This window comes from Lactuca sativa, chromosome 7 (genome assembly GCF_002870075.4).
Source record: "Lactuca sativa cultivar Salinas chromosome 7, Lsat_Salinas_v11, whole genome shotgun sequence".
Lineage (NCBI taxonomy): Eukaryota > Viridiplantae > Streptophyta > Magnoliopsida > Asterales > Asteraceae > Lactuca > Lactuca sativa.
The window spans coordinates 14,598,861-14,670,949 of NC_056629.2; the positions used below are offsets into that span (position 1 = coordinate 14,598,861).

General features: G+C 38.2%; 3 protein-coding genes and 1 long non-coding RNA gene across 6 annotated transcripts; 2 read left to right on the forward strand and 2 right to left on the reverse strand.

The window, feature by feature from the left end:
• The first annotated feature begins 19,848 nt into the window (after positions 1 to 19,848).
• On the forward strand, positions 19,849 to 32,393 carry LOC111905990 (very-long-chain aldehyde decarbonylase CER1). 2 transcript variants are annotated; one of them, XM_023901728.2, is made up of 10 exons: positions 19,849 to 19,922; positions 20,518 to 20,735; positions 20,917 to 21,149; positions 25,800 to 26,019; positions 26,115 to 26,496; positions 26,580 to 26,687; positions 30,598 to 30,798; positions 31,181 to 31,282; positions 31,471 to 31,644; positions 32,029 to 32,393. In XM_023901728.2, exons 1-10 carry the CDS (start codon positions 19,863 to 19,865, stop codon positions 32,194 to 32,196), a joined length of 1,866 nt encoding a protein of 621 aa, XP_023757496.1. In that variant the 5' UTR covers positions 19,849 to 19,862; the 3' UTR covers positions 32,197 to 32,393. The 2 variants fall into 2 exon arrangements, with proteins under 2 accessions (XP_023757496.1, XP_052621430.1); XM_052765470.1 differs by lacking the exon at positions 32,029 to 32,393 and having other exon boundaries at positions 30,598 to 30,823; positions 31,471 to 31,507.
• On the reverse strand, positions 28,243 to 32,091 carry LOC111905993 (uncharacterized). 2 transcript variants are annotated; one of them, XM_042896503.2, is made up of 3 exons: positions 31,154 to 31,292; positions 30,918 to 30,965; positions 28,243 to 29,271 (listed from the first exon to the last, which is right to left on the reverse strand). In XM_042896503.2, the coding sequence occupies exons 2-3, from the start codon at positions 30,960 to 30,962 to the stop codon at positions 28,525 to 28,527; spliced, it is 792 nt and encodes a 263-aa protein (XP_042752437.1). In that variant the 5' UTR covers positions 30,963 to 30,965; positions 31,154 to 31,292; the 3' UTR covers positions 28,243 to 28,524. The 2 variants fall into 2 exon arrangements, 1 of the variants encoding a protein (XP_042752437.1); XR_002855082.3 differs by lacking the exon at positions 28,243 to 29,271 and adding exons at positions 29,278 to 29,535; positions 31,954 to 32,091 and having other exon boundaries at positions 30,918 to 31,322.
• A 1,691-nt stretch (positions 32,394 to 34,084) lies between the features above and the next one.
• On the forward strand, positions 34,085 to 35,668 carry LOC128127109 (uncharacterized). The gene is made up of 3 exons (XR_008225159.1): positions 34,085 to 34,484; positions 35,127 to 35,177; positions 35,536 to 35,668. It is a non-coding gene; the product is annotated as an uncharacterized LOC128127109 (long non-coding RNA).
• An 18,016-nt stretch (positions 35,669 to 53,684) lies between these two features.
• On the reverse strand, positions 53,685 to 54,839 carry LOC111906029 (uncharacterized). Its single transcript, XM_023901770.1, has 2 exons — positions 54,545 to 54,839; positions 53,685 to 54,421 (listed from the first exon to the last, which is right to left on the reverse strand). The coding sequence occupies exons 1-2, from the start codon at positions 54,837 to 54,839 to the stop codon at positions 53,685 to 53,687; spliced, it is 1,032 nt and encodes a 343-aa protein (XP_023757538.1).
• Positions 54,840 to 72,089: the final 17,250 nt, after the last annotated feature.

Below are 72,089 nucleotides of genomic sequence, written 5' to 3' on the forward strand. Positions count from 1 at the left end.
GAATAGCAGAGAATTAACAGTGGTGAAAGGGACTTGGTGGAGTCAAGGCAGACCTTGAGAAAGGTACAGATAGATGTGGAAGGTAGTATGGGCCCGTACTACTGAAAGCAGATGTTAGGCGTGTCAGACCCAACAAATAATAGGGGTACAATAGACTCTAAATACACTGCTTTAATGCACTAAAAAGTAGTACAAGGCAAGCAGGGTCGAACCACAGAGACACAGAATAAAAGTCTATACCTTTTTGCACAAGGTACTTTGGTCACAAAGGGGGGTTTGTTTGCAAAAGTAAATAACTAAATAACAATCTACTTTAAAAGCATGCACGAAATGAAATAGATTTGTAAGCAAATTGATTGAATGGTTCTAGTTCTAGTTCTCAATGTTGTTGTTCAACTTGATTATGACTTGATGTAATTCAAGATTGCTACTCTATGTTGGTACTGAAAGATATTAACACGCTCTAATAACTCTCGCTTGCCAAATTATCTAACCAAAACACGCTCTTTGATTAGACCTAGCTTTACTAATTCAACCTAAACACGCTCTTAGATTGTATTGGAAAACCGCATTAAGTTTTGTACAAGCTTCCCAACAATGTTCATTTCTTCTCATACGCTCGGAAGTGTGAAAACATGTGATATATGTTTTACAATAAGAAAACTTATTGCTTGTTACCAATTATTAACTCAATAGAACGATTAGGTGCCCTAAAAGTTAATTAACTGCACAAAAATTCAATTCATGAAAGTGGCCAATCAAACACAAATCAAATTCAAGGATTCTAATTAAACAAAAACATAATCACTAGAATAGAATCACAAATCAAACATCAAATCATATGCTTCAAGTCAAGCAATTAACATGTTTTGAACAAGAACTAGAAACTAGGGTTTCTTAGCCACACATGGCTAAGAACAAATCAAACAAGAATAATGATGGAATTGGAATGTTTAATCCTTACAAAAATGAAATCCAAATGTTTGCAATGATTAAGTCTTCTCAAAAGCTCCAAGAATTCTCCCAAAATTTTCCCTAGAATGCCAGAAACTACTCCAAAAACCGTCCCTCCTTCAAAATGACGTCTCCTGCTCTTTTATTAATGTTCACGTGACATGCCATGAGGCCATGCGTTTTTAGCATGGCCATGCCTTTTGCCCATGTGTTTTTCTTTGGCATGGCCATTTGTCTTGACCATGTGTTTTTGGCATGGCCCATGCTTTTTGCTAAAATTCCAAAACGTCTTCACTGTTAGCTCCATCTTCATGTTTTCTGCCATGGAATGACTGGTTCATCTTCTCTTCATGTTCAAAAGCTCTACACTCCAAGCATCCAAGCATCCATGCATCCAAGCTCCACGCTCCATGCTCCATAATGCCTGCAAAATAAATCAAAAATAGTGAAGTACCAGACATTCTTAATGAAATATGTAATTGCCCTAATAATCAACTAAATGCAAGAATTATGAAGTAGAATGCTATAAAAAGACGGAAATAAACATGCAAAATAGGTGCATAAAATGCACCTATCAAACCTCCCCAAGCTTAGACCTTTCTTGTCCTCAAGAAAGAACAAAATTGAGAATTGACCTAGAGAAGACGATAGGCGACTAAAAAGAAACTAAGATGAAAAGAATGGAAGGAACGAAAAGGACTAAATGGAATTAAGAATGTGTGCATGCAATAAAAGTAGAACTAAAGAAAATAACATATGTACAAAAAGATTTTTTTTTTCAAACATTAATGCAATGAACAAAACAAACAAACATATTCAATCCAATTAACCTCATTATGTCATACAGTCGAAGGTGTACCTGTCGGGCCTTGAGATAACTTGACATTAACCCCACAAAGATATATAACATGTAAAACAAGGTTTTTAGCCATTCCCTAACGCAACTCAACAAAATCAAAGATTACAACACTTGTTCACTTTTACAGGTATTGGGTTAGCACATGGAACAAATTATGGTCTTACTCTCGTGAAAACATGTGATGCAAAATATGCTCATTTTCATTTTTCAAATCATGACAATGACCGACTCTAGCTATTTATTGACTGACAACAATCTTTTTCTAAAAAATATTTTCTAAAAATTCCCTAATATTTACCCAGATTGGTTACATGTTTCAAACCACTTACACCAGTCAAAGTAGTTTATAGTCAGTCCCAATGTTTACAACCAAACATTTTTCAAACACATTATTCAATTAAACTATAAGCATAAATATATACAAACTATCTAATTATATTTTTCTGCAAATAAAGCTCATGGCTTCCTTTGAAATCCGTGTAACGGGCTTCCAACCAACACATCCAAATCAGATGACCTTAGTGTGCTAGATTTAAAGAGACCCCTCGGGTTTACTTGCCCGAACCTCAAAGGCCACAGATTAGCTTTATTTGTTATTATTAAGTTCATGACTTTCTATGGAACCCTTGTAGCGAACTTTCAACCCAATCAGTCCCAAACAATTTTGCTTTAGGCAATTAGGTGTAAAACACCCCTCGGAGTTTACTTGTTCGAATCCCAAAGGTCACAGATTAACTTAATAATATTTTTATTTATTTATTTATTTAAATTTTTTTTTATTATTATTTTTTTAAGGACTGATGTAAACGCGCAAAGACCCGTAAGTATAGTCAGAAACAATGTCCCCAAGCAGGGTATTTAGAAGGGAATAGATAGAAAAGACTTTTTAGAGCGCTGGAGAATTCGAGTCACTGGAATTTTATATTCATTTTATGACTCTTTGAAATTGGAGTTTGGATATGAATGAGCAATAACTCATAAGACCGGTCGTGTGTTCCAAGGGCTAAACTATATCTGTCTTCATGATTCGGTGTTGATAACCTTATCATTTTTTGTTTTGCACGAGTAGCTTTGGGAGACGTGTTCGTGTGAAATTAGGTTGCTTCAAGATTTTTAATAAAAACGAACAAGTTCTAATCTCAAGCCACGACTAATCTACCACTTCAACTTATTCAAGAGGATTAGGTTTCTTTAGATTGGTTTTTTTTAATGCTTTTAATTGAATGCATGAAAAGAAAATAAAAATAAGAAAACAGAAAATTAAAAATAAAAATTTTAATGCATGTTGAAACTAAAACCTAATGTACAAAGACCCCTCCCCAAGCTTAAGATTTATCATCGTCCTCGATGCTCGGAGAGGGTAGGGCAATCTACTAGCCGCGAGGGGCCCAACGCTGCATGAACTGCATGGCTTGTTGTACCGTTTGTGTCAATTGTTGAACGTCAGCGCGAATGTCAGCAACAGCTTGATCAAGGTGATCAAAACGCCTCATGTATATGTCGTGGTATTGAGTCGCCCGCCTGGTGTAGAAATGACGTGCAGTCGCTACTGGGGAAATAGAAGTGGACCCCCTCGCAGTGGGAGCAATAGGGATGTCGTCTTCATGGTCGAGGACTGGCCGCTCAGGAGCTCTCGGGATGGACGCGGGGGCACGTGGGGTGGAATTTGCAGAAATGTTCTTTGGTAGACACCACTGAGTCTGAGTGATGTCCTGCTGGAGTTGGAGAGAGCTGAAATCCCCAGCAGGAACTCGAAAGTGTGGCTCACCTTGCACCAACCATGTGATACTACCATCACCTTCTTGACGGAAGAAAGATGAGGCTACAAGGACATTTGAGGTGATGGTATTAGTGACTTGTGTGATTTTCTCGAGGCCTGGGCGCTTGCTCTCAAAAAGCTCGGCACAAGTAAGGCGGGTGGCAAGATAGGAGATAATCCCGCCACAATGAATAGGGTCCGAATCGCTAGTGGAGACCTTAAGGAGTTTGGAAGCAAGGAAGGCGCCAAAATGAGGTCTCTTCAAGCCGGTGACCATGCACCAAAGAATTTCTAACTCCATTTTACCGGCTCTGCTAACGTCTTCTTGGGGGAAGACAAGGTTAGCAATAATTCAGAGAGCCACCCTTAAGACTGGATGGATGATATGAGATGCTTTGGCGGATCGAGCCTCATACACATCAAGTCCTGTGATTTCCTTCCAAAAGGCTTTGGCTTGGGCTTTAAAAAGATTATTCTTCTCTCGCATGTAGCCTAATTTAGGACCATATGTATTGAATTTAGAAATCCCAACAAACCCACTAAGATCGTCTAGACTCAGTTTAAATTGCAAACGCATGAGACGAAAAGAGAGACATTTGGCATTGTCATTGAATTCCAAAGATTGTAAGAATTCAATGGTTGTGTTTTTATATGATTCCATTGGTGCCAAAGTGAGAAGTCTCTCCCAACCGATGTTGCTAAACAATCTATGGACGCGATCATAAACTCCTAGTTCTTGGAGAGTGGGAATATCTACAAACCGTTGTTGAGAATATTCGCGGTCCTTGAGGTGAAGGAATCGCTCACGTTGCTCAAGAGAGTTGTGAATGAGGGTGGTGACACCATATTTGGATTCCCATTGTTCTTTTGGTTGTGGGTTTTTTCGTTTTGGCATGATGACAAACCGGATTTATGACAACGAGTGGTGCCCAAAAATGATAACACAACTAGACAAGCACAAATGAACAATTATATGAAGCACAAGAACGGATTCACAATTATTCCAACCAAACAATTTTAAATTCAAAGCGTAAAACTTGAGATATGGAAGGAATTTACCGTTTAAACGCTTGGATTTGAGGTGTTGGCTTGTATTATTCACTTCATCTTCAACCTCAAGAATGCTTGAACTCTTCAATGGTGGAATGTCTAATTGGAGATGAAAGCTTCTAATCTTCCTTTCAAAAGCACCTCCCCAAGCTTGGTCTTGAACCCTATACAAGAATTTTTGAAACCCAATACAAGAATTAATTCAAATTATACAAATCAAAAACTAGGGTTTATAGGGTTTATGAAGGAAAATTCGATCTTTTACCCTCTAATTGAAGAAATCGATCTAGAGAATGAAGATCATGAAGTTAGGAATTGATAGTAACATACCTTGGTGGCTTAATCTTGGATTGATTGAAGAAGAAAATCGAAAAATTGATTACGATTTGGATGGTTCTTGGTTAACGAGTAAGGTGGGGGAGGAAGAACAACGCACGATCATGAGAAGAAAGGAAGAAGGAGAAACGGACGCGAGGTGGAATCGATTAGCCCTATGTTCACCGAGTCGCAGGCCAAATCTTGTCCATCGAGGCTGTGATATGCGTCCGTGAGTTTTGAGCCGTGCCCTTTTTCAACGAAGGCTGTGCGTTTTTTTTAAAAGGACTTGATCAATTCGCATGGGCCATGTGTTTAGGCCGTGCGTTTTTGGGAGCCCTGTGCGTTTTTTTTTCTGTTTGCTACAATCTTCGATGACACGCATGGTCTAGGACCTAGGCCGTGCGTTTTGGCCCTTACCCATGCGATTTGGAGCCAGCCCGTGCCAAAATCTTTTTTTTTCTTAAAAACCTCAAAGTGGAAGCATGGGCAAAATTATGACCATGCGTTTTTGGCTTACCCCGTGCGTTTTCTTTCTGTTAACATGAAATTCACGATTTTTTTTTTTTTTTTTTTTTTTTTTTTTTTTTTGTAAACAAAAATATATTTTCTTTGAGCATTAAATAGAAAAGTTATTTGCGTGGAACCCTCGAAAAGACGTAAAAACATTGCAACACAGATGAAGTAAATCAAAAAATAAAGAAAATAGAAAGAAATACTCCCGAGTTGCCTCTCGGTTAGCCGCCCTTGTTTCAAGTCTTTGGCTCGACTTTGCCCTTTAGATTCACTCAATGTAGTCCGGGCGTTCCAAGCTATCAACCTCCATATCTTTCTCTTGGAAACCTTCATAGAAAACCTTTAACCTGTGGCCATTAACTTTGAACACTTTTCCAGTTTTGTTACTCTTAATCTCAACTGCACCATGATCAAATACATTAGTAACAATGAACGGTCCTACCCACCGGGACCGTAGCTTACCAGAAAACCATTTAAGTCGAGAGTCATAGAGTAATACCTTTTGACCAATCTCAAAGGTCTTACGGGAGAGGTACTTATCATGGAATGCTTTGGTCTTGTCTTTGTAGATGCGTGAACTCTCGAATGCTTCATTTCTTATCTCCTCCAGCTCTTGGATCTCTAACTTTCGTTGAACGCCCGCTTCATCCATCTTCATGTTTAGCTTTTTGACAGCCCAGAAAGCTTTGTGTTCCAGTTCAACAGGGAGGTGGCAAGCTTTGCCAAACACAAGTCTATAAGGTGACATCCCAATTGGAGTTTTATATGCAGTTCGGTATGCCCAAAGTGCATCTTCTAATCTCAAACTCCAATCTTTGCGGTTTGTGTTCACTGTTTTCTCAAGTATGGACTTGATTTCTCGGTTTGACACTTCAGCTTGTCCACTTGTTTGCGGGTGATAAGCTGTGGACACCCGGTGTTGGACTCCATACTTCTTGAGAACTGATCCAAGAATTTTGTTGCAAAAGTGTGTGCCCCTGTCACTGATCAAGGCTTTTGGAGTTCCAAACCTACATAAAATGTTAGCCTTGACAAAATCTACAACAACTTTTGCATCATCAGTTCTTGTTGCCTTTGCTTCTACCCATTTGGAAACATAGTCAACAGCCAAAAGGATGTATAAATTCCCAAAGGATGAAGGAAAAGGACCCATAAAGTCAATACCCCATATATCAAATATTTCACAAACCAAGATGGGGGTCAAGGGCATTTGGTTTCGGGAACTCAAAGAACCGGTCATTTGACATCTCTCACAACTTTTACAAAAAGTGTAAGAGTCATGAAAAAGTCGGGGCCAATAAAATCCACAGTCTAAAATTTTCCTGGCAGTTCTTTGAGGACCAAAATGCCCTCCACAAGCATAACTATGACAAAAGTTGAGAATAGATTGTACCTCATGTTCTTCAACACATCTTCTTATTACCTGATCTGCACAATGTTTCCAAAGGTACGGTTCATCCCAAATGTACCTTCTCGCCTCTTTTTTGATCTTATCTCTCTGTGACCTCGTGAGCTCGGGTGGAAACTTTCCCGTCACCATGAAGTTGCATATATCCGCATACCAAGGTGGTGTTTGGATAGCAAACAAATGCTCGTCCGGGAATGTGTCATGGATGGGGATCGCATCTTCGGGTTGAACTATTCGGCTCAAATGGTCGGCGACTAGGTTCTCTTTCCCGCTCTTATCTTTGATCTCAATATCGAACTCTTGCAAAAGCAGCATCCACCGTATTAACCTCGGCTTCGAATCTTTCTTGGTAAGTAAGTGCTTTATGGCTGCATGGTCCGAGTATATGATCACTTTAGTTCCAAGGAGGTATTACCGAAACTTCTCCAGTGCAAAAACAATAGCGAGCAACTCTTTTTCTGTTGTGGTGTAGTTGCATTGTGCACTGTCAAGGGTCTTTGATGCATAGTAGATGACATGGTGTGCTCGACCCACCTTTTGACCCAATACTGCCCCTACAGCCGTGTTGCTCGCGTCACACATGATCTCAAACGGGAGATCCCAATTAGGTGGTTGGATGATTGGAGCAGAGGTGAGTAAATCCTTCAAACGATCGAAGGCATCCTTGCATGGCTGAGTGAACTCAAATTCAACATCTTTTTGGAGTAGTTGACACATCGGCACTGTAATCTTTGAAAAATCTTTAATGAACCGCCGATAGAAACCTGCATGGCCAAGAAACGAACGAACTTCCCGAACATTTGTCGGGTAAGGAAGACTTTTGATAACATCTATCTTGGCTTTGTCAACTTCCAAGCCTTTTCGGGACACAATATGACCTAGAATCAATCCTTTGTCCACCATGAAATGGCATTTTTCATAGTTAAGCACAAGATCTGTGTCAATGCACCTTTGCAAAATTTTTGTTAGATTGCTCAAACATTCATCAAAGGAGTTTCCATAGACTGTGAAGTCATCCATGAAAACTTCAATGATGTTTTCAACATATTCAGAAAAAATGCTCATCATGCATCTCTGAAATGTTGCGGGTGCATTGCATAGGCCAAAAGGCATACGCCTATAAGAAAATGTGCCAAAGGGACAAGTGAAGGTGGTTTTCTCCTGGTCTTCCGGGGCTACCGGAATTTGATGAAAACCCGAGAAACCATCCAAGCAACAGTAATGAGATTTACCCGCCAATCTCTCTAGCATTTGGTCAATAAATGGCAAAGGAAAATGGTCTTTTCTCGTTGAGGCATTCAACTTTCTATAGTCAATAAAAACCCTCCACCCGTCTTGCACACGGGTTGGCATCAAATCTCCCTCAGAATTCTTGACAACTGTGACCCCTGCTTTTTTCGGGACTACCTGAACGGGGCTCACCCATTTACTATCTGAGATAGGGTAAATCATACCTGCATCCAAAAGCTTCATGATTTCTTTCTTTACCACCTCCATCATGGGTGGATTCAGTCTTCTCTGTGCCTCTCGAGTTGGTTTGAAGTCCTCCTCCATGAGGATCTTATGCATGCACAAGGAAGGGCTCAACCCTTTTATGTCAGCAATTGTCCACCCAATAGCTTTCTTATACTTTTTCAGCAAAGTCACCAACTCATCTTCTTCTACCATGGACAGTTTGTTGGAGATAATGACAGACAAAGTCTTCTCTTCCCCAAGGTACGCATACTTCAAATGATCTGGAAGAGTCTTCAATTCTAGCTTAGGTGCCTGTACAACGGAAGGAAGAAGTTTTGTTTCAGAAATGGGCAATTTCACATTGCTATTATCATACCTTATTTTCTTCTTTTCTTCCATGCTCTCCACAATTTCCAGCAACTCTTCATCTAACTTTGGTGGTTCTTCTATCACTAACTCCTCTTCTTCTTCTTCGGGCATCTTCGGGCCGTCATATTTCTTTCCACTCCTCAAGCTAATTGCACAAGCATTGTGCTTTGGGTTCTTTTCAGTTTGAGGAGGTAGCTTTCCTTGATTCTCCATTTTGCTCACTGATTGAGCAAGTTGTGCCATTTGTTGCTCAAGATTCTTGATGCTTGCCTTGGTCTCTTGCTGAAAACTTCGGGTGCTGGTGGCAAGGCTTTTGATTATGTCTTCTAAGGACATATTTGAGGATCCAGCTTGTTGAGGGGGTTGTAGTTGCCTCGGTTGGTAATTTTGTTGTGGGAATGGAGGCCTTACTTGGTAATGGGGTGGGGGTCTTTGTTGATAACCCATGTTTTGGTTGTTGTTCCACCCTTGATTGCCTCGGGGCTGATCATAAGTTCTTTGATTATGCCCGGAATAGCCTCCTATAACATTTGCTTCTTCATATTCTTCTTCTTGCAATTGAGGACACATATCAGTCGGGTGTCCCACTTGAGTGCAAATGCCACAGGGACGGGGTGTGGATTGCACACCTTTGTCCTTAGCAAGCATCATTACCACCTTAGTCAATTCGGATAGTTGAGCTTCAATTTGAGGAGTGTGCACCTCTTTTACACCTCGAGGTGCATCTGTGTACCAATCTTCATCTTGACTAGTATGCTTTGAATCCTCCGCCATGTTTTTTATGAGATCCCGAATCTCCGTTGGGGTCTTGTCAGTCAAAGATCCTCCACTTGAAGCATTAAGAAGTCTTCTTTCCCAAGGAGTCATGCCTTCAATGAAGTATTGAAGGATTTGATACTCACTAATACCATGCTTTGGGCAACGGGCACAAAGCTTTTTGAACCTCTCCCAATATGTATGAAAGGCTTCTCTTTTGTGTTGTTTGATCCCAATTATCTCTCTTCTTAGGGCTGGGGCTTTCATTTCTGGGAAATATTTGTCTAAGAAGAGGCGTGCAAGATCTACCCATGTGTTGACCGTCCCCGATGGAAGGTCATAAAGCCAATCTTTTGCTGAGTCTTGCACTGCAAAGGGGAATGCCCTAAGCTTGATTTGGTCTTCAGTGACATTGTGCGGTTTCATGCCAACACACACAACATGGAACTCCGTGAGGAACTTGTGGGGATCTTCATTTTCTAAGCCTCTAAAGGTTGGGAGTAAGTGAATGAGACCGGATTTTAATTCAAGGTTTGTGGCTGCCGGATAGGTGATGCAAAGAGGTTGTTGAGTAACCTCTTGCCTCGCCCATTGGCGAAGGGTTTGTTCGGGTGGTGGATTTGGAGGCGGATTCCCTCCATGGTTGTCTCCCATGGTATGAGTAGTGGTTGAAGTTTCTATGGGTGTAGTGTTTGGGTTGTGATGAGTAGGTGAAGAGGGTGGGGTGGTATTTCTGGATGAGGATGGTTGAGGTGAAGGTAATGGACTTTCTGTTTCGGATGCGGACACACTTGAGAGGGTAATATCCTCCGAAATGTTAATGACCGGGGGATTGGATGATGAAGAAGTACTGGAAACCGGTTGCCTCTTACAAAGCTTGGCTTGCTTCCTTAACTTCTTTGCAGTCTTCTCTATCTCCGAGTCAATTGGCAGTGGTATACTTGTACGAAAAGATCTAGGCATAAACAATTAGTAACACCGTGTCCCCAGCAACGGCGCCAATTTGTTAGGCGTGTCAGACCCAACAAATAATAGGGGTACAATAGACTCCAAATACACTGCTTTAATGCACTAAAAAGTAGTACAAGGCAAGCAGGGTCGAACCACAGAGACACGGAATAAAAGTCTATACCTTTTTGCACAAGGTACTTTGGTCACAAAGGGGGGTTTGTTTGCAAAAGTAAATAACTAAATAACAATCTACTTTAAAAGCATGCACGAAATGAAATAGATTTGTAAACAAATTGATTGAATGGTTCTAGTTCTAGTTCTCAATGTTGTTGTTCAACTTGATTATGACTTGATGTAATTCAAGATTGCTACTCTATGTTGGTACTGAAAGATATTAACACGCTCTAATAACTCTCGCTTGCCAAATTATCTAACCAAAACACGCTCTTTGATTAGACCTAGCTTTACTAATTCAACCTAAACACGCTCTTAGATTGTATTGAAAAACCGCATTAAGTTTTGTACAAGCTTCCCAACAATGTTCATTTCTTCTCATACGCTCGGAAGTGTGAAAACATGTGATATATGTTTTACAATAAGAAAACTTATTGCTTGTTACCAATTATTAACTCAATAGAACGATTAGGTGCCCTAAAAGTTAATTAACTGCACACAAATTCAATTCATGAAAGTGGCCAATCAAACACAAATCAAATTCAAGGATTCTAATTAAACAAAAACATAATCACTAGAATAGAATCACAAATCAAACATCAAATCATATGCTTCAAGTCAAGCAATTAACATGTTTTGAACAAGAACTAGAAACTAGGGTTTCTTAGCCACACATGGCTAAGAACAAATCAAACAAGAATAATGATGGAATTGGAATGTTTAATCCTTACAAAAATGAAATCCAAATGTTTGCAATGATTAAGTCTTCTCAAAAGCTCCAAGAATTCTCCCAAAATTTTCCCTAGAATGCCAGAAACTACTCCAAAAACCGTCCCTCCTTCAAAATGACGTCTCCTGCTCTTTTATTAATGTTCACGTGACATGCCATGAGGCCATGCGTTTTTAGCATGGCCATGCCTTTTGCCCATGTGTTTTTCTTTGGCATGGCCATTTGTCTTGACCATGTGTTTTTGGCATGGCCCATGCTTTTTGCTAAAATTCCAAAACGTCTTCACTGTTGGCTCCATCTTCATGTTTTCTGCCATGGAATGACCGGTTCATCTTCTCTTCATGTTCCAAAGCTCTACGCTCCAAGCATCCAAGCAACCATGCATCCAAGCTCCCGCTCCATGCTCCATAATGCCTGCAAAATAAATCAAAAATAGTGAAGTACCAGGCATTCTTAATGAAATATGTAATTGCCCTAATAATCAACTAAATGCAAGAATTATGAAGTAGAATGCTATAAAAAGACGGAAATAAACATGCAAAATAGGTGCATAAAATGCACCTATCAGCAGAGGATCCGTACCCGAATTAAGGAAGGCTGAGGCAAGACCATGGAACTTGTAGTGGATGTGATCCCTCTAGAGGTATCGGTATCACTAACGGTTGGTATTATGTCTTGCAGAATGGTGGTACTACGACAGAGGCTAGTAGTTGGCAGTTCAGGAGAGGGATCGGGTTCGAGAACAGGTTCCGAGCCAGTAGATGAGAGGGTACACGAGTTCATCGCATCAGAGATCACCAGAGGTATCCTTGAGTCGACCCCCATCATCTTCGGGTTGATCAAGGAAGGGATAGTTGAGCTAATGGAGGACCGCCTCAGGGCATTTAGGAGTGACCTGACATCTGGCCAGTCAGGATCTCGCACATTGTCCTTTAAGGACTTCAGGGGCATTGGTGCACCAGATTTCCATGGGGCGAAATACCCCATTGCTGCCAGAAGATGGATCGCAGACATTGAGTCTGCGCAGTTGACTAGCTTCTGCCCCGAGGGGTCGAAGATGAGGTTTGCAGCATGGTGTTTTAGAGACAGAGCTAGAGACCGGTGGGAGTCTGTTGGTGACTCATTGGGAGCCTCGGCTGTTGAGGCTATGACATGGTCGGACTTTGTGACCCGGTTCAGAGCGGAGTTCGCACCTGCGGTGGAGCCCCAACAGTTAGCTAAAGAGTTCTTGGACATGAGACAGACGGCAGAGACTGTGGCAGAGATTACTGCCAAGTTCCGAGAGAGGGCGCTACTGGTGCCCCAGTATGCGGGAGATGAGGATATGAAGAGGACCCGCTATCAGGACATGCTGCAAGCCGACATTCGGGAGCATGTCAGTTTTTCAGCTTGCCCTACCCTGGACTCTATGATTGCCATGGAAAGGGAGAGGGAGATAGATCTGGAGCACATCCGGAAGAGGAAGTCAGAGGAGGGACAGACGTGAGGGGATTCGGGGAAGAAGCCCAAGGGATCATATGGTAGGCCGAAAGGCCAGTCAGGACCGGGCCGCTGCAGGAAATGCGGCAAGCCACATGAGGGAGCATGTAGAGTGGGATCGCCGGGCTGCTATAAGTGCAGCAAGATGGGGTACTTCAGCAGGGATTGTACCACCCCTGCACCTGTGATACAGACGTTAGAGTTGCTGTGTTTCCACTGCAACCAGAGGGGCCACAAGAAGGCCAATTGCCCCCAGTTGACAGCAGCATCAACGCTAATGAAGGCGCCAACTCCAGCGACCCTGCAGGTTACCAACGGCCGGTAGGGCAAGGCAGAGGCTCCAGTGGTGAGGAGCCGATCATTTCAGCTGACTACCGAGGAGGCACGCGCCGCACCCGATGTGGTGACGGGATCGTTCCATGTGAACGGTATCCCAGTACAGGTGTTGTTTGACTCGGGTGCCACCCGATCGTTCGTCTCTCTTGCGCTTATCAAGAAGTTCACTGAGTCTTTGGGCATGTTGGATTGCCCTTTAGAGGTAGAGATTGCCGATGATCGATCGGTGCGAGCATCAGCAGTGTTCAAAGATTGCGTTCTGAGGCTATTTGAGGAGCGCTACTTGGTAGACTTGGTTCCCATTCCGTTGCGTGGGAACAAGGTGATTATAGGCATGGATTGGATCAGCCCCAATGGGGCGGTGATAGATTGCGCTCAACAACTGGTGCGGATCAGGACCCCAAGTGGGGGAGAGTTGATAGTTCAGGGCGAGAGGCCACAGCGAGGGCCAGCGGTATGTTCAGTAGCGAGAGCTAGGTGCTACCTTCAGTAGGGTTGCGCAGGATATGTCGCGTATGTTGTGGACACCCATGAGGCGGGTAAGGCGACGATAAGCGAGGTTCCGGTGGTGTGAGAATACGCAGATGTGTTCCCAGAGGAGCTGCAGGGGATACCTTCGGAGCGACAGGTGGAGTTCAGGATCGACCTAGTCCCTGACGCGACTCCGATAGCCAAGGCACCGTATCGGTTGGCTCCTCCTAAGATGCAGGAGTTGTATAGACAGCTGCAGGAGTTGATAGACAAGGGATTCATTAGACCAAGTAGTTCTCCCTGGGGAGCCCCGATTCTGTTTGTGAGGAAGAAGGACGAGTCGCCCCGATTCTGTTTCCGAGGATTGATGACCTCTTTGATCAGCTGCAGGGAGCATCTTGGTTCTCCAAGATTGATTTACGTTCAGGATATCATTAGATGAGGGTCAGAGAGGAGGATGTAGAGAAGACTACGTTTCAGACGCGCTATGGCCACTATGAGTTTGTGGTGATGCCCTTCGGGCTCACCAATGCTCCTGCCGCGTTCATGGACCTCATGAACCGTGTGTGTAGACCGATGTTAGACCGGCCTGTAATAATGTTTATTGATGACATTTTGGTTTACTCCAAGATGCAGGAGGAGCACGAGGAGCATCTGCGAGAAGTTCTGGAGACTTTGAGGAGGGATAACCTGTATGCTAAGTTCTCCAAGTGTGAGTTCTGGTTGCGCGAGCTGCAGTTTCTCAGACACCTCATCAACCAGAATGGGATCTCAGTGGACCCGGCTAAGGTAGAGGCCGTGATGAGATGGGAAGTTCCGAAGTCTCCATATGAGATTCGGAGTTTCCTGGGATTAGCGGGCTAATATCGGAGATTCATTCAGGATTTCTCCAAGATAGTCGTACCCTTGACACGACTGACAAAGAAAGTCGTGGTCTTTCGATGGGGGCCTGAGCAGCAGGTAGCGATTGAGACTTTGAGATAGAGATTGTGCGAAGCACATTTCTTATCCCTTCTAAAGGGCGTAGAGGATCTTGTTGTATACTGTGACGCGTCCATTTCAGGGTTGGGCGCGGTGGTGATGTAGAGAGGGCATGTCATTGCCTACACTTCGAGGCAGCTGAAGCCTCACGATGCGAACTACCGACACACGATTTAGAGTTGGGGGCGGTTGTCTTCGCCCTCAAGATTTGGTGTCATTACCTTTATGGAGTCCTGTGTACCATTTACACGGACCATAAGAGTTTGAGGTACCTCATGGACCAGCTGAATCTGAATATGAGGCAGCGTCGGTGGTTGGACGTGGTAAAGGATTATGACTGCGAGATCCTTTATCACCCAGGGAAGGCCAATGTGGTGGCCGATGCGCTTAGCCGCAAGGCAGCACCGATCAGAGACGTGTGTATGAGGATGACGGTGGTGACTCCACTGTTAGAACAGATTCAGGAGGCTCAGCAGGAGGCTATGAAGGAGGAACATCGGAAGAGCGAGCGTATAGTGGGTCAGGTTTCCTCCTTCAATTATGATAGCCGAGGATTATTGACACTACACCGTAGGGTGTGGGTACCGTACCACGGGGGTGTGCGCCAGGTTCTGCTGAAGGAGGCGCACAAATCCTGATTCTCCATTCATCTCGGGGCGACGAAGATGTATAGGGATCTTCGTCTGGATTATTGGTGGCCCTGCATGAAACGTGATGTAGCATGGTACGTAGAGCGATGCTTGACCTGCAGGAAGGTCAAGGCCGAGCATCAGAGACCACATGGCAAGATGCAGCCGTTGGATATCCCGCTATGGAAATGGGAAGATATCACGATGGATTTTATCACCAAACTTCCCAGGACCACACGGGGAGTGGATTCTATATGGGTCATCGTGGATCGGTTGACCAAGAGCGCCCATTTCATACCGATCCAGGAGAGTATCTCGGCAGAGAAGTTGGTCGATATCTACATCCGAGAGGTGGTGGCGCGGCACAGAGTGCCAGTCTCCATGATTTCAGATAGAGACGTGCGGTTTACTTCCAGGTTTTGGAAGAAATTCCATGACGAGCTGGGTACTCGTTTGCATTTTAGCACCGCTTTTCACCCGCAGACAGATGGTCAGAGCGAGCGGACCATCCAGACACTGGAAGATATGTTGCGGGTGTGTGTGTGTTAGACTTTGGTGGTAGCTGGGATACCTATCTTCCTTTGGCTGAGTTCTCATACAACAATAGCTACCACGCGAGTATTGACCGTCCTCCTTTCGAGATGTTGTATGGGAGAAGGTGCAGGACCCTGATATGTTGGGGGGAAGTTAGTCATAGGCTCATGGGAGCACCAAAGTGGTGCTCAAGACGACCGAGAGGATTCAACAGGTTCGGAGTAGGCTTATGACTGCATAGAATCGGCAGAAAAGCTATGCCGACAAGCACCGATCAGACCTGGAGTTCCAGGTTGGAGATATGGTTCTTTTGAAGGTGTCGCCATGGAAGGGCGTCATCCGATTCAGGAAGCGGGGCAAGTTGGGCCCCAGGTACATTGGACCCTTCAGGGTTCTGGCCCGGGTGGGCAAGGTGGCGTACCGGTTGGATCTGCCAGCCGAACTCAGTCAGATCTACAACACCTTCCACGTCTCGCAGCTGCGGAAATGCCTAGTGGACGACTCAGCGGTGGTGCCTTTAGAGGATATTCAGGTTGATGACAGCCTGAATTACATTGAGCGGCCAGTAGCAATCCTCGACCGGAAGTCAAAGGATCCGAGGAACAAGAGGGTGGAGCTAGTAAAGGTGCAATGGCAGCACCGGAAGGGTTCAGAGTGGACTTGGGAGCTAGTAGAAGAGATGAGAGAGCATTATCCAGAGCTTTTCCAGGAGTAAGCGGCAGACTTCAAGGACAAAGTCTAAAATAAGTGGGGGAGATTTGTAGCACCTGGTTCCGAGTATGTATGATTTATCTAAGTATTTTGCATTCGTAGCCTTGGACTCGGCGAGTGGTAGGTCCGACTCGCCGAGTAGAGGCGGATTATCGAACACATTTAAGTTGGCGACTCGACGAGTCCATATTCTGGACTCGGCGAGTCCTCCAGTCTTGGTGAAACCCTAATTTCAAAGGTTTGAACCCTATTTAAACATCGTTTTGTGCCTCATAACGGCCCCCATTGCGTCCAGAACACCCCTCACGCAACCCTAACCCTTCTTTTTAGTAATTTGAGTGCTTTTGGTGCAATTCCTTGAAGTTTTGGAGAAAAGAAGAAGGTAGATCAAGAGGAGAGGAAGAAGATTTAGAATCTTTGTGCCATTTCAGAGCTTCTAGAGGTATTAGAATCGAAACCCTCTCTGTTCCTTCATTTTTATCTCATTAAGAGCTTAAGATAGTCATTTTAAGGCCTCTTTTAGTCTTGGTCTTTGAGTAATGAGCTTATAGTGTTAAGGGACTTCAGATCTAGGCATGATTGAGCTCTAGGACCTCAGATCTATTGCCTTTATGAGCCTAACTTGTGTATAACTCCTAGATCTACTCTTCTAGTCCTTGTTAAGCCTCTTATTTCCCTTTTGATGCATGAATACACATAAAGTTGGAAACTTTACGTGTAAAACCTACCCTAAGAACCCAGATCTATGAATGGAATGCATTGGATTCAAGCAGAATCGAGTATATAGTAATTGCATGCATGCCACTCGGCGAGTCGTTCTTCGGACTCGGCGAGTCGAGTCGCGAGTTCCCGATTTTCCCCTTTTGAGTTATGCTGAGTGGACTCAGTGAGTCGGAAGCCATACTCTGTAATGGAGGGACTCGGCGAGTTAATGCCTTGACTCGGCAAGACCAAGGCAATCTTCTTGCCTCAAGAACAGACTCGACGAGTTGATCATACAACTCGGCGAGTCGCAGACCAGAGTGTTCATCGGATGAAGATGAACATCATTTATATATATATATATATATATATATATATATGTTATAGTAGTTTTACATTTTACAACTCAATAAAAGAGCATATGCTCCTTACTACAATAAATTGTATGATTTTATTTGATAAATACATGTCCAAAATCGAATGTCATAAAAGCTATAGTATTTCAAAGATCAAAAACTTATGTCATATATATATATATATATATATATATATATATATATATATATATATATATTATAACTTGAAACTTATACATTTACTTATGAGATTTACCATTCATTTTAAGTGAGTATCGTACACTTTCACGTATATACTTATCAAACATACTCGGCTTATAGTTTATTCAACGTAAATCAATTTTCCTAGCGACTTATCCACTTATAAGTTAGGGCTATCTACTCTCGAACATTACGCCCCATATGTGTATCCACATATAAGATAGGGCGGTTTATTCATGTACATTAGTTAATGACTTTTATTGTGAGACGATATTCATTACCTAAGTATAAACACTTAGCATACCTCCTTACTATTATAACCACTAATCCTCAGAGCGAGATACATATGTATAAATCTATACGGGTTTGACACCCCTACCTGCGGTTGCTAGCTACAACCATGACGGTCAAGTCAAAACGGATGATTATTATCTATAGTCATTTATATGATGTCCAATGAAGCATTTTAGGGGGTTCTTCAGTCACAGACATCGGTTATATGACTCACTATAAACATTAATTGGATCTCTCATTCTCTACAAACCATGGATTTGGTTTCTCTCTCTCTCTCTCTGTCTCTCTCTCTCTTTCTTTCTCTCCCTCTCTCTCTATAAACCATGGATTTGGTTTCTCTCTCTCTACAAAACATTTTAAAGTATGGTTTTACTTAATATGAAAAAAATACTTTTTAAACATTTTAAAAGTACCATTACTGCATTAGCAGAAAACATGTAACTCTCACTAACCTTGTGTTGACCCTCAAAACTACATGTATGCTTAGAGAATGACAAAAAAAGCATTTCAAGACAATGGAATAGTCATGGATTTCAGGCGATATATTTGTATGGATCGGTTCAATTTCCCAACGTTTGCACCACGTGACGTTTCTGCTGTCGGCCGGGGTGTGACAACACGGTCACTATAAATCACTTATAGTTACATGTGTTTTTTGTTCTTTTATTGTTACTATTTTTACTTTTAGATAAACATAAAAATTAAAATGTCACTATAACGTACTTTTAGTTATATATATATATATATATATATATATATATATATATATATATATATATATATATATATATATATATATATATCAAAATAAATTACTTACAGTCATATATTACTATTTTTTTTGTATTCCAAAACATTAATTTTAAACATACATATAAAATTAAACTGTTATCATAAAATATTTATAATCACATGTGTTTTTAAATGTTATAATAAGATATTTACAGTCACAATGATCTATCGTGACCAGTGTTTTAAAAGACGCGCCACGGCGTGAAGCATGGCTTCGCCGTTACGAAAACTTCATAACGTTGTTATTAGGCGTGACGCGTGACAATGCGTGATATGGCGCGCCATGGCGCGTTATGGCGTGTTATGACACATGTTTTTTCGTTTGAGACACAGTTTTTTGCTCTTTGTTATGTCTTTTCAAATCGGAGATACAAGCATTGTGGTTTTTGTTAACTTTTTGTTATTAGTTATTGATCTAATACTTCTAAAATGTAGTTATATTTAAAATAAATTTATATTTATGTGGTAATATAATTTTAAATTAATACAAAATCGTCGCCTTACATCACGCCTTGAAAAACGCCATGGCTCGTTAAGCTTGAGGCTTGGCCTTGCCGCCACGCCACACCTCACGCCATTTAGAACCTTGATCGTGACTATTGGCTAATATTTGTCACACTTTTTATATAAAACAGTGACGAAATGCGTGAACATAGTTTGCAATGATGACAGTTTTTAGCTAATATGTAATTAAAACATCATTGAAATTTGATTAAAGCCTTTAGTGATACAATTAATCAAAACCATGACAACCCTCTTTTCAAAAACCATAACCATAGGTCATTTTGGTATTAGTGTTATGGACTTTGAAGACGGAGTATGTGGCTAGCACCGTGTCACTTAATTGTTCTTTACATGTTTGAGAACCAATGTCCTTTTCATGAACATTTGAACAACTTAATTATTCGGTTGATTTAAATATATGATAATATGAACTATGTATAATTAGAAACACAAAAATATATCAACAGACTGAAAACTATATAATAGTCTAGGGACCGAACTTGTAATTTAGTCTTATATATACGAAGAGATCCCGGAGGAAGAAATCAAAAGATCTGAACAGTTGAGATCATTTCAATGGCTGCCACTCCTGGACTTCTCACAGATTGGCCATGGAAACCACTTGGAAGCTTTAAGGTACAAAACCCTATTGAACACAACCAACATTCTCCCCCCTCTCTTCTCGTATGTGTGATTTACAACTTGTACATTCCAGAACTATTTCAAGATGTTTTTGTTTCTCGTATACTTGGCACATCACTCGTAATTTACTAGATAAAATCATGAATGGATTAGTTTTTTAAGTTATCTTGAATAACTTCCAAAGATTGATTAAGAGTTGTCCATCTTTCTTTTAAGTGTGAGTTGTCCATCTTCCTTTCAAGTATTGTCCGAATAAATTGATGTTGAATAAATTATTTGAAAATAACAACATACTTAAAAAAAACCAAACAAAAGTAGATATATAAGGACAAATTTTTTAAATAGTTAGGATTAGGAGGAAAACCTCTCAATCAATAGTTATTTCATGTATATAAAATCCATTAAATTATGTTTTGTCAATACTGAGTATATATAGTATCATTACATTGTGTTTTAAACGTGTATATCCACTACGTTTTACATCATCATCAAGAGTTAATTCCATTGTGTCATAAGTTTCATTTTTTTTTTTCGTTCTATATATCTTTGGTCTTATATTAACAATTTTATTGGATGTATGTGATTGAAGTACATGATATTGGTACCATGGGTGGTGAAGAGCATCTATCATTTTGTGACAGTTGAAAAGAAAGATACCATGTTCATCTTCATATTTCCCTTTCTTTTGACGAGATTTATTGGCAATCAGATCTGGATTTCTCTCAATCGGTATATAACAGCGAAAGGTAAAAACCGGATTGTTAACAAGACCATTGAATTCGAGCAAGTCGATCGTGAAAGAGACTGGTCATTCTCTTCTACCCTTCTCTTGTACATAATAAATGCTCATGTCAAGTTTTTTTTGGAATATATTTATACAAAATTAGATGCATGGTTATTACAAAAATATCCTTTATGATCATGTAACAAAGAAATTTATAATTTATCACATGAAATCTTATTTTATTAACTCTTGTATATTTTGCAGGGACGACCAAATAATATTCAATGGGTTGTTATTCTACGTGGGAAATTACTTTCTTGAAGGGGCTAAATACCTGCCATGGTGGAGGTCAGATGGGGTCATTATCGTAATTTTATTGCATGTTGGAGTGGTAGAGTTCCTTTACTATTGGCTTCATAGAGCTCTCCACCACCATTTTCTCTACAACCAATACCATTCCCACCACCATTCCTCCGTTGTGACCGAGCCCATAACCTGTAATACATACTCTCTCTCTCTCTCTCTCTCTCTCTCTCTCTCTCTCTCTCCCTCCTCTCTCTCTCTCTCTCTCTCTCTCTCTCTCCCTCCTCTCTCTCTCTCTCTCTCCCTCTCTCCTCATCTCTCTCTCTCTCTCTCTCTCTCTCTCTCTCTCTCTCTCTCTCTCCTCCAAAGAGATCACAAAATTAACTAGTTACGTTGAGTAACATGCAAAAATAATAACATGTAAGTACAAATTTAAATGTGAATGGTCAGTTTGGAGCCGACATATTTTGTTTTAATTTTTGAATTATATAGTAATTAACTGATACATTTATACGATTCTAAAAAAGTTTAATTAATAAATTGACCCAAATATATAGGTGAAATTTTGAGAAAACGACCTCTTTTTGAACAATTATTACGAAACAACGATTTATTGTATTTTTTTTTCTTTTCACAATTGCATCATGAGCAATCCCTCTACAAAACATATTAAAAATAAGGTTTGAAATAAAGTTATTAGATTGCAAATTGATATCATCCGTTTGTTATGTGAGGATGTCATTTCGTAAAAACAAATTTTATAAAATAATAATTTCATAAAATATATTTTGTAAAATGAATGATATTTATTAAAAGGATAGTTTTTGTTTGATACGTACACCCACATCAATTTTAGCCATATTAGTGAGTAAGCACAATATATATATATATATATATATATATATATATATATATATATATATATATATATATATATATATATATATATATATAAAAGGTTAGGTTATAATGTTTTCACTATCTATTGTGTGCATATATGATTGATTTTGGACCAATCATTTTAGTTATTTTAAAAAAAATATTAATGCATATTACATGTTGAAAATATAATGAATATTAATTAAATTTTCAGCATTTAATATGCATTAATTATTTTCTTAAAATAACTAAAATGATTGATCCATAATCAATCATTAATGCACATAATGGATAATAAAAACATTTGAACATATATATATATATATATATATATATATATATATATATATATATATATATATATATATATATATATATATATATATATATATATATATATATATATATATATATATATATATATATATATATATATATATATATATATATATATATATATATATATATACTTGTTGTGGATCAGTTTTTCAACAATCCCAGATATTGATAGGTTATGGTATGTTAAATAATACCCTTTTAATTTTTTAAAATTAATACAATTTTTAATAAACTCGAAAGTACAACAAAATGTATAGTGCTGCCATGGCATGGACCTACGGTATCGGCTGGGTCCTTATGAGAAAACGGAGCTTTCACAAAAAAGGACAATGCATAACAAAGATATAACAAAGATATGCATATTTTTATACATATAAAATCTTCACTATTTTATAATTTTATTTAAAATATATTTTATTGTTTTATTATAATTTTACTATATGCTCTTGTTCTGACATATGATATTATTTAACTATAATTTCACTGTATTTTTTTTTCTAATAGTTGACATTATCTTACTTAAATCTTGCTATATTTCTATATCGAGAATGTCAAATATCTGAAAATAAATGATTTCTGTAAAAAGAACCCCTAAAAGATTGATGACTTGTTTACCGCTAAAATTTCAAATATATAACTATTTACAAGTTTTTGTCTATTTATGTTGTATAAGAATTTTTCTAAAGGTTTCCATTGTAATTTCATATCAGCATTTCTATCCGATGAGATTTATTAAATACTCTGTTAATTAAAGCTTGAAAAAATTCGTTTATTTTAAAATTACAGCCAAAAAAAATATACTCAATTATATAATTAAACCTTATTTTGTATTTGAATGATATTTCTATTATTATTGATATTTGAACTACCACACTTTTTTACAAAAAAAAATAAAGCAAAATTCTATATATCTTTAAATTAATTAAGTGTTTGTTCTTAATATTTCTTTTATTTAACCTCAATCGACAGAATTCCAATGAATAACTACATATGAATTAGGATCAGTGAACACCCATTTATGCCGTACAAACCAACTACTTATGCAGAACATACCATATATAGTATAGTTATTTATTGAATAAGGTATCCTATCTAGACATTAGGTATAAGCTTTTACACACAAGATATACAAGCATTAATGGCTTAGGTATAAGCTTTCACATCAATGCCTTTTATTTTAGAAAGAATGCATTACCGGACAAAATTTGTTGGACCATATAATTTGTAAAATATTTTATTTTGAGGAATTTAATGGAAAACCTAATGCTATTGGTCTCTATCATTTGCAAAATTTTATGAATGGTCCTACTACCGTTAAAGATAACTTTTTAGTTGTTAGACTTTTATAAAAAAAACTATATTTACTTTTGTACCAAATTTGCAATATATTACAAACTTTAAGGACCAATTGTTTAATTTTGTAAATTTGAATATATATATATATATATATATATATATATATATATATATATATATATATATATATATATATATATATATATATATATATATATATATATTTGATAATATAATTTTAGTTATTTATGGTTTTTTAAATACTTTATTTATTTTGGTTCAAGTAAATAAACATAAATTCGATAAACAATATCGAAAACGTTTTTTCTTTAGTTTTTCTTATTTATGAATTGAAACGTTAATGTTTTCTTAATTTTATGTCGTTATTTTTATGTTTTTTTTAACTTGGATGCTTCATAGTTAATATGGTTAACAACTTTATGTTTGCATTTATCATTATAATTATTTCACCTTTTGTTTCTTTTTTTTGTTTTTTTTTTTTGTAATTTTAGTTATTTATTATTTTTATTTATTTTGATTCAAGTAATGAAAAATAAAAAAAAAACAAAAAACAAAAAAACTCAAACACCAAAATTGTAATATACTATAATATATTAATACATTTTATACTTTTTATTTTTATTTTTTTTTTGTTTTTTTGGTTTTATTTTATTTTTTGTATTAAATTTTATTTTTAATTTTTTTTCCTAATTTTTTTTTCGTTGTTTCGTTTTATTTTTCATTAATTTGATAATCTTTTTTTGATGTTTTTCAAAAAATATAAAATGTATGAATATATTAGAGTATGTTCCAATTTTGGTGTTTGAGTTTTTTTGGTTTTTATTATTATTTTTTTTATAATTTTGGTTATTTATGGTTTCTATAACTTTTTTATTTTGATTCAAGTAAAATAAAAAGGTTATATCTATATCTGTAATTTTGTCCACTTTTTTTCTTTATATATATCAAGGTTGCAAAAAACGCTCGACGTTAGCTAGTCGGTGGATTGGGGTTAAATGATTAATCGGCTTGGTGGAGATTAATCGGGGACTATTAATTGTTAATTTGTTGAATTTTAAAAAATTAAATATGACTAATATCATATCAAAATTCGTAAATACCACTAATATCATAACAAAATAGGTTACTATGATTAATACAACACTAATCATGTCTCAAATAGTTTCCATTGAGATAAAATTTCTTCAAAATGTTAAAATTTCATTGTTTTATATTGTTTCACTCATTATGTATGCATAGATTAATCGCTAAGCGCCCTCTAATCGGTCGAGTAACGCCTAGGGATTAATCGGAGATTAATCGGGACCTAGTCGAGATTTTTACAACAATGATATATATATATATATATATATATATATATATATATATATATATATATATATATATATATATATATATTCTTCTTTAGTGGTTATTTTATATATGTTACGAAAAATTAAAATTAAAGAAAATCAAAAAGTTGATTTATTGAGAAATAATGTTTCAATGTATGATATTTGTGATATATAATTATTAAAATATGAAAACTAGCTAATATTTTTAAAATGTAACTTGCAAATTAAATCCTATTTCTATATGAGATATTAATAGTTTAAATTTAAGATTATATTTTTCAATTTAATAATAGACTAAAATAAAAAATTAAAATAATAATAAGAGTTGGACTCTAAAGCAAGTTGTTACAACATTTTAAATTTAAGTTGTTTTTTTCATTTATTTGAATCAAAATAAACAAAAATATTAGAATATATATATATATATATATATATATATATATATATATATATATATATATATATATATATATATATATATATATATATATATATATATATATATATATATATATATATATATATATATATATATAATTTACAAAATTACATAGATGATACTTGAGGTTTATAGTATATTGTAAATTTTGTACAAAGATAAAATAGTTTTTTTTTCTCGTAAAAATCTATCAGCTAAAATGTTAGATTTAACGATGTCAAGATAATTCATAAAATCTTGCAAACCATTTGCAAACCATAAGGACCGCTTGACATTTTTGTATTTTGCAAACTAAAGATAACATGAAATTTTGTCTTACAACTATTTAGGCATAAGGAAACACGTAGTTATATGCACAAGGTAGTAATATTTACACGCTAGGTAATGTAGACATAGCGTCCAACAGTCTAAACCAGAAAAGTATGAATATCAATGCTATTATTCATTATATGTACAACTACTGTAGCAAATGGTACAACTATTAAATGCACAAGGTACAAGTAATTAATGAATGAACAATGTTTTTTTAATGACAGCTGTGACTCATCCCTTTGCGGAGCACATTGCGTATTTTGCATTGTTTGCAATCCCGTTGATGACCGTAGTCCTTAGCGGGACTGCATCAATTGCAGCAATGAGTGGTTATATTACTTACATTGATATAATGAACAACATGGGCCACTGCAACTTTGAGTTCATACCCAAATCAGTTTTCACTATCTTCCCTCCTCTCAAGTACATCATCTATACCCCATCGTAAGTGTCATGTAACAAAATATTTGTGTTTGATTTGACATATATTAAAATCAAATAAATTAAGTTTAAAGTGATTATTGATTTGTTTTTCATAGGTACCACTCATTGCACCATACTCAATTTCGCACAAACTACTCGCTTTTCATGCCATTTTATGACTATATGTATGGTACGATGGACAAATCTACAGACACATTGCACGAGAATTCACTATGCCAGAAAGAAGAGTCACCAGATGTCGTGCATTTAACACATCTAACAACACCAGACTCCATCTATCACATGAGGCTTGGATTTGCCTCTTTAGCCTCTAAACCACACACTTCTAATTCAAAATGGTACTTATGGATTCTATGGCCCATTACACTTTGGTCCATATTGATCACTCGAATTTATGGCAAAACGTTTGTAGTCGAAAGAAACGTCTTCAAAAGTCTAAACCTACAAACTTGGGCTATACCAAAATACATGATACAAGTATGCATTTCTTTATTTATATATATGTATATTTTCTTATTTTATTTTATTTTCAAGATCATTAATGAATGTTTGATATGTAGTACCATATTGATCGGCAAAGAAAAAACATCAATGACTTTATTGAAGAAGCTATTGTAGATGCTGATGTAAAGAATGTGCAAGTATTGAGCCTCGGTCTACTTAATCAGGTTTAAACTTATCTATTTTTTTTAAGAGCATCAACCAGTGTAGGTTCTTAAATGTTAAGAAGCAGTTTATGGAAAAAGAGAGCATAGTGGAATTTGGCTTTGGTCATTTTACTTGGCATCAAACAAGTCAACTGCATTAAGCTTTGCAAACAGATATGTGGGCCCCTAACACTTACATACCTTTATTGTTATGTAAAACGGGAAAATTTATTTTGAAAACTTTTGTTATTTAACCAGTTTATTTCAGTTTTCTTGATAAAAGCTGTGATAATTTTTTAATATTGAGTATTTTGACGATGGGAAAGTGGTTATAATGCTAAAAAAAAACTCTAAGTTTAATCATAAAATTTTCACTAAAATTTATATTAGGGATTTTTTTTTTTTTTTTTTTTACAACCTATCGATTTGTTAGATACACTTCAGTCTATGTTTTCTTTTACTACAGTATATAACTCGTATTACCTTTTATTAAAAGAAGAAATCACGTGTTGTAACAAAAATACAAAATAACCATGCGCCTTTTTTTTGGTTGCTAACCCGCTTGCCCTTGGCGCTCTATTATATATTTATTTATTTTTTTATTTAACATATGTCAATACACATTTTCACCTCATTTTCACCTCATTTAAGGATACAATTTGTTTCCATTTTAAAAAGATATATTATACGCCATTTATTAGTAATAGATATATACAAATGTATATATTATGATTAATATATTATGTAAAATATAATATTTAATCTTTACTAGTAAAAGATATCATTATTATTTTGTTTATTTGTAGTTTAAACTTATCTAGTTGTTTTTATGTGTTTTGCCTTCTACAAAATATATTTCATAGCCCTTTTTAATTTAACATAAATATGTAGTAAATTTAAATAATTAAACCACTACAAATAGCTAATTTGTACATTCAAAGTGAAAATAGTTATCGATACTGTTATATCTTAACTTTTACTTTTGGTTTTATAACAATGAAAGTAATGTTTAATATAATTTCAATTTTAATGGAAATGTTAATTTAAGGATTAATATATAAGAGATATATTAAACCATTACATAAACTAATAAGTTGGTGCTAATTCAAACTATATATATATATATATATATATATATATATATATATATATATATATATATATATATATATATATATATATATATATATATATATATATATAGAGAGAGAGAGAGAGAGAGAGAGAGAGAGAGAGAGAGAGAGAGATGATATGAAGTTGTCTTGGATTTAAAAAAAATATATACTATCATAGGTGTTTTAAGCTCACAAGGTAAAACGTGGACTTCCCATACGATGTGTCTCAAATTTATCACAAGGTAAAACGTGGACTTCCCATACGATGTGTCTCAAATTTAAATATTTTAGGATTACAATCAAGGATTATAAGGTTGGAGGAGTGGTGTCATCGAAACCGTATTCCCTCTCCCGCCATATAAGCGCCATCTCAAATTATACCACACGAGTATGGTTTCTTGCCACACCGGGGGGGGGGGGGATGTCACACTTTTATTTAATTATTTATCTTTTTGTTATTTTGTTAACTATTTTAATTTAATAAAACTTATTTATTTAATAAAAAAAACATAATTTAAAAAAGATAATATTTCATTAATTAAAAATACAAATACCATACATTACTTAACTTAAAAAAACCTAAAAATTTAGAAAAACAAAGTAGAAACATAAAACCTACAACTTAAAAAAAACACACACACACACACGTACACGAAACGATTAAAAATTTGAAAAAAAAAACTAGAAATTAGCCACGATTGATGTAACGATTTTTCACTTCCTCCTTCATCGCCAAAACCACTTCAAGCTCGGCTCCGATCATATTCAACGTGTCCATCGCTAGTATTCGCATGTCGCTCTCCCTTTTTTTCCGAAACAATTTTCAAAATCTTGTCCATTATGTCTTTTATACCTTTCATGTCGGATCCCATTTCTTTCAAATCATCTGAATCCGACGCTTTGCCTTTTGATTTGTCTCTTCCCATTGGTCGGGAAGGTGGTGAAACTGGAACATGTTCATCTTCGTTCAGATCAAATTGAACACGAGCATCTGATGTAATGTGGTCAGACTCAGATGTTCTGTTGCGTTTTGACCCACTGTCGATATGCTCGTCTGATGTTTTGCTACTCAGCCATTTCCTGTTATCTTTCAAAAAATTCCAAACTTCAAGAAACTTGAAAGTCTTCAGATTTTCTTTTTGATACACTTTCAACGCTTTCTTCAAAATCAGTTCATCGCTTTCTCCACTTTTCCATTGACGTTTCATGTTGTTCCACAAGTCATTAAACAACATGCTGACTTCCTTGTTTATCTTCCCCCATTTGGAGTACACTTGATGTTTTGAATGGTATTCTCCATGGTTCTTTCTTTTATGGAACCTGTGTAAAACGCGAATCCAAAAGCAGTTATGCTTTTGGTCTTTTCCAACCGCCGCATCTTCTGAAATATCGATCCAAGATTGTGCCAACACTAACACTTCCAAAGGTTCCCAACATCTAGCCTCCACCTTCTCTTTTTCTTTTAGTTGTTGCTCGAGTGGGCTGAGTCTCTGTAATGAATTTCGGTTCAGAATTAGAAACAGCCGTTTCTGGTTGTGTGTGATTGTTGAACAAACTCGGGTTGAGATAAAAAATTAAATGGATTAAAATCCGGGTCGGGTTGTAGTAGTGGTGGTGTTTGCGGTTGTGGTTGCGCTGGTTGTTGTGGAAAATACGGAAACATACCGCCATAGTGGTAATACGGAGGTGAGAAAATCGGTTGATCAAATAAAGGTAGTGGGGCGTTGATATTTCTGATTGGTGTTTTTTCTTTGCTGGGTCGTTTGGAAGATGACATTTTTCAAAAAAAAAAAAAAAGAGAAAATGAGTAGAGATATGATAAAAGGTTGTATAAAAATGTTGTGTAGAATGGCAAAATATATATATATATATATATATATATATATATATATATATATATATATATATATATATATATATATATATATATTAAAGTTTAAAAAAAAATAACCACAAAGACCATTCAACGGTCAAAAGCAGTCAAAAGCCAAGGACCAATAAAAAATCGCGGTATTCCCTAGCCGCACTGCGGCCAAGACCGCGGTCTGGAGGCGGTGTTCCTGGTCTACGTGTCACAAAGTGCGGTATGGGACCGCACCCACACCCTTCAACCTAAAGAAAATTGGAATAAATTACACGAATGGTCCTTATGGTTTGGGGTAATTTGCGTGTTTGGTCCCTAACTTATTTTTTTAACTCGGAAGGTCCCTATGGTTTGTTTTTGTTACGCGTTTGGTCCCTACTGTTTATTTTTGTTACGCGTTTGGTCCCTGTCTTATCTAAAAAGACTATTATTTAAAGATGAAAAAATGATGGGATAGATGAGTTAAGGTGATGGGGTGGGATTATGGGTGTATTTATTTAGATAAATTAAAAAAATCAGGGGCATAATAGTCTTTTTAGGTAAGATAGAGACCAACAGCGTAACAAAAACAAACAGTTGGGACCTTCCGAGTTAAAAAAATAAGTTAGGGACCAAACGCGCAAATTACCCTAAACCATAGGGACCATTCGTGTAATTTATTCAAGAAAATTGTGTTTAACTCGGTTATGAAAAAGGTAGTTTAGTATATTATCACCAAAGTCGAACACTCTCCGTATCATCGCAAAATGAGCCATAGTAGATAGTCAAATGCGGTGTTTATTATTTATTAACACCAAACTTGAGTTTCTAGCATTTCTTGTGAATGATATCTCAAATGTTTTTCAAAGACATGGAAAGTTTTATTTAAGGAAATCCTTGAGATAATTGTTAGAAGGATATAATGTTACTAAAGGTAATTACTAAAGGTAATTTAATATGTTTAACGATTCAGGGGGAGAAACTGAACAGAAATGGAGAGTTATTCATAAGGAGAAATCCAAGGGTAAATGTGAAGCTAGTGGATGGAAGTAGTTTAGTAATTGCAGTGGTGTTAAACAACATTCCAAGGGGCACCACTCAAGTTGTGTTTAGAGGCAACTTCAACAAGGTTGCTGCCTACCTTGCCCTTACACTATGCCAAAAGGGCATCCAGGTCATTTCTTTTTCTTCTTCATTTAGTGAGTTAAATCTTTTCCCAAATCCCAATCTATTGTATATATTTTCGACTTATTGGTATCAAGTTCATAAGGATGCAATATTCGGGGTACTCACCAGGAAAGTTGCATGTTTGTTACCATGGAAAGAAAGAAAATCCATAATCTACAAAATTATCAAAAGAGCATAATATAATTAGAATTATATATGTATATATGTATACACCTATATATATTTTTTGGGTTAATGTAGTAATTAAATAGGTAACAAATTATTATCTTTCACGAAACAACATTATTTTAAAAAAGTACAATAAGAAGGATATTTTGTAAAAAAAAACAAATAGTTCTTACTTATTTACAGCATTAACCATATTGTAGGTTGCAATATCTCAAGAAGACGATCATGTGATGTTGAAATCCAAGCTCAAATCAACTAATGGCCATGATAAGCTGGTGATTTCAAAGACTTACTCTCAAAAGGTACGTTATCTTCTTATCTTCTTATCATCATCATCAGCATCTAGAAAGAGTACATAATCAAAAGTCATTAATTAAGTTGTCAACAACATTTATTTCAATTGTATATAGTGCTTACAAAATTTACACAAGATGTTTGTTGCTAAAAGTTGATGCTTAGTTTTATTGGATGTTTATTTAATTTTGTGAAGACATGGTTGGTGGGAGACGGACTTAGCGAAGAAGAACAACTAAAGGCATCAAAAGGAACTCATATCATTCCATATTCTCAATTCCCTCCGAAGAAAGTGCGCAAAGATTGCTTTTACTATACCACACCATCAATGTTAGCTCCCAAGCACCTTCAGAATGTTGATTCGTGTGAGGTGAGTACGAAGGCTACAATTAGGGTTCTTTCTTTAAAAACATAATGACAAAATATAGTACAAATTATCACTTTTGCTACATTATACGACTTAGTTATCACGATACTTGAATTCATAAAACTTGTATATCTTGAAGGACGTGCATATGGCTTAAAGAAGTATTTATAGTGAAACATACTTATAAGGTTTTTAATATAAAGTCACAATTAAGAAGGAAACAGTCGAGTGGAGAAAGATAACGTCGAAATTATTCCTAAAATGCATGAATAACATGTGTGTATGCATTCACATAAAACCATTAACACGTACCAAATTTTTTGATTTCTCATAATTGGTGAGGCTTTGCATATAGTACTGATAATTATTGGTGTGTTAATTTGACAGAATTGGTTACCAAGAAGGGTGATGAGTGCATGGAGAATTGCAGGGATAGTTCATGGGATAGAAAGATGGAACGTGAACGAGTGTGGGAATGAAATCTTCAACATCGACAAAGTATGGGAAGCAAGTCTCCGACATGGATTTACTCCACTTATGAAATCTTTCACTTAAGCTGCAAGTGTTCGTACCAAAGGGTATCTGTTACACCCTTGTAAGTGATTATGATTAAGAAATAATGTTACTAGCTGAGTGTGTGTTTTTATTTTTATGATTTTATGGCTTCCTAGCTGTTCTCTATTTTGGGAAGAAACAATCTATGATATGATGTTAAAATTTTAAGAAAGCCAAGACACATTTCTTTTGTTTAATGGTACTTAAGTGCACTTTTTCAAAATTAAAATAGCTGTCTTATTCGTCATTATTATATCCTAATTAAATGTAAATTTATAACAAATAGAAAATATACAAAAGAAAAAACCATCTAAAATTAAAATACTAATGAAAATATGAAACTTAAATTTTGAATAGACATAACGACATAAAATGGTTTTTAAAATAACCTTTGAACACCCATTAATTTATGTAGTTAATTAATTGAAAAATAACTAATATAATTTTCTTTAAAAAGAAAGAGAGAGAGAAAGGAAAGACTAACTAGTCAAGGTGGCAAGATCTATCAAAAAAAGAGTCCCACATGGACAAATTACAGAGGAAGAAACAAGCGTGGGTCTTTCATTATAAATGCAATGGCCAATATCAACAACACAAAAAAAGGCCCCATATAATTCAGACCCAACTTAAAAGTGGTTAATTTAATTCCCTGTTCAATCTGCGTTTAGTCAAAAGTAAAGTTTTGTTGTTTATTTATTTATTTATTTATTATTTTGGAACCAACATTGTTAAATGATTGAATTCAATCTTCTCTTGAAACAATAGGTTCTAATTTGTTCATTCATAAAATGTTTTTCATTTTTAAAAAAATCGAAAACCAATGAGTTTCAGGTTGAATCGATCGGTCTGTTTTTTAATTAATACCATGGTAAAAAACCAAGATGAAACTAATAATCAACAACAAAATTGTTGGCTCGATAGTTATAGTTAATGACAACATTGTTTATATATATATATATATATATATATATATATATATATATATATATATATATATATATATATATATATATATATATATATATATATATATATATATATATATAGGGTTAGGTTATTTTGTTTTCACTATCTATTGTGTGCATGTATGACTGATTCTGGACCAATCATTTTAGTTATTTTAAGAAAGTAATTAATGCATATTACATGTTGAAGATATCATAGGTATTAATTACATCTTCAGCATTTCATATGCATTAATTACTTTCTTAAAATAACTAAAATGATTGGTCCAGAATCAATCATACAGGCACACAATAGATAGTTAAAACATTTGAACCTAACTATATATATATATATATATATATATATATATATATATATATATATATATATATATATATATATATATATATATATATAGTTAAGTTCAAAAGTTTTCATTATCTATTGTGTGCATGTATGATTGATTCTGGACCAATCATTTTAGTTATTTTAAAAAAGTAATTAATGCATATTAAATGCTGAAGATATAATTAATATCCATTATAAAAATCCTAAAAATCATAAAAATGCATAAAAAAAATACTTAGAGATCACAAATTATTTTTATTTTTTTTTATAAAAAATTGCAGGTTTTTGTTAAAATTCGCTAAAAAAAAATAAAAAATCAATATATATATATATATATATATATATATATATATATATATATATATATATATATATATATATATATATAGTTAGGTTCAAAAGTTTTCATTATCTATTGTGTGCATGTATGATTGATTCTGGACCAATCATTTTAGTTATTTTAAAAAAGTAATTAATGCATATTAAATGCTGAAGATATAATTAATATCCATTATAAAAATCCTAAAAATCATAAAAATGCATAAAAAAAATACTTAGAGATCACAAATTTTTTTTTTTTTTTTTTTATAAAAAATTGCAGGTTTTTGTTAAAATTCGCTAAAAAAAAATAAAAAATCAATTTTTGTTTGTAAATTTTTTTTACCGATTTTGTATAAAAAGCTGCAATTTTTTCAAAAAAAAGTTTTGTGATCTATACGTATTTTTTTTATGTATTTTTAGGGTTTTTTTGTTTTCCAAATTAAATTGTGGCTTGTGCACTATAAAAGGAATGCTAAAGCCTTATCCTCAGCCAACATATTAGAGAGTGAAACCCTAAGAGAGCATTTCCTTCGTCTTAAAGCTTGTGTGTGAGTGTTTTGAGCTAAAAGTGCCTTTGTGTGTTTGTGAAGAAGAAGTGGAGGTGCTTGTGGAGGCTAGGGTTTGGAGTTCAAGCTTGGATCTGAGTTCTTCAGAGGGAGGAGCTTCACTTAGAGGTAAAAAGCTCAGAACTTTCCTCTTTATTTTGGTTTGGTGTTGCATGGTCCATTTTTAGGGTTAAAGTCCCAAAGGTGGAGACTTTATGAACATAAGGGACTCCATGGACCTAGATCTGTCCCATTTCAGTGATATATGTGTTGTAGATCCATAAAAATCCTAACTTAGTCGTTATTATGGAGTCATGCTTGAGTTATGGGCTTTTAAGTGTTGGAAATGGAATGATATGGGTGTTGGTGACTTTTACAGCCATGCAAAGGCTTAAAGTCACCAACTTTATTGATTAAGAGGCTTAGGGACAGTCAGATCTGAAAGTTGGACGTGTGTCTTAACCGTTTAAGACCCAAAATCAAAAGGAGTATGAAACTGGGAGTTAGGTGGGGCGTAATCCCAGTACGCGCAGCGTAAGGGGTCGTGTTCCCTGATTCTGTGAAGTCGCCGGGTACGCCCAACGTACAGATTTGGTACGCGCAGCATAACCCGGAGGGTTGACTTTCGTTGACTTTTAGGGTTTTGGTCAACATTTGGACTTTTGGGTCAGGGAGGGGTAAAAAGGTATTTTACCCTTCTGTGGGATTGTAGGAATGGATTTAATCTAGCCTTTGAGAGCCTATATTTATTAGTATTGTTTATGTGATTAGGCGGGGGCTAGATCAGTGTTCTCGTGTGCGAGATTATCCAAGACACCCGAGGTGAGTCTTCTCACTATACTGTACCTGGAGGGCACTTATGTGTGACCGAAAGGTCTTATATGCTATGAGATGTATGTGCTATATGCTGATATGTGATATGTATGCGTTATGTATGCTATGTATGATAAGGACTGGAAGGTCAAGATGATATGGACCGGAAGGTCAAGAGGACATGGACCGGAAGGTTGATACGGGTAGGACCGGAAGGTCTACCGGGATTCGGGACGGAATTCCCCTGATACACTTGGACCGGAAGGTCCCACAGAGTTATGGCCTGGAAAGGCGTATGTGTTGTATGTGGTATTTTGGGGAACTCACTAATTATTTATGCTTACAGTTGCTGTGTTATGTGTTTCAGGTACTAGTGAGGACCATGGGAAGGCACCGGCTTGATCCGTACACACTGAGAGGATTTATGTATTTGAGATCTTTTGAGATTATGGGATTTGTTTGTTATGATGACATTGGATACAGTTTGTTTGATATTGTTTTGATGATTGAAAATATGGTTTAAAAATGAAAATTTGTTTTGAAAATTTACGTTGTTATATATATATATATATATATATATATATATATATATATATATATATATATATATATTGTAACGACCGAAAAATACAACCAATTTTAAATTTTTCAAAAACAACTCGATTCCATTAAATCATTACAAAAAGGTTTTCAATACAAAACATTTAGCGTATTCCCAGAATCGCATTACTACAAAATCATGAGGAGCGGTACGATCACGCCTTCGCCTTGCCACGGTCTCCTGAAGAACCTGAAAAACATAAAACCATAACTGTAAGCCCGAAAGCTTAGTGAGATATCCCCAAAATACCAACCACTTATACCATACACGCATAACATGCCACAACATATCTGATCACAGAACAACCATGCACTTCGGGTCTACTGTGTGACTGGTCCGCCACACCGGCCTACAGTCCACCTGGTCCACCCTCTGAGTCTAGCCATAAACCTCGAGTCTACAGTGTGATTGGTCCGCCCGCACCGGGCCTTCAATCCACCTGGTCCACTCTCCGAATCTAACCACATACATCGAGTCTGCAGTGTGATTGGTCCGCCCGCACCGGGCCTTCAATCCACCTGGTCCACTCTCTGAGTCTACAGTATGACTGGTCCGCCCGCACCGGGCCTTCAGTCGGCCTGGTCCACTCTCCGAGCCTCGGCACGTCTGGTCCGCCCTCTTGGGGCCTACAGCCTATCCGGACCGCTCGCTGGGCCTTCGGAACAACCGGTCCGCCCTGGGTATCTTGGCCTACAGCACAAACCAGGACCCACCTCAACCTAACTCCAGTCCGATCAACCATGTGCACATATACATACAATCATATAGCAATTCACAGTCAACAAGAAGATCAAACAGATCACATAACATATCATCATCCTAACCAGGATACCGACCTAACAGGTCACTAGCATAACATCTCCCTATCTCTCAAAATACCGATCTCAATCAGTTCTCTAACATATACCATCCTAGCTCTCAGGATGCAAACATATCAAAGCAGTAACATAACAACAACTACCCGGATCTCAATCCGATAAGGGGTGACCTTGGTGCCTTAGACCCTGTTGATATAGTGAGGATAACTCACCTCGAAACTGCCGGCCGAAAGGATAAGATCCCGCTGCTCCAAACTCCGACACGAACTCCTCCACTGAACACCAAAACACTCAGCTCAATAAATACCCTTAATTACCAAAATACCCCCGGAAGACAATTGGTCAACCCTTGGACAAGGTCAAAGTCAACCTTTGACTGACTCTACTCGCCGAGTCAACCCGATGACTCGCCGAGTCCCCATGCTCAGGACTTCCCTCAATCCGCGACCTAACTCGCCGAGTCACCCCGAGACTCGCCGAGTTCAACAACTCTGAGTCCACTCGCACACAACTCACTGAGTCATCCCTTGACTCACCGATTCTTGACTCGACCAGAAAATATTGGGACTCTTCGACAAGACTCGCCGAGTCTAAGGGTATCTTCAACCTACTCGCCGAGTTGTTCATACAACTCGCCGAGTTCCAAGCCATCTTCATCCAACTCGCCGAGTTGTTCTTCCAACTCGTCGAGTTCCAGCTCATCTTCAAGCAACTCATCGAGTCCACCCATGTGACTCGCCGAGTACCACCGGTCTGAATCCATACAGAAGCACTCCAGGCCATGCAATTGATCCAAAACATAGATCTAGCCTCCTACAACCCATCTATCACGTAAAGTGACAAACTTTACGTGAATCCAAAGAGATCTAGGCCTTTAACACTTTAGGGATAGGGTTTGGGACATGATAGCTTCACTACACACTCAAACACAGGGACTTTCAGGCATTCCAACCCTTCTCCATTCCAGGTCTGAGGTAGCAACCTCAGATCTAACCTCTAAACTCCAAAACACCAAAATATAAGCTCCCCACAAACCCCATAATGATGAATCCATAAGAATAACAGCCCAAGGATGAGATATTACCTCAAAAGAACGCCCCAACTGCAATGGAACTCGAATCCAAGCAAAGCCCCTTGCTCCAAGCCTCCTACCCTTCAAGATTTCCTCAAAAAATGCTTCTCCAAGCTTCCCAATGCAATATGATCACTCACACACGAAGGCTAAGGGTTTCTGGACTTGAGGATGAGTAAAGAGGCTGGGGGAATGAATGTTATGTTCTTTATATAGGGCTCAACCCCGAGAATTAGGGTTTTCTCCACTCAACGCCTACTCGCCGAGTCCACCTTACTGACTCGCCGTGTCGGCCACTTAACACGCGACCAAGTCGTGACTCTACTCGCCGAGTCCACCCATGGACTCGCCGAGTTCCCCTTCCAATTTTACTCTTTTAGCCCTTCAACTATACTATTTGCTATTCTGGGATGTTAACTATATATATATATATATATATATATATATATATATATATATATATATATATATATATATATATATATATGTTTATTGTAAACCCATTTGTTTTGAGCTCTTTTTGTTTTAGCGCATTAGGGTTAGGGTTAGCTTAGCTTGCCTTTATATTCTCCATCTCGTTGTTCTTTGCTTTTATGCTTTTCAAGAACCTTGTAATCTCTCTCTTTCATTAATCATATAACTCTATTATCATGGTATCAGAGCTGATTCGTTTGATGTTTGTTTGCTGCTAATGTATGTTTGCTTGTTAGTGTCCATTTGCTATTGTTGTTAGTTTGTTGTTGTTGTTTGAATTCTAGGGTTTGTTGTTCGATTTCTTGCTGCTCGATTGTTTGTTTCCGCTAGTTTGTTGTTCTTGTTCTATGATTTCTAGTCCATTATTGTGGTTATTTTTCTGTTGACATCATGACTGGAAATGATGATTCCCTTCAGTCAATCAGTACTCGATTGGATAGAGAGAATTACACTTATTGGAGCTATATTATGAAGTACTTCCTTCTTGGGACGGATTTGTAGGCTATGTCACTTGGATTAAATTCATTACTTGGATTAACAATTTTGTTACTTACTCAATTGGTATGCAATTGGCTATATATATGACACATCAAAGGAAGTGTGGAACCATTTGGAGAGACTATATACTCAGTCCAGTTTTGTTAAACAGTATCAGTTAGAATATAACATTCACGCCTTTCAGCAAAATGATATAAGTATTTAAGATTTCTATGCTGCTATGTCTGATTTATGGGATTAGTTGGCTCTTACTGAATCTTAGGAATTAAAAGATTTTGAGCCTTATATTGCTAGGAGGGAAGAGCAACGTTTGGTTTGGTTTTCGATGACATTGCGTTCTGATTTTGAAGGTCTACGTGCAACGATTCTTCATCGTTCCCATTTTCCCTCGGTGGATTCTGTTGTTCATGAGTTGATTGCTGAAGATACTTGTATCAAGTCTCACGCGGATAAAGGGTCTAAAGCAATCTCCACTCCTACTTCCACTACTGTGGTGCTTGCTGTTTCCACTAATCAGTCTCGTCAAAATCCAAGGATTTATTATGATGAATGTGCCTTCTGCAAATAGAAAAATCATTGGAAAGCTCGGTGTCCATTGTTAGTTAGCAAGGGTAAATCAGGTCAGACTCAGTCAGGACAACATCATAGATCTTATCAACAAAATTTTCAGCCACGTTCTTCTGCTGGTTCATGGACACTTCGCCCTCCACAATTTGATGTTAATGTTGCTCCATTAGCTGACACCGAGTCAGTTGGTAACATGCCACCTTCTGCATTAGATCCCAAGGTTTTTGAGAGTTTCAGACAGTATTTGGCCTCTAATTGTAGTACCGTGTCTGCACCTATGTCTCATTTTGGTCCAACTTCATCTGGTACCTCAGGTATACCTTCATATTTTTGGATTTTAGATTCTGGTACAACCCATCACATGTCTCCTTATTTTTCATCTTTTACTTCTTTGTCATGTGTGTCATCTATCTCTGTTATGTATGCTAGTGATAAATCTATGACACTCGAGAGTGTTTGGTCTATTTCTATTACTCATATGTCTCTCCCTGGAGTTTATTACATTCCTAAACTCACTTTGAATCTTGTTTCGGTCATCCAGTTGTGTAGGTTTGGTAATTGGGTGTTCTTTTTTGATTCTGTATGTGTTATACAAGACCAACACACTCAGAAAGTGATTGGGATCAGCCATAGGGTGGGATAACTTTATGTCTTGGAAGTTCTCAAAGTGCCTGCTATTGCTGCCTCCAACATTGATTTGTCTTCTTTTCATTTGAGTCCTTTTTCGTCTCAGTTTTATCTTTGACATTCTCGTTTGGGACATGTATTTGTATCATGTTTGAGTTTTCTAGCTTCCAGTGGTGTTTTGGGTGATTTGAACATTTATGATATTTCTGATTATAGTGGTTGTAAACTGGAAAAATTCTCTGCTTTACCTTTCAGTAAAAGAATGTCTTGCTCTATTGCTCATTTTGATATTATTCATTCTGATGTGTGGGGTCCTTCATCAGTATCCAAAAAGGGTGGGTCGGCCTATTATGTATATTTTAGAGATGATTATACTCGCTATACCTGAGTTTATGTAACACCCAAATTTTCATATTTAAAAACACGTTTTCATTCATAATTGTTATAAAACATCATTGTATCACATAGTCTAATCATAACATCACATCCCAAGATCATAATATAAAAACTCCTCGTGTGTGTACTGATCAAGCCGACGCCTTCCCGTGATCCTCACTGGTACCTGAAACACATAACACAACACTGTAAGCATAAATTCTTAGTGAGTTCCCCAAAATACCACACACAACACATATTAGCCAATCGATGCTATAACTCTGTTTGACCCTCTGGTCAATGTGTCTCAGTGGGACCCTCCAGTCCCATAACTCTATGGGCCCTCTAGCCCTAACTTTGTGGACCTTCCGGTCCTAACTCTGAAAACTTTGGTACATACATGGCATAAATCACATGGAAATCACATCATGCAAAATCATACAAAATACCCTATCACATAACTCTAATTACCACTCTAGGTAAAGTATAGTGAGAAGACTCACCTCGGGTAACTCGGTAAGATCTCGAACTCTGTTAAATCCGGTCTAGCCTTCGCCTAATCATATGAATTAAACACTCTAAATCAATACATCCCTTAAGGCTAGGCTATTCCCTCTCTTAGTACTCTCAGAAGGGTAAAAGATAAATTTACCCCTCTCATGGCTCAAAGACCCTAAAGTTGACAAAACCCTAAAAGTCAACAAAAGTCAACTCCCCGGGTTACGCTGCGCGTACCACACATATACGCTGGGCGTACCCGGTGTCTTCACAGAAAACAGGGTGTGCGACCCCTTACGCCGCACGTATTGGGATTATGCCCCGCGTAACTCCCAGTTTCAGACTCTAAGCATTTTTGGGTCTTAATCAGTTAAGACCCACGTCCAACTTCTAGATCTGACCATTTCTAACCCTCCTAATCCATAAAGTTGGTGATTTTAAGCCTTTGCATGGCTGGACAAGTCACTAACACCCATAACATTCCATTTCCCAACTCTAGAAGGCTCATAACTCAAGCATGACCTCATAACAACGACCAAGATGGCAACTTTATGGATCCATAACACAAATATCACGGAAATGGGTCAGATCTAGGTCCATGGAGTACATTACACTCATAAAGTCTCCACCTTTGGGACTTTTAACCCTAGAAATGGTCGATGTAATCATCTAACCAAATAAGGAGGAAAGTTTTGAACTTTATACCTCCAAATGCAGCTCCTTCCTCTGTAGATCTCAGATCCAAACTTGCACTTCAAGCTCTAGCCTCCACAAGCTCCTCTATTTCTTCTTCACTAACACACCAAGGCACTTTTAGCTCTAAAACACTCACTCTCAAGCTAAGGGCGATTGGGAGGCTCTCTTAGGGTTTCACTCACTATTATGGAGGCTGAGAAATGAGCCTTAGCATCGATTATATAGTGCACAAGTCCAATATTAGGGTTTGCGTCTGGACCCATTAAGCCCAGCGTACCCAGGCGAGTCTGCGTCCAAATTAAGCACATGAGTATGCGCAACGTACTCCCCAGTACGCCCAACGTACTCATTTTCTACAAGAACTCTTTCAAAGGACCACTTTTGACAACTTGACAAAAAGAAAGGATATAATAGCTTTACCTGGATTTCGGGATGTTATAGTTTATCTTATGAAATATAGATCTGATTTCCTTGGCATATACAACAATTTTAGATCTCTTATTAAAACTCAACATTCAACTATGATAAAGTGCTTCAGGTGTGACTTAGGGGGTGAATATACCTCTAACGAGTTTAATCTATTACTTGCTCCTGATGGTACCATACACCAGTCATCGTATATTGATACTCCTTAGCAAAACGATGTGGTAGAACGGAAACATCGTCATATTGTTGAGACAGCCTGCTCATTGCTCTTGTTTGTGCAGGTTCCTAGTGCCTTTTGAGGAGAAGCAGTGTGACCTGCTGTTTATGTGATTAACATATTCCTACTGCATTGAATTAAGGAATGTCTCCTTTTGAGAAGCTATATGGCCACTTACCATACTACTCTGCTCTACGAGTTTTTGGATGTACTTATTTTATTCTTCGTCCTCATGTTGAGAGGAACAAGTTAGGACTAAAATCTGCTATTTGTGTATTCTTGGGGTATGGTGTTAGACAAAAAGGATATTGTTTCTATGTTCCTGTGAGTTAGAAGTTATATGTTTCTCGGCATGTCACCTTTTTGGAACATATTCCTTTCTACTTGATTCCTGCTACAGCTCATAATGTAACGAAGTCAGATCTTTTGTATATTGATCATTTTGATGAGGATATAAAGGCTCGAGATTCATCTATGCCGCTTGATCCTCCTACTCAGGACACACTCCCATCTTCATAGAGTTCCTCGACTTATCTTGAGTCCGTACCTTTGACTATTGAGATTGAAGACCCACCTCCACCACCCCTTAAGAGGTCTACTCGTCTTATTAAGTCCACCAAGCTTCCAGATTTTGCCTACTCTACATACTTAGACCATCTCCAACCCATCTCCATTTTTCCCCATAAATAGAGTAAAAAATGGAGTAAATAGTGTTTCATCTCCAACCCTACTCCATTTTCTACCCTATTTTTTACCCCAAAAAGCATATTACTAGAATATTCCATTTTTATAACTTATATATACTGTCAAATGCACCCCTCTACTGATTAAACTCTATATTTATGATTAATTAATATAAATTAGTATATAACATGATATTATAAATATTAAATATTGCATTTAAATTATAATTAGTAGATAAATGAAACTAGAAATATATAAAATGAAAATGAAAGGGACTAAAATTGGCAACCAAACTTCACCTCCATTTTTGGAGATATGAATAGTATTCCCCCATATATGGGGGAATACTATTCATATCTCAAAAAAATGGAGGTGAAAATAGGGTAGGGTTGGAGAAGAATGGGGGAAAAATGGAGTTTGGGGGTGGGTTGGAGATGCCCTTAGGATCATTTGCTTCATTTATAGCGAGCATCCACCATCTTTCTGAACCTAAATCGTATAGAGAAGTTGTATTGGATCCTCTTTGGCAGAATGTTATGGCTGAGGAACTCACTGCTCTTTATCAGACTCATACTTGAGATTTGGTTTCCATTTTTCATGGGAAACATACCATTGGTTGTCGTTTGTTGTACAATATAAAAACAAAATCAGATGGGTCTGTTGAGTGGTATAAGGCCAAACTTGAAGCAAAAAGGGTATTCCCAACAGTACGGTTTTGACTATGAAGAAACTTTTACCCTAGTGGCAAAGATGACGACGGTACGTACTGTGATTGCAGTTGCATTTGTTCGACAGTGGAAGATTTTTCAAATGGTTGTCAAAAATGCATTTTTGAATGGTGACCTCCTGAAAGAGGTTTATATGTCTCCTCCCCCAGGAATTCAACACCAAACGGGTGAGGTTTGTCGTCGTCGCAGAGCTTTGTATGGTCTCAAGCAAGCACAAGGTGCTTGGTTTGAGAAATTATCCATAGTGATTACCTCTCTTGGATTTGTTCAGAGTAATCATGATCCGCCTTTGTTTATTAGATGCTCAAGTGCAAGATGGATTCTTTTGTCCTTATATGTGGATGACATGATTATTACTGGTGATGACCATAATGGTATTGAGTCTTTAAAGCATGATCTAGCTCGTCGATTTTCTATGAAGGATTTGGGCTTGCTGCGTTATTTCTTGGGTATTGAGGTAGCTCAGTCTAAGAAATGTTATCTTCTTTCTCAGACTAAATATATATGTGACTTGTTTGCACGGGCGGTCCTATCTGACAATCAGATTGTAGATACTCCTCTTGAAACCAATGCACAATACTCTCCTACTGATGGTATTTCTTTACCTGATCCGAATTTTTACCATACTATTATGGGAAGTTTAGTTTATCTCATAGTTACTTGTCTGGACATTACTCATGTTGTTGATGTTGTCAGTCAATTTATTACTAATCCTACTTCTGTTCACTTGGGCGATGTACTCCGTATTCTAAGATATCTTCGTGGCACTCAGTCTCAGACCCTCTTGTTTCCCTCGACGTCATCTCTGAGTTGCGTGCCTATAGTGATGTTGATTAGGATGGTGATCATCATGATCAAAAATCCTCCACCGTATTTTACGTGTTTCTTGGAGAGTCTCCCATTTATTGGAAGAGCAAGAAACAAGAGGTCATTTGTAGATCTTCCACGAAGGCTGAGTATTGTGCTATGGATGTGACTACATGTGAGATTATCTGGTTACGATGGCTTCTTGTATATATGAGGGTTTAAATTTCTTCACCTACTTCCCTGCATTGTAATAACAAAAGTGAGATACCAATTCAGAAGAATTCTATTTTCCATGAGAGGACGAAACACATTGATATTGATTGTCACTTCACATATCATCACTTACAGCTTGGGACCAAATCTCTTCCGTTTGTTCCATCCACCTTGCAACTTTCGATATTTTTATGAATGCTTTGTCAGTGTCTCGATTTCGGTTCTTGTGTGACAAACTCTCAACACTTATTACTATGACATTCTGAGTTTGTGTAACACCTCGTTTATTAAATAAATAAATAAATAGATAAAGTTGATGAATGGTCGGTAGCCCTAAAATTAATAATTATATAATAGGAGTTGGTCTCGAGGAGTTAATGGGCATAATTGAGAAGTTAAGGGTTGCTTAGTAAATTACAGAGTTGTTTTGAGAAGAATTTTAGATGTCGGGGTCTAAAGGGTAATTATTGGATTAATGTTGAAAAGATCCCTATGGGAGGGATCAAGCATGTAATTATGGGAAAGTTGTAATAAATCCGGGTATATATATGTTGCGATGACATCGAAGAACCCTAACCCTAAGTATTATGGCAGCCAACATTCTTCCTTCTGCCATTACCGGCGCCGCACCAGCCTTCAGGTCATCCTCACCACTGGCGACCACCGTGGCTGTTGGAGTCGGTGGGACCGCCGCCACCGATTACAATAGTTTCCCGACCAGTCAACCACCCTTTAGGAGCCTCCTGGTAGCCTCCATCACCATGGGAACCCCCCATCAGCCGCCGGTGCAGCAACGAGTCCGCCAGCTCGGTTCCGACACCGTTGTATCGTCATCATCGAGCCTCCTTGTCGCCAGCAACATTGAAGACTGACGAGGGGTAGAGAGCAGCCTCCAGGCGCTGCTACTTCACCTTTGCCGCTGACGTGTGATGTTGTCGCCGCCTTCTTCTTCCCCTTTTCTTCTCCTTCTTGCTGTTCGCCACCGCCATCATCGGGATCGATTGTCGTAGCCTTGTTTCATTATTGTTGAAGCCGAAGCCATCATCTGTCGCCGCTCAAATTGGTCTCTAAGGGTGCTGCCGACCGCTAGGACCGTCAAACTTCCCTTCACCGCTGCATGGTGTTCGTGTGGATGTGTATTTTCTCGGGGTCCGGTCTCTAGTTTGGAGTTTGTGCGCGTGTTTGGGTGTTTTATCGGAGTTCATGGAAGAGCCACCGCCACGACCGTGAGGTGGTGGCTGCCACCATGGGTGGGTGTATTTTCTTTAGTGTGTGTGTGTGTGTGTGATTTCAGATCTTGAGTTGTAAATTGTAACATGAATGGTATAATGAAAAGAAATTGAAAACCACCACCTTAGGGTGGTGGCTGCCGCCACCGGCCGTCGTGTCGGGTGGCAGTGCGCTTTGCCTCGTCGTGTCGACTCGTTTAGGGTGAATGAAACCCTAATGGGTCCAAAGAGACCCTAATGGGCTTAATAATTTTCTAGTAGGCTTAATAGGCCCAATAAAGCCAAATTGAACTAAAAGCCCAACAAATAAATAAAAGGAGTATTATTTGGGTTGGAAACCCTAATTAGGGTTTGGAAAACCCTAATGCTAATAAAACCCTAATTTGCGGAATTAATCGGGATACACGAGAATTATTAATAACTTGAGGCATTAATTAATAATCATTGGCAAGATCAATCTAAGAGATATTGGACTTAATGGATTACGTCCCTAGAGGATTAAGTCCTTAATGGGTTAAGTAGGGAAACTTAACCCTAATCGTCATTTTATGTGAAACCCTAATTTCACATGGGCCTGGAGTTGGGCCTTTCCATTGGGCTTTAGTATTTATTAATGGGCCATCCAATATTAATAAAATGGAATAGATAAATTAGTTGGGCTTTAGGGTAAGGCCCATATGAAGGATTAGGCCCAATTAGGAAAATTGGGCCATAGATGGACCATAGTTTGGGCCTAGATGGTTGTATGATATTGGGCCCTTAGAATGTGACATGTTGGACTGGACTGAACAATTGGGCTTTAGCGGAAGTCCATGTAGAGGTTTCGGCCCAATTTGGAAAATTGGGCCATACGTTGGGCTTTGATCCCTTGTTGACTTTGGGCCTATGGATTGGACCTTGGGCTTGGGTAAGCCAAGCTTGGGGTAATGTAGTAATTATCCAAAGTATGTAATTATAGTTATGTAGTGGAACCCAATTATTAATTGGGTGCTATTTTGATGTTGACAGATCGGGAATCTGTCATCTAGAAGTTGGGGTCGAGTCTGCGGGACTTCAGCAGTGTGGGATTGAGTCTACGAGACTTCAGCAGTGTAAGGTGAGCTTCCTTCCAGTAGAAACGGGTCTACGGCCACAATGCCGACCCATTTAGTTAGCAGTAGTTCCGGACTACTGTCCGATGAAGTAGTTCAGTATGCTTGGTGTCTTTGTGATACATACATGGTATGAGTTATGTGTTCTGGACTATGGTCCTATGCAATATGAAGTATACGTGTTCATATTATATGCTATGATTATGTTATGCTATTCAGTTAGTTCCGGACCTCAGTCCAATGCAGTAGTTAGAGTGCTTGATGTCTTTGTGATTCAAGTATGTTTTGTGTTATGTGTTCCGGACTCTGGTCCGATGCAGTATGCAGTGTATGTGTTCATGCTAGTTGATATGTTTATGCTATGTTCAATCAGTTTTCGGACTTCGGTCCGATGCAGGGGACGTGGTCCCAGTCAGTTCCGGACTTCGGTCCAATGCAGTTTCCGGACTTCAGTCCGATGCAGTGGGCAAGGCACAATATGTGTTTATATGTTATTGTTTGCTATGTGGTAGTTTGGGGGAGCTCACTAAGCTTCGTGCTTACGGTTTCAGTTTTGGTTTCATGTACTCAGTTTTTAAAAGAGGAGCCCGGGAAGATTGCAGTGCGCGCACCATTTGTTCAGCCTGGGATGTTTATACTCTGATATACTGGACAATTGTTATAATATTTTGAGATATATTGCTTATGATTTTTATATGAGGTTTATTGACTATGGTTTTTATTATTAAATTAAACGAAAATTTCAGACTGTATTTCTAGGATGTTACAAGTTGGTATCAGAGCCTTGGTTTGAGGGATTCAAGCGAACTCCCGAGTGTGTCTGAACTTAAACTAGGGAAGTGGTATAAAGTTTTCAAAAGAAAAGAGTTTTAGAAAAACAAAAAGAAACTTAAAAAGAAAATAGTTCTAGAAAAGGAAAAAAAAAGAATTTTTAGAAAGAAAAGAACTTTGAAAAGAGAAAAAGGGTGTGGTGCATGCAATCAGCCGAGCTCAAGTAAGTACTCCCAAATTACATATACAAGTTTATGTTATGATATGAGTATCAGCTTTATGAGAACTGCATGCTAGATTAGGACTAAGGATCTAGGAAGGATGCCTTATGTGCCTATTGTATGTGTATCAGCTTTATGAGGACTGCATGGTAGTTTAGGGCTAAGGATCTATGGAGGATTCCTTATGTGCCTTTTATATGTATACCAGCTTATTGAGAACTGCATGCTAGTACAAAGTAGTCAGTATGATAGCCAGAGTAGTATATGCTTGATTATACTCAATGTATGAATGTTGCTTGCTTTGTGCTTTTAGGAGTTCTCATTGTCTTTCACTAACTAGTAAACGTATATGTTAAGTTACATATTGCAAGGACTAAATAATTTCAGAAGGTTAGGTCTAGCTCTATTTCGTATCTCTTGTTTGAGTCCAACCGTTGTAGGGTAGGATCTCTCATTTGAAGAATTATCTAGTCTGAGTAATATGTAATATTATGCACAGTACCATTGACCAGACTCCTGTGATCCTCAGTGTGATCAAGGGGGACATTATAGAGATTTGTGATGAGAGACCGAGTGCATTATGCACTGAGGTAGCAGTCACGATAGAGACCCGTACGTTGATGTTTCGGGAATTCAGAGTTTATTAGGCTTCAGATTGTCATGCGGGTTAGGGACCCCATTGTTAGCAGCAGATGGTTGGCAGATGTCACCAACACTTTTCGTACCATACGTCATCTCGAAAGGAGACAAGATATGACTTACTTCCTATCTCTTGAGGGATAGAGCACGAGGTTGATAGGAAAAGGTTGGTAGCGAGTTGAGTAATGATGTGGTGGATGCTATGTCATGGGATGACTTTTAGACTAGATTATGGGCAGAGCGTGCCTAGGCGATTGAGGTGCAACAGTTGGCACAAGAGTTGTTAGATCTCCACTAGACGACTGAGACTATGGCAGAGTTCACTGCCAAGTCTCGGGAAAGAGCTTATATGGTACCACAGAATGCAACAGATGAAGAAATGAAGAAAGTAAGTTATCAAAACATACTGTAGAGTGTTAGCAGGGAGATCGTGAGTATCTCAGGGTGCAAGACCCTGAATGATATGACTTCTTGAGTTTGAGAACGAAATATGGACTTGGAGCACATTGATAAGAGGGAATTAGATCATTTGCTTATATTGAGGTGTCTCGGGAGAAGACCCAAGATTTTGGATCAACTTTTGAGAGACCAGCAGGGTTAGATTCAGTACAGCACTTGCGAGAAACTGCACAAGGGAGCCTTTCGTTCCAAGGGTTTGAGTAAATGTGACTATGGGTTATCCTCTATCTGTGTTGAAATATATTTTCAAGAGATGTCATATCCTAATTGCATGCCGAGAAGCATTAGCGAATAGTGATAGAGCAATTCCCTAGATTACGGGATTGGGAAAGTACAGCGTCATCTTGGTTTATTCCAAGACTGAGGAGCAGCAAGAGAAGCACCTGAGGGAGGTGCTAGAGACTTTGAGGAGGGAGAAAATTTTTGCAAGGTTCTCCAAATGTGAGTTATGGTTGTGCGAGGTGCAATTTCTTGGGCACCTTGTCAATCAGAAGGGTATTCTAGTCGTTCCGGCCGAGATAGAGGCCGTGACGTAGCGGGAGATTCTGAGGTCTCCAATTGAGATTCGAAGCTTCCTGGGTCTAGCGGGTTATTACCAAGAGATTTATTCGGGTTCTTGGAGGTGGTGTGATCTTTTGGACTAGCTAGTGTTGAAGCACTAGCAATGGTAAACGTGTTTTTCAGCAGATTAGGCATAGAATGGTAAGAAGGATTGAGAATCCTTCTAGTATTGTGTGTCGTATGATGTTAGTTGAAGCAAAATGGGGGAGAATCATCCAAGGATTTGGAAGTAGGAGCAGTTTTGAAACTGGGATAAGTTTTTCATTCTTGTTTGGAAGGAAGACAGCCTAAGCAGCTGTATGGTTTGAGGATAGTGTGAGATGGAAGTTCGGAAAAACTTACCAATGAGGAGATCATTTCCCGTAATGTTTGCTAGCAAGCCTTAGGGAATCATGTTAGGGATTCCAGTCAGGACATGAGTTCAGTTGAGTGTGGGTCAAGCGCGTGTTCGATCTAGTATGGAAAGTGTTGTAAGTCTGCGGGTGTAGCTGTAGCATTCACTAGCAGACAGATAGTGTTAGAGTGTTGTAAGTCTGCGGGTGTAGCCGTAGCATTCACTACCAGTTAGATAGTGTTAGAGTGTTGTAAGTCTACTGGTGTAGCCGTAGCATTCACTAGCAGCCAGACAATGATAGAGCGTTGTAAGTCTGCGGGTGTAGCCGTAGCATTCACTAGGTTGATAGATAGCGTGAGTGCGTTGTTAAGACACAGAAGGAGCAGTAGTACCCACCAGTTCGGGTGTAGCAGTAAGGATATGGAAATCCATGGATTGGATTTCGGAATTATCTGGATGGATTATATCTAGTTGAGCCAGTGATAGGACTGTAGGGACGCCACTGCAGTTTCGAGACCGAGGAAGCAATGAATTGCTAAAGGTTACTTGTTATACAAGGCTACAATTGGTCATGTAGCAATCACGTTTAGTTGTGGGTTGGTAACCTCAGGATTTGACGTGTGGAATCGATCAGTTAGATCAAAAGGCCGTTAGGGCCACAGTTAGAAGATAGCTAGTAGCAGCCAGTTTCAGAGAAGGATTTCGTTCCGAAGTTATGCGAGGCGACTAAGGAGGGAGTCCTTTGACTCTGCAACCGGGTTAGAACTCGGTATTATAGATAATAGGTAAACAAACTGAGACCAGTGTTGACCATTCACCAAGAATCTTTCTCCATCCTTCTCATTTATTAACTCCAATGCACCTCCTAGACAAACCTTGGCAATCCTAAAAGGGCCAGACCATCTTGACTTTAGCTTTCCTGGGAATAACTTTAATCTTGAATTGAAAAGTAAAACTAATTGTCCTTCATCAAATTCCCTTTTCAAGATCTTCCTGTCGTGCCATTTCTTAACTTTTTCCTTTTGAATTTTGGCATTCTCATACGCTTGCATCCTAAACTCTTCAAGTTCCACCAACTACTCCATTCTTTTCTTTCCAGCCGCCTTCATGTCTAAATTCAACTCTTTCAAAGCCCAATAAGCTTTGTGCTCCAACTCTAGTGGCAAGTGGCATGCTTTTCCAAACACTAGCTGATATGGGGATGTCCCCAAACTTGTTATATAGGCAGTCCTATACGCCCATAAAGTGTTATCTAACTTTAATGCCCAATCTTTTCTTGACCCATTTACATCTTTTTCAAGAATGGACTTCAATTGTTTGTTATTGGCTTCAGCAAGACCATTTGTCTGAGGATAGTAAGCAATGGCAACTCGATGCTTTATCTGGTACTTAGCTAAGACGGCCCCCAACATTCTATTGCAAAAATGAGTACCTTCATCACTGATGATTGCCCTAGGAATGCCAAATCTAGAGAATATATGCTTCTTTAGAAAATTGATTACAGTTCTCGCATCATTTCTCACACATGCTACAGCTTCAACCTATTTAGAGACATAATCTACTGCAACTAATATATACATCTTTCCATCAGAAGGCACAAAGGGTCCCATGAAATCAATCCCCCAAACATCAAATAACTCTACTTCCACTATATTACTTAGTGGCATCTCTTGTCTTCTTCCAATATTCCCAGTTCGCTGGCATCTGTCACATCTTTTCACAAACTCATACGCATCTTTAAATAGACCTGGCCAATAAAATCTTGAATGAAGGACACGCATTGCAGTCTTTTCACCTTGAAAGTGACCTCCATATTCTGAGTTGTGACATTTTTCTAGAATTTGAATTTGTTCCATTTCTGGGATACACCTCCTCCACATCTTATCTACCTTTCGTCTAAACAAATATGGCTCATCCCAAAAATAGAATTTAGCATCAGACATTAGCTTCTTCTTTTGATGCCAGCTAAACCCATCAGGAAATACACCACCTACCAAGTAATTCACAATGTTAGCATACCATGGGTGTTCTCCACTCACTCTCAAAATCCTCTCATCTGGAAAGCTATCTTGAATCACTGGTTGACCATATTTTATACTTTCACTTTCTAACCTTGAGAGGTGATCTGCAACCACATTCCCAACTCCTTTCTTATCCTGCACCTCTAGATCAAACTCTTGCAACAACAAAATCACCTGATCAGTCTTGCCTTGGCATCTTTTTTTGCCATCAAGTATCTGATTGCTGTATGATCCATGTATACAATCACTTTTGCACCAATAAGATACGATCTAAACTTTTCAAGTGAGAATACCACAGCTAAAAACTCTTTTTCAGTGGTTGTCTAGTTCAATTGGGCACCATTCAGGGTGGTGCTAGCATAGTAAACCGTGTGGAAAAACTTTCCTCTTCGCTGCCCAAGTACTGCACCAATGGCTGTATCACTTGCATCACACATGATCTCAAATGGCTCATCCCAATCAGGTGCAACAATGACAGGTGCACTAGTAAGTCTTATCTTTAACTCCTCAAATGCTCTTTTGCATTAACTATCAAAGATAAACTCTCGATCTTGCTCCAAAAGTTGGGTAAGTGGCTTTGCAATTTTTGAGAAGTCTTTTATAAAACGCTAATAGAATCCAGCGTGCCCTAGAAAGCTGCGAATGCCCTTGACATTGATAGGTGCTTCAAGTCTTTCAATAATCTCAATCTTTGCCCGGTCAACTTCTATTCCTTTTTCAGAAACCTTGTGTCCCAACACAATACCCTCTTTTACCATAAAATGACATTTTTCCCAATTTAGCACAAGATTATGTTGGACACACTTTTGCAATACTGCATTCAGGTTTTTCAAGCAAATCTCAAATGTATCACCATGGACTGAAAAATCATCCATAAAGACTTCGACAAAATTTTCAACCATGTCTGAAAAAATAGACATCATGCACCTTTGGAATGTAGCTGGGGCATTACATAAACCAAAAGGCATGCGTGTAAAAGAAAAGGTACCAAATGGACACGTGAAAGTAGTTTTGTGTTGAGCTTCTGGTGCAATAGAAATATGATTATATCCAGAGTATCCATCCAAAAAGCAGTAAAATGACTTACCAGCAAGACGATCCAACATCTGATCAATGAACGGTAATGGGAAATGATCTTTCCTAGTGGCGGTATTCAACTTTCTATAATCCATACAGATCCTCCAACCTGCCACTGTCCTCTTTGTGATCATTTCCCCTTTCTCATTTTCAACTACTGTTGCTCCACCCTTCTTGGGAACACAATGCACTGGACTAATCCACTCACTGTCGACAATCGGGTAAATAATCCCAGCATCTAACCATTTGATGATTTCCTTTTTCACAACATCCTTCATCAATGGATTTAGTCTCCTTTGGTGCTCAATAGATGTTTTCACTCCCTCCTCCAAATTTATCTTATGCATACACATCGCTGGACTGATTCCTTTTATATCAGCTAACTTCCATCCAATCGCTTTCTTATTTTGCTTGAGAACATCAATCAATTCTTTTTCCTGCATACTAGACAACTGAGATGAGATAATTACAGGCAATGTATCGTCATCTCTCAAATATGCATATTTTAAGTGTGTTGGAAGCTGCTTCAGCTCCAAATCCGGTGCTTTTTCAATAGAGGGTAATGTTGGCGCAGTTACCCTATCCTTCAAGTCCAACTCCTCTTTGACCCATCTCACATCTTCCTTTAGTTTCCATTCTTCAATTTCCTCAATATCATGAGTCACTTTACTCAATTGAGCCACTTCTACATGTACCAAGTTATCTATGACTCGTACAAATGAGCACTCTTCCATATTAAAAGGTTGCTTCACAGCCTTAAACATATTAAATGTCCTTTGCTCATCATTCACTCTCAATGTGATTTCTCCTTTTTACACATCAATCAAATCTCCAGCTGTAGCTAAAAATGGTCTTCCCAAAATTATTCCACAATCGTCATCGGCTTCGTAATCCAAAATGATAAAATCCCCAGGAACAAAGAGATTGTCGATTTTGATAACAATATCCTCAGTTTTACCTTCTGGATATACCACTGATTGATTTTCCAGTTGGAGTGAGATAGTGGTTGGCCTAGCTTCTCCAATTCCCAATCTTTGGAAAATAGACAAAGACATCAAATTTATGCTTGCTCCCAAATCACATAAGCCTATCTTATCTAACTTTCCAATTCTACATGGTAGAACAAAACTACCTGGATCATCCTTTTTCACAGGCAATTTGTTTTGGATTATTGATGTGCAACTTTTTGTCATTGCAATAGTCTCAAATTCTCCAAAAACTCTTTTCTTTGTAAGAATATCCTTCATAAACTTTGCATATGTGGGCATTTGTTTTAAGGCTTCAACAAAAGGGATGTTGATATGAAGTTGAGAAAGGATCTCTAAAAACTTTTTAAACTGCCCATCATCTTCCTTGGATTTACTTTTCCTAGGTGGGAAAGGTAAGGTTGTTGGTGCAACTGTCGCACCAATTCGAGCATCTTTTTCCTGGGCTTTCTTTTCATTTCCAACACTTGGACTTGAACTTCTTGGACCTTCCTTGTTCGGTTTCTTCTGCCCGTACTCCTCATCGGTTATGTCCTCAATCTCGACATACTCTTTTTCATCATCTTTCAATTCTTGCTTCTACTTATGAGTCTCAACACTTATCGGGTGTTGCTCATCATCGGTGACTGGTAAGTCATGATTCTTTGGATCTAACTCCTTTCCCGATCTAAGTGTGATGGCATTACATTGCCTCTTATCATTGACATTAACTGGATTTTGGGTGTTACTTGGCAACGTTCCAGGTTCTCGTGAGTTCAGTGCTTGTGCTAATTGCACTAATTGATTTTCTAAATTTCTCATAGCAATTGCTTGATTCTTTTCACATGCCTCGATCTTTTGATCTTGTTTGATCATAAACTCCATCATTGCTTTCTCGAAAGGTGACATCTCTTGATTTGATGAAGGCGCTGCTGGTTTTGAACTACTTCCTGATGCCTGGTGGAATGCACCTCCTTGTGGTCTGACTTGCTGATTTGGCATTTGATAAAACCCCGGTGGGTTTTGAGGCCTTTGCTGAAAGTACTCTTGCCGAGGATGCATTTGTTGTTGTTGTCCACCCCATGAGAAATTAGGATGATTTCTCCATCCTGGATTGTATGTTTCAGAGTATGGATTGTTTTATCGTGGGAAATTTTGACTTCCCATGAAAAATACAGATTCAGGATTCTGTGGGCACTCACTATAATCATGGACGCCTTGACAAACCGCACAAAAGTCAACCTTCTTCTCTTTCATCCCATTGCTTGACATCATATTCTTCATCATGCTCTTGATTGTTGCCAACTCGGCTGCTAATGCATCATTTTGAGCTGCAAGACGAACTTCAGCCGGTGTACTTCCTTTCGAACCACTTGCATGTACCCTATCTGTGGGCCACTGGAAACTATTGGTTGCTATTCTATCCAATATCTCCACGCTCTCCTCATAGCTCTTTGTGAGCAAAGCTCCTCCAGCTGATGTATCTACTAGCATGCGTCTTTGAGCATCCAAACCTTGGTAAAATGTCTCAAGTTTCACATCGTCAGGGAGTCGATGTGTTGGACATTTTCTTAGTAAATTGTTCCATCTCTCCCACACTTCCGATAACGATTCACCATCCATCTGTCGGAATGATGTGATGACGTTTCTTAGATTTGCATTTCGAGTGGGTGGGAAAAAGCTTTTTAGGAATTTTTTTCTTAATTCCTCCCAAGTGGTGATGGAATCAGAAGGCAAATACTCAAACCAGTCTCTAGCTTTCCCTTGTAGTGTGTAGGGAAATAATCTTAGCCTAAATGCATCAACCGTCATGCCTCTTTGTTTGAAATTATCGCACATCTGGTTAAAGGAACACAGATGAGACAAGGGCTCATCACTAGGCATACCTCCAAAGAGATATTGATCATCTGAAACATCACAGGCTTGAATTCAAAATTGTCAGCATTAATTGTTGCGCTGACAATTGGAGGGTTTGTTCCTTCGAAATCTCTATTTCCATTATTGTTTTCGTTTCCGTTATCTCCCATATCTTTTTGATTCCTAAGTCTCCTCAACCCTCTCAAAGTTCTTTCAATCTCCCAATCAAGCACAAATTCAGGTGGTCTGAATCTTCGACCGGCCAGAGTAAAATATCCTCAAGATGTTTAAGAGTCTAACAACTACCTAATGTTCTAACTTAAAAATAAAAACAGTCCCCCGGCAACGACGCCAAAAACTTGTTGACGAAAACTCGTACTTGCAAGTATACGAGGTCGTGCAAGTAATATAGTCGTAAGACCAGATATCGAACCCACAGGGACTATCCTATTCTAAGAAAGAGTGAACCAGGAAATTGATTGCAAAAGTGATACATTTTATTAAACTAAGGAAACAATTAAAATAAAATTAAACTAAATTCACCAAGGGAAAAACGAAAACTAAAATAATCGAACAAACAAGGAAAACAATTGAACAATTTAACAATTATGAGAAAAACGGGATTCAGTTGACTTATATGGGTTCAATGGTTCTTCAAATGCAATTAATTTGTCAAACCAATTATATAGAAACGAATAACTTAACACCAACAAAAGTTATCAATTACCTCTCGGTCTCATGATTCGATTTAAAAACATTCACTCATATCTCTATGTAGTTCGTGATTTTTAAAAAAACATTAAGTTCAATGGTTTTGTTAAAAATTCCCTAACACACGTCTATGTTAAATTTAAGCAAAATAACGAAACCGCACATTCATATTTAAACAATGTCACAAATAAAGTTTCTTTCGAAGTCAATATAAGCACGTAAATATTAAATTTAAACCAAGCAAATTACCCCTAACTAACGTTGATCAAGTGCTAGCAAAAATCAAAGTTACCCGTCAAAATTTATATTTTTAAAATAAGCACACATTTAAATATGTCATTCAATTTCAAAAGAATCGATTCAACAAAATAAACTACATTAAAATTATCATCTCACCCTAGTCAACCAAACCCACAAAATTACTACTCCATTAAACTAAAATTATGAACAATAAACAATAAAAATTAAGCATCATATTTTAATTCAATGTCTAAACAAAAACAATTACTTTTGAAAGGTAGAAACAAAAATCAACTACATGCAGCAAAAGAAAATAATAAACTAAATTAGTTTAATAAAAAAAAAATAACCAGATTATTGTTCCATGCATAGCCAAAACTCGTTGTCATTCATCCTCCTTGTATAAGTGGTTCATCCTTCTTAATTTTTAAGATAAAGGATGGATTTAATTGCTAAGAAAAAAAATCAAAGCGACAGTGGCGACTGAAGTTCTTCAATGAATGGCGGTTGTGGTTCTTTTTCGTAGGTTTATTTTCGTCGTATGATCTGTATCTCCTCCTCATGATCACGTAAACATAATATATAAAACATAATTACACAAAATAGCCTCCAACTTTCAAGAATGGTGCAGCCTTAACCCCTAGCTTTTAACTTTCCGCATGGTACAACTTTAGCCCTTGATCTTTCACTTTTACCATTGTACTGCTTTAGTCCTCCACATTGCACCTTATTTTTTAATTGGAACTCTTCCAGCAAACTAACCCCAATTTCCACGTCGATTTTGAACAGGAAAACGACCGATTCAGAGAAAACTCAAAACTTCAAACTTGTAGATAATTTTGTCTAGTTTCCGAAACATCTTGAATCGCCTAAATCGGAGTCCCGACAAGCCAGATATGATGAAAACATTGAGACGTGGACGCGTGGTCAATCTGTCAAACATCTTTTACTCGCCATTATTTGCTTGTGATGAATTTTTCTTCTTTATAATCCGTCAATTCCTTGCCAAAACCATTTGGACATTATAATATGAGTCCAACTCCCACCAAGACTCGTAGAATAAGTGGTGGGGGCCCAAGAAGCTTAGGCAATCTTGTATTCACAAGATAAAATCCGTTAATTCCTTTTAGATTTTCGAACTTCATAAGAGGAAGTCAAACTCCCACCATGACCCGTAGACTAGGCGGTGGAGAACCCATGAAACACAGGTTGCACTTGCATTAACAAGTAAAATTAATTCCGTCAATTCCGATGCAAAGCACGATGTGCTATATTTTGGATTTCGTGCAAGAAAACCAACTCCCACCAACCTGTAGAATAGGAGGAGGGGAACTCAAGAAACTTGAGTTGCACTTGTGATGACAAGTGGTGATGAAAGCCGTTAATTCAGATGAGAAGCACGTGGTGCTATATTATGGATTTCGTGTAAGAAAACCATCTCCCACCAACCCGTAGAATAGGAGGAGGGGACCTAAGAAGCTTAGGTGAACTTGTAAAAACAAGTTAATGAGCCGTCAATTCCTTTAAGAACTTTGGACTTCATAAGAAGAAGCCCAACTCCCGTCGTCCTGTAGAATAAGAGATGAGGAACCCATGCAAGACAGGTCAAAAACCTAACTAAATGGGTAGAAAAATACCAACCGAGAAATATTATGTCGATTACACTCATTAATAAAAAATTATCTTTTTAAGCTCAAAAAATGATGTAAATTGTAAAATCCGGGGACAAAAATAAGCTTTTTAGTTCATTTAGTGATCGAAAAACGAGCACTAAACAACTAGGGAGGTATCGATGGATATAGAGAAGCAGCTATGTAGCAACATATTATCTCAAGCAGATAGTAACCGGGCAGCTCAGTATTTCAGGTAGTTTTGTGTTTCAGGCAGTTCAGTAATTCAGGTTGTAAGTGTCTCAAGCAGTAATGGTATTTCTGGGATTTCATGTATGGTTAGAGACACATATAGCTTGGGGTATGCTAAGGCAATTACAGCAGGATTATCTGAATTTTGGTCAAGTATAAGTGGATCACAGGTATAAGTGGATCTGTGATTCTGTTTTTCTAGTGGGAGCTTTGAGTTATCAGGAGATGAGTAGGCAATTGAGAGACAAGTGGAATGGATTCAACAATATTGATTCAGTAAGAGTGGTTTGTCAGAGATTCAGACCATCTTGAGATAGCAGAATTCAGATGAAGTAGAAGTGACCTTGTTTCGAGAATTAGTTCGCCTGCTGATGTTAGGGCTTGTGATGTTTGGTTAGAGTTACCCTGAGAAGGCTTGGGTGTGCCCAGTATTAGGACCATGTTACTGGAGTGGTTTGGTGTGTAACAAATGGTAAAGAATGATTTCGAGGACGAAATCTAATTTAAGTGGGGGAGAGTTGTAACACCCCGTTTATTAAATAAATAAATAGATAAAGTTGATGAATGGTCGGTAGCCCTAAAATTAATAATTATATAATAAGAGTTGGTCTCGAGGAGTTACTGGGCATAATTGAGAAGTTAAGGGTTGCTTAGTACATTACGGAGTTGTTTTGAGAAGAATTTTAGATGTCAGGGTCTAAAGGGTAATTATTGGATTAATCTTGAAAAGATCCCAAGGGGAGGGACCAAGTATGTAATTATGGGAAAGTTGTAATAAATCCGGGTATATATATGTTGCGATGACATCGAAGAACCCTAACCCTAAGTATTATGGCAGCCAACATTCTTCCTTCTCCCATTACCGGCGCCGCACCAGCCTTCAGGTCATCCTGACCACCAGCGACCACCGTAGCTGTTGGAGTCGGTGGGACCGCCGCTACATGTTACAATACTTTCCCGACAAGTCAACTACCCATTTGGAGACTCCTGGTAGCCGCCATCACCAAGGGACCCCCCCCCCCCATCAGCCGCCGGTGCAGCAACGAGTCCGCCAGCTCGGTTCCGACACCGCTATATCGTCATCATCGAGCCTCCTTGTCGCCGACAACATTGAAGACTGACGAGGGGTAGAGAGCATCCTCCAGGCGCTGCTACTTCACCTTTTCCGCCTATGTGTGATGCTGTCGCCGCCTTCTTCTTCCCCTTTTCTTCTCCTTCTTGCTGTTCGCCACCGCCATCATCGGGATCGATCGCCGCCGCCTTGTGTTGTTGTTGTTGAAGCTGAAGCCATCATCTGTCGCCACTCAAATTGGTCGCTAAGGGTGCTGCCGACCCTAGGACCGTCAATGTGACATCCCCAAAATCTCGGCCAGAAAAGACCGATTTTCATTTATGCTTTTAAATATTTTCAGAGTAAATCCTTTTGATTTGAAAGAGTTGCGGAATTTGTTCCCAAAAACAAAACATGATAAAACATTTTTTACCGAAACATTTCATAAAAGAAATGTATTTTCATTATAATCAAAACTCGGGGTGTCATGTTCCGATACAGACCAATAAGCATAAACGAATACATTACAAGTCATATAACAAATATAAACATATGCAGACTTGTAAACAAAACAACTTGATGGTTCATCCATCTCATGCCCTTCCGCCACTACCTGTAATACAATTTAAAACTGAGTGGGTCAGGCTTGGGAGCCTGGTGAGCATATAGGGTTTTCAACCCACAATAAATATCATATTTAATTTTCACCAACCAACAATTACCCAATTACCCATTCCTTTTATTCTCACTTTAATGTCCCTAAAACAACTAATATAAGGGACCTAGTCTAAGAATATTTCATCGGGGCGACAACACATGCTTCGGGGGTACCTCAGCAATATAAGTCAAATAAGGCAACCATGAGGGGGATGGAGTACAGCGAATGAACACCCAAGTTCATTAACACCTACAGGTGGCGAACCTGCTAATGTTTCCACAAGACTGTCTAGAATAGCCAGTGGTCGTCATCTAAACTCCGCTAGATGACTCAATCAAACAACAACGAGGCTTCTCATCTGTTTATTACACACCAACTGTCTACCCATGTTCTACCCAACATATTAGTAGATAAAAATATACATTTGTATACATAGTTTAAACAAAACCTGTATAGCATGCTTTAATCAACACATATATCACATAACAGATGAGGCACACACACACACATAACACATATCTCATAAAGAAATAAGCAGATCTATAAGATAGAAGAGAGTGAATACTCATTCACACATAACACAACCAAATATATACACATAGCACGTATTTTTATATAAAATACTTCGTATTATTGTGTTAGAAAGAAAATAACTACACACTCACTTGATCAGAAGATGATTGGATAGCACTACGGCTTATAGAAGTAGTATTCCTCAGCAGATCTGGAAGATCTCCTCGAAAATCGAACTTCTCGCGGGCAGAGCTTCGAATCGGGAACCGCACTTCTCGGGATCTTCGGGGTCTCGGGACTTGCCTCGGGGCTAGAGTATGATACCGGGGCTTCGGGGTATCTTCGGCACGAAAAACGATGCAAAAGACTAGAGAGAAGAGAAGAAATGAACAAGAAATATGGCTGTCTTCGGATCCCTTATATAGAGGCTGGAGCCTCGGAGTACGCGGGGCGTACTGTAGTACGCAGCGCGTACTGCTTCCGAAATCGTCACTGCATGCGTCATCCGAAGTGTCGACACTATCAGAGTACGCGATAGCGTACTCACGTACGAGGGGCGTACTCCGGATCACACCAGTACTCGGCTTCGGATAAGGCTTCCGATTTTTGAATTAAATATAAATACAAAATGATTAATAAACTTCAGAAATTCATAACTTCTTCATACGAACTCCGTTTTCGACATTCTTTATACCCACGGAAAGGTGAGACCACGCTCTACGACTTTCGTTTAGACTCCGTCGGCTAATTTTGACTTTATTTTTATTAATTATTTTTAATAGGCCGGGACAGAAACTTTCGTTATAAATTCATAACTTCTTCGTTTGACGTCCGTTCTCGCCTAACTTTTTATCGCTTCGATACCAACAATGAGATCTTCGATTCTCATTTAGATTGCTTCGGCTAAAAACCGCTCGATCTCAAATCGAGTATTTCAGGCTGCATACCGCTAAGCCGGAACTTCGATAAATCATAACTTCGTCATACGAAGTCAGATTTGGGCGTTCTATATATATATTCGGAAACCTCGTTTCAACTACTACAACATTAACCAAAGATATTAAGTTTATTTTACACTTAAATTTTGACGCTTATTTTTATTCTTAATTAGTCAAACCACATAATTAAGCAATTAAGCACAAAACACATAATACTCAAATAATACAGTCTTATTATTTCAAAACGGGTTACAAAGGTTAACCTAGACTATTATATTGCTACAAATAGAAAGCCCGGAAACACAGGCGTTACAGTCAAACTGCCCTTCACCGCCGCTTGGTGTTCGTGTGGATGCGTATTTTCTCGGGGTCCGGTCTCTAGTTTGGAGTTTGTGCGCGTGTTTGGGTGTTTTGCTGGAGTTCATGGAAGAACCACTGCCACGACCGTGAAGTGGTGGCTGCCACCATGGGTGGGTGTATTTTCTTTAGTGTGTGCGTGTATGTGTGATTTCGGATCTTGAGTTGTAAATTGTAACATGAATGGTATAATGAAGAGAAATTGAAAACCACAACCTTAGGGTGGTGGCTGTCGCCTCCTGCCGTCACCGGCCGCCGTGTTGGGTGGCGGTCTGCTTTGCCTCATCGTATCGACTCGTTTGGGGTGAATGAAACCCTAATGGGTCCAAAGAAACCCTAATGGGCTTTATAATTTTCTAGTAGTCGTAATAGACCCAATAAAGCCAAATTGACCTAAAAGCCCAACAAATAGATAAATGGAGTATTATTTGGTTTAAAAACCCTAATTAGGGTTTGGAAAACCCTAATGCTAATAAAACCCTAATTTGGGGAATTAATTGGGATACACGAGAATTATTAATAACTTGAGGCATTAATTAATAATCATTGGCAAGATCAATCTAAGCGATATTGGATTTAATGGATTAAGTCCCTAGAGGATTAAGTCCTTAATGGGTTAAGTAGGAAACTTAACCCTAATCGTCATTTTATGTGAAAACCTAATTTCACATGGGCCTTGAGTTGGGCCTTTCCATTGGGCTTTAGTATTTATTAATTGGCCATCCAAGATTAATAAAATGGACTAGATAAATTAGTTGGGCTTTAGGGTAAGGCCCATATGAATGATTGGGCCCAATTAGGAAAATTGGGCCATATATGGACCATAGTTTGGGCCTAGATGGTTGTATGATATTGGGCCCTTAGAATGAGACATGTTGGACTGGACTGAACAATTGGGCTTTAGCGGAAGTCCATGTAGAAGTTTCGGCCCAATTTGGAAAATTGGGCCATATGTTGGGCTTTGATCCCTAGTTGACTTTGGGCCTATGGATTGTACCTTGGGCTTGGATAAGCCAAGCTTGGGGTAATGTAGTAATTATCCAAAGTATGTAATTATAGTTATGTAGTGGAACCCAATTATTAATTGGGTGCTATTTTGATGTTGACAGATCGGGAATCTGTCATCTAGAAGTTGGGGTCGAGTCTGCGGGACTTCAGCAGTGTGGGATTAAGTCTACAGGACTTCAGCAGTGTGAGGTGAGTTTCCTTCCAGTAGAAACGGGTCTACGGCCACAATGCCGGCCCATTTAGTTAGCAGTAGTTCCGGACTACAGTCCGATGTAGTAGTTCAGTATGCTTGGTGTCTTTGTGATACATACATGGTATGAGTTATGTGTTCTGGACTATGGTCCTATGCAGTATGAAGTATACGTGTTCATATTATATTTTATGATTATGTTATGCTATTCAGTTAGTTCCGGACCTCAGTCCAATGTAGTAGTTAGAGTGCTTGATGTCTTTGTGATTCAAGTATGTTTTGTGTTGTGTGTTCCGGACTTTGGTCCGATGCAGTATGCAATGTATGTGTTCATGCTAGTTGATATGTTTATGCTATGTTCAATCAGTTTCCGGACTTCGGTCCGATGCAGGGGACGGGGTCCCAGTCAGTTCCGAACTTCGGTCCGATGCAGCTAGTTCTGGACTTCGGTCCGATGCAGGAGACAGGGTCCCAGTTAGTTCCGGACTTTGGTCTGATGCAGTTAGTTCCGGACTTCGGTCCGATGCAGGGGACGAGGTCCCAGTCAGTTCCAGACTTAGGTTCGATGCAGTTTCCGGACTTCGGTCCGATGCAGTGGGCAAGGCCAGATATGTGTTTATATGTTATTGTTTGGTATGTGGTAGTTTGGGGGAGCTCACTAAGCTTCGTGCTTACAGTTTCAGTTTTGGTTTCAGGTACTCAGTTTTCAAAAGAAGAGCTCGGGAAGATTGCAGTGCGCACACCATTTGTTCAGCCTGGGATGTTTATACTCTGATATACCGGACAATTGTTATAATATTCTGAGATACATTGCTTATGATTTTTATATGAGGTTTATTGACTATGGTTTTTATTATTAAATTAAACGAAATTTTCAGAATGTATTTCTGGGTGTAAGTCCCTAATCTGCCCGTGTATCAATCAGATCCGTTTGATGGTGCGGAATCCCAATCAAACGGATGATGTCAGATCAAATAAGAAGAGAAGGAGAAGAAGAATAATATGAATCTTGAATGTATTGATAATATGAATTAAGTTCCTTACACAAGATTCACCCACACAAATGTTCCTTTCTCTCTGGCCGTAAACTCCTTAGGGTTCATCAATCTCTACTTCTCACCTTAACACCTCTATTTATACTTGAATATGGGCCAGAAACACATGGGCCGTAAATGAGTTTACGGCCGTAAGGTGTTTACAGCCGTAAACTCAGCCGTAAACTAGGCCATAAATTCATAAAATATTACACAAAAATATAATTGCCCAGAAAAGTAAAGTATAAACCATATTTTGACCCAAAGAATAATATGAATCTTGAATGTATTGATAATATGAATTAAGTTCCTTACACAAGATTCACCCACACGAATGTTCCTTTCTCTCTGGCCGTAAACTCCTTTGGGTTCATCAATCTCTACTCCTCACCCTAACACCTCTATTTATACTTGAATATGGGCCGGACACACATGGGCCGTAAATGAGTTTACGGCCGTAAGGTGTTTACGGCCATAAACTCAGCCATAAACTAGGCCATAAATTCATAAAATATTACACAAAAATATAATTGCCCAGAAAATTAAAGTATAAACCATATTTTGACCCAACAATCTCCCCCTTGGTTTATAGCTTTCTTTTCTTAATTGACCCAACAAGCTCCCCCTAAAAAGTAGCTGGCTTTCTTGATAATCTTCATTGGGTGCTTGGCTTCAGCATTAATCTTCAAATTCTTCACAGCATCAGGATGAACATATGAATCTTCAATGAATGACTTCATCTTGAGCGGTTAGGTTTTTCTTCAGAATTTGGCATTAAACGCACGTTGGGTGAGGAGGTTTTACGTACAGATTCTTGAAAGATGGCGCTTTCAGCTTGAGAATCTTCAGAGAGAACAAATCTTCTGGATCACTTCAGCAGGTACAATGATAGTAGCAGACTGATTGAGGAGGCTTCAATGCAATCTGTCACATAATCTTCAATTTCTGCTTCACCTTGCTTCTGGGGTTGAAGGATTGAATGTTGAAAGAATGATCTTCATTTCTTGCTCCTTCGAATGAGAATTCTTCGATGCTCACGGATGAAGCCTTTGGCTCAGAAATCTTCAACACAAACTCCATGAGTCTTATCTATACCTGAAATCACTTTTCAAGACAAAACAAAACTAAAAGGAAACTTAGCACACAAAATAAAATGGAAACAAAAATATTTTGGATTTTTGATTTTTCTGAACAAGAAATAAAATAGAAATAACACTATTTTTGGATTTTTTATTTTTTTATTTTTCTTTGATTTTTGAATTTTTTTTTGTTTTTTTCATTATTTTTAATTTTTAATTCTCCCTTAATATTTAAATTAGAAGAAACTATGGCAAATTTAACAAAAATATAAATGATATCTAACTTTAAGAGTGATTCGGGATCAAAGTTTTTAGATATCCGTTATCCACTTGTCGGTACCTTTCATATTCACATCTTGTCTGGTCGATCGTCGGTATTGTTGTCCACTTAAACACGAAAAATTGTGACAAATTTAGGACATACTATTTGTTACAAGACAAGGTGAACTTAAGTTCCTAAAAAAAATTATATCTGATCCTAATTTCTTAGATACTATATCTTAAGGACCATTCATCTGACGACGACCAGGGATATTGTTGTCCACATAAATTGAGCAGCGAGATCTACAGACAATCTGTATGTGTTCAATTTTTAAGTGTACTAGAACGTGTTTCCCGCTTCCTGATATGCCCCAGCCATCAAGAACTTCCAGAGTACTCCTTACACCAGGTGAGCAGACAACCATTCAAAGAGAGAAGAGATTCAGAATTCTATTGCTAACTACTTCAGAGGGGTTGAGAAGAAGAAGGTTGCATATGCTGTGTACCAGGTCGGATTAGAAGTCGTGCAAAGGAGACAACATATGGCTAACAGATGAGAAGTATTTCACACATATATATATCCTGCAGAGAAATAGAGTTGCATATGTTGTGTACCAGGTCGGATTAGAAGTCACGCAAAGGAGACAACATATGACTAACAGACGGAAAGAAAGAAAATGATATTCTACAGACCTAATTTATCGGAATTTACCAGTCGCCCCATCCAACCGGAATTAAGGACAGAATCCGCACATCGAGGAAAAGTTAAACAACGGTTCAAGTACGGGTTCATTTAATGTGACGAGTAGATTCCCATATATATCTCCCTGCTCAACCTATCCGAGCATCGTATTGTAAGGCTGAATGGATCTAACTAGGTCAAAATTTGTCAAGTCTATAAATTTCCTAAGTTCAACTCTCCCTAGTCAAGTCCATTTAAAATTTTTCGTGCCTACCGACGCATCAAGTCAGAGCATAGACCCTTCAACTTCGGGTACGTTACGCAGACTCAGGTTGCCTGTTATCACTTGATAATATCACTTCCCAAAACATCTCCCTCAAACACATTTCATAACCAACAATATTTTCTGATTTTCTAATGTTTTTGGATTTTTTTTAAATTTTCTAATTTTTGTTTTGTTTTTATTTCCCTCCCTAAATTTGTGCATAGGAGAGAAACGAAAATAAATGCGCAAATTTAAACTATCCTAAAACAAAAATTAGTCTTTAAAGCGAATCAGATTAAAAAAAAAATTCAGGAGTATAGAGAAGAAAACGCAAACCGTAATTCACCGATTGAATCTGCATTCAGAAGGTCTGAGAACAACAAGCATAATCTCAGAACAGATCCAAAAATTCTTCATATCATTAAGCACTAAACCCATTTTTGACCTCTTCCTTTCCCGCAAAAGGACACATACTCTCAAGCAAAAGTCTGAATGTTGTACAGTTGAGAGATGTCCCCAATCATATGCCAGGAGCAGCCACTACCAACAAACCGAAGTCTGATCATATGCCTCCATAGCTGCTCTGACACAGAGCGGGATCAGTTGGTCTTTGGAACCCAATCCATTTTGAAACTGGGTCGACCTTTGTCATCAACGCACGATACTCTCTCCCATGACATATCCTGCTTATCACAAACAGAAGATGTAGAAACGCTAGAAGCATTAGGAGATTTGGGAGAGTGAGCCTTTGGAACCCATTTGTAGTTGGGTTTAACCCATTTCTTTTTCGATCCTATGGGTGGCTTAGTACTTGATTTGGAACTTGAAGCTGACTGCCGAGATGACTTTGACCTAACCGGTCTTGGCTTCACAGGAGCATCTCTTGGATTGGGCTTCTTGGCAGGCATTTCCTTCTTGCCATTAGGATTCAGATTCTTTGCCTTGTGGGTTAGATTCTTGGCCTTCTGCGCGTTCCAGTCATCATGGTCTGAATGTGACCTGGATGGGTTTCTTTTGAAGTATCTCCCTCTTGGCGCGTTCTGCCAGCCTTGTGCATAGTAGGGAACGTATGCGCTATTTGGACAATTTCGGGTAATGTGAACAGGTGTTCCACAGTGAAAACATGTCTTTTTCTTCACTGTGAAGTTGTTTCTTCCTGCCCCTGGTGGCGTATCCTTGCCTTGTCTCTTGTTGTTCCCACATGCACACTTGCGACAGGTACTCTGTTGCGCTGGAATTGGAGGCCTGGGTTTACCAACGGCAGGTTGATTAGAAGCAACAGATTTAGAGTTCAAGGGGTCGTTTGTTTGTTCAGAAGAACTCTCCTTGTTCTCATCCTCTGCTACTTTACCTGCACATGTAACAGAAACGTCAGTATTTTCAACATTAATAACTCCTCCCGACACAAATCCAGCTCGTTTGCCATATCGAAGATGTGCCTCCCTGTCAGTTTCGTCCTGTGTCATAGGGATGGATGTGTAGTTATGATTATAAGGAGGAGGTACACTATCATACCCTAGACCCTTGTTTTGATTTTCTTTGAATTTTAATTGGGTTTCATATAAGGACTCGATTGTCTGACTTGACGCAGTATAATTTTTGAAACTGACATTAGTTTTTCCACACTTGATTTTTAAAGCGTCAAGTTCTTCAGTTACAGCAGCAAGTTGTCTCTTAACATAATCATAATTTTCACACTTGTTGCTATACTCTTCCTGAAGTTTCCTAAAGTCCTTGGTTTTTGCTTCTAATTCAGCGTTCAGGGGTTTCTGTCCTTTCCTGAGTTGATATCGTTCATATCTCAGGTCTTCAACTTCTCTTTTAAATATATCAATTTGATCCCGAAGAAATTTAATCGTATCTTCACATGATTGAAAACATGAAACTTCACATGAATGAGAACATGACACTTCATTGACGAGAAGGTTTACAGAACTCTTTAAAGCGTCAAGCTCTTCAATTAATTCAACAATACTAAGACGATTGAGATCTTTTGTCTTCTTGATGACAACTACATTCATATCCCACGATTTTGGAAGTGAATTCAATAGCCTTTTGTTTATCTCAGATTTGGTCAAAAAGATCCCAGCAATATTCATCTCAGTAGTGAGTGTGGTAAATCGCTGCAACTGAGCTTCCAGGGTTTCTCCAGGGATATAATCGAACATGTTGAAATTTTGTCTTAAGATATCCTGACGACTCTCTTTCATGTTTTCAACTCCCTCGTAGACCTTAAAATCAATTAAAAAAATAGCATAACTAGAAGCTAAGATAAAAATTAAACGTCAAATTTAAAATGCCTTTTTTTTAATAAAATAATCAACCTTAAAAGTCAAATTTAAAAAATTAAACTTAAAAGTCAAACTTAAAAGTCAAACCAAAAAGCTAAATTTGAAATTTTAAAAGTTAAACAAAAAAGTCAAAGTTTAAAATCAAAGGTCAAACCTGAAAGTCAAAATCAAAATTTAAGGTCAAAAGTTAAAAAAAATAAAAGCCAAAAATCAAAATATAATTTTTTTATTTTATTATAATGATTATTATTATTTATATATATATATATATATATATATATATATATATATATATATATATATTATTTTGGATGAAAAGGAATTTTAAAAAAAAAAAAACTAAAAGAAATTGAATTTTGGGTTAAAAGTGTCAAATCTTGAAAGTTTAAACCGAGAATAACGAGTGTTTAAGAATTAAAAGCGGGAGCAAAAGAACATCCAACAGTTTGGATGAGATGGAAAAGGCGCTGAGTTGATGTGCAGTAGGTCGTGTGTTCGAAACTCGGCACCGCCAAATTCGCTTCTGATTTTTTTATATGAGTGAAGCGAGGCTGCGCTTGCGAGGCCGAGTAAGCTGATGCGAGGAGGCTGACTGCAAACCGAGGTGCGAGGCCGTAAACCACAGGTCGTGTGTTCGAAACTCGGCACCGCCAAATTCGCTTCTGATTTTTTTATATGAGTGAAGCGAGGCTGCGCTTGCGAGGCCGAGTAAGCTGATGCGAGGAGGCTGACTGCAAACCGAGGTGCGAGGCCGTAAACCACCGAGGCCGAGTCCGACGCCGTAAACTCCGAGCCGTAAGCTCGGACCGTGAACCTTCTGAACCCTAGCCGCCGGCCTCGCAAAAAACACCGATTTTTGACTTTTTTGCTCCAAAACTCGATCAAAAACCTTTTTTTATGAAAAACACGAAGAACAAACCCCCCTTATTTTTGCGAGATCTACCCAAAAACGCAAAAATATTTCGAAAATAAGATCTAATAATGACCCAAATCTGACAAAATTGACTGATACAACTTGGCTCAGATACCAATTGTAAGTCCCTAATCTTCCCGTGTATCAATCAGATCCATTTGATGGTGCGGAATCCCAATCAAACGGATGATGTTAGATCAAATAAGAAGAGAAGGAGTAGAAGAATAATATGAATCTTGAATGTATTGATAATATGAATTAAGTTCCTTACACAAGATTCACCCACACATATGTTCCTTTCTATCTAGCCGTAAACTCCTTAGGGTTCATCAATCTCTACTCCTCACCCTAACTGTAACGCCGTGAATTTCAAAATAATTTTTCACATATTATAAAAACATTTCTCATTTAATTTTCATAAAAACATTAAGTTAAAATCCCAATTCACATCATACAAATCCCAAGATCATATATATATATATATATATATATATATATATATATATATATATATATCAAAATCCCATGCGTGTGTACAGATCAAGCCGGCGCCTTCCCACGGTCATCACTAGTACCTGAAACAAACAACACTAACACTGTAAGCACAAAGCTTAGTGAGTTCCCGAAAATACCACATAAACATATATTAGCCACTCGAGGCTATAACTTTGTGGGTCCGTGCACCCAAGCTCTGTGAACCCTCAGGTTCTAACTCTAGGAACCTTACGGTTCCAACTCTCTAAACATGCACAGGATAAATCACATAGACATCATGCAGTACAACACATAGCATACACATAACATACACATACTCTAACACATAACTCTGATTACCTACTCAAGGTAAAGTATAGTGAGAAGACTCACCTCGGGTATCTCGATAACTCGCGAATCCTGGAAATCACTCGTGCTCGATCCTCCAAGCTATAATCCTCCTATAACATCATATATCTCTTAATTAACACTTTTACCACTAAGGTTGACTACTCCTATCAAGTCAACACTGGTCAACTCTGGTCAACGGTCAACGGTCAACTTTGACCGGACTCGGCGAGTCTATACGTACTCACCAACTCTCTAGGATTCTCTTTTGACACGTCGAGTACTCCCCTGACTCGACGGGTTCCACCTGGCATGAATCGCGGGGCCACCACGACTCAACTCGCCGAGTCTCAAGAACAACTCGGTGAGTCCCAGCTCGACTCAGTCCACCTGTCAACCCTCTCTAACTCTCTCTGACTCACTGAGTCAACTCATAACTCGGCTGGACCACTCACTGAGTGGTTAAGGTCAATCTTCATGCTACTCGCCGAGTCTGTTCTTCAGACTCGGCGAGTCCATGCCATGCATCAACTCAAACTTGCTTCTGAGGTCAGATCCGCTCCAACAACTCATAGATCTGGCCCTCCTAAGCTTATTTATCACGTAAAGTCCACATCTTGGTGCTCATAACACACCCCATGACTCATAAATGGTGTTTTGACCTTAAGCACAAAGACCCCAATCCAAAACCCCCATAGATTCATAAAAAGCTTGGGTAAAGGGACACTCTGGACCTCCAAAAGTCCAGATCTAGAACCTAACTCACTTAAGGGACCAAGGAAGCACTAGATCTAGCCACAAAAGGGCTCAATAAGCCCTAAATCAATATAAACATCAACATAACAGAGAATAGCTCGAAGGTAGTACCTCAAATGTGATGTTCTGGTCCTCAAATCTTCAGGAAGTGGCTCCTCTTGATTCCCCCTTAGCTATTGCTTCCTTTCCCTTGCAATATAACACATCCAAGGTCAATAATGGCTCCTTGCTTTGCTCCAAACGCTCAAACTCTCTAGGGTTTCACTCAGGGGTCTGGTGAGCACAAATGACGGCCTTAAGGCCCTTTAAATAGGTCCCAAACCCGAGAAATTAGGGTTTCATTAAACAACATGGACTCGCCGAGTCCATACCTTAGACTCGCCGAATCCAGGCGCGAACCCGCCTCCAGAACCGCGATCCTACTCGGCGACTTTGAGCTCCAACTCGCCGAGTCCCCTCACAAAACACCAAAAACATAAGCATAAAAGATACCTGAAAATCCGGGCTGTTACAACTCTCCCCCACTAGAACTAGACTTCGCCCTCGAAGTCTCGCTCTGAAAATAGCTCCAGATGTTGCTCACGCATCTCACGCTCCGGCTCCCAGGTCATCTCTGATCCCTTCCTGTGTTGCCACTGGACCAACACCAGGGGTACCTCCTTGTTCCTCAGAACCTTGATTTTCCGATCTCTGATGGCCACTGGTCTCTCGGCATAATTCAGGCTCGCATGCACCTGAATATCCTCTAATGGAACCACTGCCGA

What these genes read in the sequence shown, in the direction of transcription:
- LOC111905990 (XM_023901728.2), top strand. Translation starts at nt 19,863, where the DNA reads ATGGCTGCCACTCCTGGACTTCTCACAGATTGGCCATGGAAACCACTT. An exon ending in TGTGACCGAGCCCATAACCT is followed by an intron (nt 21,150 to 25,799) that starts GTAATACATACT and finishes TTTTAATGACAG; the next exon opens with CTGTGACTCATCCCTTTGCG. An exon ending in CAAAGACTTACTCTCAAAAG is followed by an intron (nt 31,283 to 31,470) that starts GTACGTTATCTT and finishes AATTTTGTGAAG; the next exon opens with ACATGGTTGGTGGGAGACGG.
- LOC111905993 (XM_042896503.2), bottom strand. Translation starts at nt 30,962, where the DNA reads ATGGATTTTCTTTCTTTCCATGGTAACAAACATGCAACTTTCCTG. An exon ending in ACAAACATGCAACTTTCCTG is followed by an intron (nt 29,272 to 30,917) that starts GTGAGTACCCCG and finishes AATTCATTACAG; the next exon opens with AGACTCAGCCCACTCGAGCA.
- LOC111906029 (XM_023901770.1), bottom strand. Translation starts at nt 54,839, where the DNA reads ATGCCAAATCAGCAAGTCAGACCACAAGGAGGTGCATTCCACCAGGCA. An exon ending in TGTCAATGATAAGAGGCAAT is followed by an intron (nt 54,422 to 54,544) that starts GTAATGCCATCA and finishes AAGAATTGAAAG; the next exon opens with ATGATGAAAAAGAGTATGTC.